Here is a 60030-nt window from a genome sequence, read left to right as displayed (position 1 = left end):
TTTTGAATTCGTTAAAGTGGTCTATCAGTTTGTTTACACAAGGTACGTACATACCGTGTGCTTGGATGTGTGTTGTATTGAGAATATGATGAATATATTTATGAACTTGTTTATGTTGGAATTTCATGTTCAATGTCGTTGAATTAATGCGTTGAGCATAGAACTTTATTTATAAGAATTGAATCATGTTAGCATGGAATATTGATGCAAGCATGTTGGTTTTGTGGAACTTTATATTATTTAATATTGGTTTAGATCTTTATTGATCGTTGTTCCTCTTTAGATTTTCACTACTTTATAAGGGCCGAGGACCTTGTTTGGTAGTTGAACCTTATACCTAATAAAGGTTTTTAAATATGGATAAAGGAAGGATTAAAGTAGTTGGAATTGGCTCTTGGTTGAATGTTGTGATCACTGGTTTAATTCAAAGATAAAAGAAGTTGTGTTTACTTGTTGAATACAATATTTATGTTTGATGGGTCATAACCAAGTATTAAAAGTTAAGTCATGTAAAGTGAAAATGAGAAGCAATAGCTTTAGACTGTGCACGTCTAAAGTGACGGACAATCAGGAGTTGGGGTCATGGGTAGCCTATGGATTTTTCTGGGGCCGGATTGATCACCGGTTCTATTTTTATTTAAAAAGTCCCTCGATATCGCAGGTCATTGGGGTTTACGGAGTCGCGCCCGTACCTCGTCTTCCTTAGTGAAGAAGAAGAAGTTTCTAGTAGACAACTCAGTCCATTGACTATTTCAATTAAAATAATGTTAATGATACAAAGGTCTAGTTCAGTCAAATATAGTATTCAAGTCAATATATCTTGATTCTCATTGCTTATGTTTTATTTAGTACCATGTTAGGATTGTTCGTCTAATAGATTCATGTTAGGATTATTATTGATTTAGTATGTAGTACCCAGCTTTGCTGATTACGTGCTTTTGCGTGTGCATGTTGATCATGGCTATGCCTTATTGATCCTGTGATGACCCAATCTTTGGTGAGCAGTCTCTAAGGATCAATAAGCATTGTCCATCTGCAGGTTTGAAGATGTTGCATCATTGGGATCGGGAATAGAGAGCTTGTATTTAGTTTTGATTTGCTAAGTTAACTTGGGTTTGTTAATTGGGACTTTAAACTTGTCGTACTATTTATATTTCCTTATTTTCGTTGGATGATTTTTGGGGACTAAATCTGTAATCGATTATTTATAAACCTAAAGTTAGTTTGATGTTTTCCGCTGCAAAATTCTGAATAAGCCGTTACGTTTTCACACGGGCGATAATGCCTTGATAATTCTCTACGTTTTATATTAAAATGTTATTTTAGAAAAGAGAGAATTGTCGGGGTGTTACAAAGTGGTATCTAGAAGCTAAGGTTTTATTTTAATAAATTTTTAGGCGCCTAACTATCTAGTTATTTAAAATAAATTTCTTAAAAATCGAGATTCTACGCATTATAGTGATAAAAAATTGGTACTTTTTTTTTGGGGGGCCGATTTCCTTTTACCTTGTTTGAAGTATACGATATTCCTTATTTACGTTCGAAATCAAATTATTTTTCCAAGTTAAAGTGATACTTTCGACATTTTTATTTTTCTTATTATTTATTATTCAAACAAATAAATAAAAATAATATGAATACATTTTTCTTAAAAAGGAGTTCAATTTTTTTAGTTGTTTCAAGAGTTAGAATTCGTTAATTAGGAAATATAAATCTTTTCGAATTTTTTAACTTTATTCTCGAATTTATTCGCTACGCATTTTCTTAACTTATTTCATTTTATTTATATTATATTTTTATTTATGTTATTATTCTATGTTATAATTTTATTATATTTTCGTTATATAAATGATTCTAATGCTTTAGTTTATGAAAGATGGGTAGTATAAGAAGGGCATATAAGATAGAATTATATGTGCATTAGTAGCTAGTCAATGATAAGAAATTGATTGTTATGTATGTGCATGTGCTAATTGTTTAAGTGCTACATTTACATGTGCATAAAGAATTGTTTGATTCCACCAAACTTATTGATTATTGAACCTTGTTTATGTTTTGGCTGGAAAATCGTTAGTGAGACCTTGAATTGTTTATTTCAGGAATAAAATGTTTCTTTCCAAGTATACCAACATAGGATCCTTCGAGAAACTTGATATAGAAACCCCTGATATTTACGTGAAGAAAATCATGTTTGGATGTGAATATTATGCTAAAGTTCAAGGGCAACCTATCTTAATGAGAAAGGATATCATAGCAGCCACTATCATTAATTGCTTACCTAACAAATTTCCATACCTAGAACTCAAGGAAAAGTTTAAAGACATGCATTCTAATAATGGAACTCCAAACTTGACTAAGTATGAGACTTGGGATGGTAGATGGAAATATGATTCAGAAATTCTGACCACCATTATTGAAGCGGCAGAAAGTGGGTTTAGAGACGGTAAAATCGTAGGAAGTCATGTTGGGGATTCAGTTACAGAAGAACCTATGGGAATAAGTGTAAATAATGACCTAGAGGAAAATGATGTAGCTGTGGAGAATGAGAATGTAGGTGTTGAGGCAGAGAATCCTAACCCAGCGGCTCATGAGCCAACCATTGAGATCTCTAGTGATTCGGATGCAGAGCCCGAAAGTGAACAGGAGATGGCAAGTGAGCCTAATCAAGATGAAGAGATGGGTAAAGATGCAAACCCTGAGGAAGACCCTGATGAAGACCCTGAAGAAGAGTTCGATGATCTTGAGATCTAAATTTCACTCTGCAAGTTTCAAGGGCAATGGATAGGCAAGAGGCCACAAATATTTTGAAGTCATAAATAGTTAATTAGCTCTTTTATGTTTTAAAGAATAAGTAGCAAAGCTACAACTGTTTAAGGTTTAAGTTTATTGAAGTTTGAAATATTCTTTATTATTTTCAAGGATGTAATAAACCTCTATGGAGTTAGCAATAAAAGTTAAAGTTTTCAAGGAATTGTTCTTTATTCTATTTTGAGGATTCCATAATACCCCAACCTCTAGGTAGTACGTCGTGGATTAATCTTCCTATTGGTTGCATACTCAGTGTGAATTGTGGATCAATTCAATTGCCACAAAAATATTAAATGATTTGAGTACATAAAGGAAGTGAGGGCCAATCTAGATCCTCATGACCAATATGATTCAAAATGTTATGCCTTATGTGTAGTGTGTAAATGTCTTTCGTGAATTATTGAGGATGATTATTTTCCAATGATTATTGCATCTTGTAGACGATCGTTGCACCTTCGTAAACGATTGTCGTGCCTTCGTAAATAATGTGTATTAATGTGAACATTGTTGGTTGAGGCGATCTTTATGGTCAATTCAAGTATTAAATTGTATGGGATAAAGTATAGGTGATGTTTCAAACCTAAAGTAGAATATACTAATTGCAGGTCGCGTTCTAGAATGACCAACAACAATGATCTAGCTGCTGCGATTCGCCTCTTGGCGGAAAAGCTAACCCAGGAGAGAACTGAGCGCCCCGATTCTGCAGGGGAAATGTTTGAAAGACTTTCTAAGGTTAAGCCACTGTATTTCAATGGGCAAGCAGACCCAACCTTCCTGGAAAACTGGATTAGGGAGTTTGAGAAACTATTTGAGGCTGTGGGTTGCCCTGGGAAAATGAGAGTAAGTCAAGCTGTCCTTTACCTGAAAGATGAGGTCGACCTTTGGTTGAAGGAAAATGGAACTAGAATAAGTGCTGTCGAGGGATTCAATTGGGATTCATTCATAGTTGCCTTGAGGGGGAAGTTTTATCCTCCTTTTATGAGAAAGCAGAAAGCGCAGGAGTTCATCAACCTTAGGATGGGGAATATGACTATTGCTGAATACTATAGCAAGTTTATAGCTTTATCGAGGTTTGCACCTGAGGTGGTAGCTACTGAGGAGCTAAAGGCTCAAAGGTCCATCAATAGGTTTGCACCTGAGGTGGTAGCTTTATCGAGGTTTGCACCTGAGGTGGTAGCTTTATCGAGGTTTGCACCTGAGGTGGTAGCTACTGAGGAGCTAAAAGCTCAAAGGCTCATGAAATACCCCCGAGTTTTGCCATAATTCACCAAACGCCCATCAAGTTTCAATAATTCATAAAATACCCCTCACAAATGACTTTATAACCCAAATACCCCTTCATGATGTCATCATCCTCATAATTAACCAATTACGATCTAATTACCCACCTAATCCCTAATTAACCCCTATAATCCCTAATTACTCATCTAATTCCCCATGAACCCACCCATTAACCCACCCACCCACTAACCCACCCATTTCTTTTCTTTTCTCTCTCCTCTTCCTTCTTCCATTAACCCACCACCCACCTCAATGATTTCACCAGAGTTTGATCAAATTGAATTGAATGGCTAGTTCATCAATTTAGGGAAAATGGAAAGCAAAAATTCAACACAGACCCGATATTTTAAGATCAGAAAGAGGCGTACGTCTTCGTCGACTGCGAGTGTGGCGGGGAAGGAATCGTCGCCGGAGAAATCAAAGACGGAGTTGTTAGGGTTGTGTCGTCGGTTGTTGGGGTTATTCAGGTTCTAAGTCCAATCGGCGATTCGGCCGAGCTTGCCGGAGCAAGAAAAGGGGGCCAAGGGGACATTGGTGGGGACGTTGGTGGAAGCGGCGGTGGTAAGAGGCAGAGATGGGGTTGCGGCGGTGGTTGTGGTGGTTTCCAGAGGGCCCCAACCATCTGAATTGAAGGGGACGAATCTGATTTTTTGAAGCAAATCGCTGGGTGTTGGAGCATTCTTTGTGGCTGCTTCTTGAGCTTAGCTTTAATGGTGGTGGAGGTTGCTTCTCCGCCATTGTTGAACTGCGATTGGTGTTCGCGTGAAGCAACTCAACGTCGTTCCGCCACTATTGGCGGGGATGCGGCAGGTTGACTCGACGGCGACTTGCGGGGGTCTAGTTCAACGTGATTTACAACGGAGGAGAAGACAATGGCGAGGTGGTAGAGGAAGAAGGGAGAGGAAGAAGAGGTGGTGGAGAAGAAGGGAGAGGAAGATCGAAGATGGGTTAATTAGGGGAAAAAATGGGTTAATTGGGGAAAATTGGTAAATGGGTGGGTTAATTAGATGTTAATTGAGTTAATTAGGGATGATGACGTCATGAAGGGGTATCTGGGGTATTAAGTCATTTGTGAGGGGTATTTTATGAATTATTGAAACTTGATGGGCGTTTGGTGAATTATGGCAACATTCGGGGGCATTTCATGAAATTTCCGTTTATTTTTCGTTAACGACACTTTATAAAAGATTATTTTGAGACTTAGTTTTAATTAAACATTTCTATTCTAATTAATTTTCTAAAAACAGAAATTGATTTTCTGAATTTTGCCTAACTTTGGAAAATGACCAAAATGCCCTTAGAAGAGCCAAAATCTCATTTCACCTCTTCTCCTTGCTCTCCACGTACAAATGGAGTGAAGGATTTTCTTCCATCCCTCCTTCCCTCAATTCTGTCCAAATTCACTCCTTGGACCCCAAGCAAATTCCCTTCTTCTTCACTCTTCTTCACCCTATAATCAGACATAATTGCATCAATTTCCCCAAACCAAAATCAATTACCAAAACTGAAAATTTCATTCTCTTTGTTTTCTGTGATTCAAACCACCACCATAGCCACCACCGATTACCACCTCGACCACCACTGCTCGACCACTGCCCCATCCACCTTCAACCACCGCTCGCACCACACCCCACCGTCTCCCCTGCTCTCTCCTCCCTCGCATACCCCTACCTCCCCTGTTTCTTTTGTCTTGTCCTGCTCGCAACACCACCCTCGCCACCACCAACCTCCGCCGTCCCAAGGTTCTCGGCGAGCCACCGCTGCCTCCTCCCAGAACCACCCCAAGCACCCCACAAACTCCCCCTTGTTATTTCCCCTGTTTTTTGCTCCCCTCCCTCTCCCCCCGCCGTTCTTCCGCCGCAAAACAACCACCATCAGCGCCGCAGCTCCGGCGCTGCACCTCCCAGCCATCGGCCTCCCTCCCTCCTCTCCTCTCCTTCTCCCCTTCCACCCTTCGTTGCTCCTCTGCTTTGCACCCCCCCCCCCCCTTGTTCGTGCGTTTCTTTCCAGAAAACCAAAACCAATATTTGGTTCTTGGTTTTACTCTTCTCAAAACCCACCACTAATTGGGCCCTTCTAAAGTGGGCTTTCGGTAAGAAACTAATTTTCTATTTCTGATTTTGTAATCTATTAATTTTCATGTTTTAATAAACTTTTATGATATAATTACTAACTAATAAATTGTTTAATATTTTCAGGTTTTATTATCGATTTTAATAAAATAAATTACTAGCTTGATTTATCAAAAACCGAATTTATATAATATTTTGATGTAAATCGACTTATGAAATATATAAATATATTTCGATTAGAATTTCGTTTAATAATAATGTTTTCATTAAAATTCGAAATTATACTTTTTATTAAAATTCGTTAATTATAATTTCATTACTTATAACATTTATTATTTTTAATATATTGATTTTAGATTATTCATCGTTGTAGTACTAATTCTGTAATTTAATATTCTAAAAGAAATCGAACTTGGAGCTCAGGAAGAACGATCCATCAGACGGGAAGTATAAAACGACGGTTAAGGTAACGGCTATTGCTAGTACCCGCAATCCCCTTATAAATGTATTATGAAATTATGACGTTATGATTGAATTTATGAATTAAATGTTTTGATGTGTTTTATGGATTGTGGGATGAAATATGATTCGTTTGAATTGTTTATTATAATATGATTTGATTGAGTTTTCTCATAAAATTATGTTTACGCAATGCTTTGAAAGAAATGATATGTTTATTGATCCCAGGATCAAAATGATGTTTTATGAGCTAAATGAGTTATGTTATTTCGAATTGAAATACAAGCCAAGGCTTGGTAAAATTACATACAACATGATAAATGAAAGTGAAAGACATAGTTTGTCTGGCGGTATATAAACTACCATTTTCCTATCTATCGGTCATGCATGCACCACGGACACCTGTCCACCCATGGATCACGAGCCCAGGCTCCATGGTTATGAGCCCAGGCTCAGGGCCCAGGCCCATGTTACGATGATGAGCCCAGGCTCTTATGAGCCCAGGCCCAGTGGAGAATTCCTTCACGGTTCGTACTTGCCGACAACTAGCATTTTAATTAAAAGTTTATGAATGATGTTTTCATTAAAAGATTATGAATGAATTGAATATGATGTTTTATTAAATGTTTTACTTATTCTATTCTCCCTGTGTTATTAAATAAAATGATTTGAAATGAATTTACGTTGCTAGGGTAGTCGTTACTGAGTCTTCGGCTCACCGTTTTGTTTTCCGTTTTAGGTACTGCGGGAATCGATGGAAACGCGTAGTTGCGAGGAATTTCACTTTAATAATATTCACCTACTTTATGCTTAAAGTCATAATAGTTTAATTAAAGACTTTTAGTAAGTTATGTACTTTTATTTTGAGAATATAAAGGATTATTATATTAATTGGAGGTTTTTATGGCTTATGTATGATGTTGCCTTGTAATTTCCAAGAGGAAGTTACGGCAGGTAATGTCCCGACCAATTAGGTTAATTCCGCTTCTAATTATGCTTTAATTATTGAATTAAAGGTTGGGGCGTTACAGTTTGGTATTCAGAGCAAAGGTTCTGGACCATAAGTGCTAAACCTTACGGGTTTTTGCGCATAGTAGAATTCAATAGGCTTTAAGCAAAGAGTTTTAAGGAATATGTTAAAATCAAGTCAAGTTAAGATGAAATGAGTGTGAGCGTAGGAACGCACGGGATAAAAGGGATTCATTTCTTATGTTATTGATGTTTTCTTGATTGAAAATGTTATGCGAAATATCGATTATCGAACTTACCAACGATGCCACGAACGAAGCTCACAACAAAGCGCAACATTCACGATAACGTCGCTCACAATGATGTTCCCTATGATGATTTCTATGACGAGCAATCTATAGTAGACCCCAAGGAGATGATGGAACGATTAAGAACTGCAAGTACGTTGTCACCTGAAGTGGTCAAAGATTATCGAAAAACGAAAGTCACTAATGCAAACGAAATTGCGTCACTATTCACCCTCGAATCCACCAATCTATGATCGCAATCCAATTCGATGGAATTTGAAGACTAGGTCAATCATATGGATCAACTACTCGAGATTTTCAAAATGCTCTAACGAATGGAATTGAATATTGTGCTAAAACGAATACTTGTTATCGATGTCGAGGAAAAGATCATTTCGTTAAAGATTGTCCTAAACCACCTCCAACGAATACCGGAACATCAACCTCGACCAATCATGAACGAAGCAACGACAATGCTAAATCCATCACGCCCGTCAACATATGTAAGAGCTTACATGATGAAAGACGAAGATGACGCCAACGTTGATATTATTTTAATTTAGTTTTCTCTCGCTTTGAAGCTGATTTCACTTTTATTGTTATATGTCATGTTATGAGTTTTCTACCCTAGATAGACTAGGCAAAGTTTAAGCATTTCCTTGGAAGAAGTTAAGTTAAGCACGGTGCGAACTCAAAGATTTTGTGGATATGAATGATTTTGAGGAATTTTGATGGTTGTGAAATCTTTAAGGATGGTATAAACGTTAGGAGTACCAAGCGAGCATAAGGTTGTGGTTGATCACTAATTAAGTTGAGGTTATTTTATATTTAAAGTGTTCAAGTTATGAATGATATTGATTCTAAGGTTACCTCCCCGTGCTATTCATGGTGAATATATTAATGTTTATAAGTACTAAAGTCTATTATCTAGAAGATGATTAGTATGCCTTATGCCTCTATTAAGGAAGCTAAGAAGTCATACATAAATGTTATGAACCCAACATGAGTTATGATAAAAGACCCATTTGAGTTGACCCATGAATAAGATCTCGAGGATTTTACCAAAATAAGCTATCAAGAATTGGTCTGTTGATAAGGTTTAATGATAGAGTACCGAAAGAGCATGATTTGTATTTTTGTAAGTGGTGAACCATCGATTAAACCAAGGTTATTCAAGGTTTAAAGCGTTCAAGTATGATTGAATTTTTGAGTTACTATTCCGCACCCTTTATAATGATTGTTTTGTGGTTGTAAGAACCTGAGTGTATTTTCAAATATGTTAAGGAAGTTAAGCTAGAATTTTAAAGTTATGCAAGAATATTATACGCAGCCAAATAAGATTTATGGTGGAAAGATGAAAATGAATGTACGCATGAAGCTTTGAGGATTATAACAAGAGGAGTTATCAAGGATTAGTTTGTTGGTAAGGTTGATGGTATTTTTGGTCATTTATAGGGATTGTTCTTGTGTATTTATCTGGAAGGATGCTTGTTAATCTCCATAAAGGAAGTTGAACTAGAGAATGTAGGGTGTTGCAAAGATATTATCTATGATTTATGGTGGAAACATGAAATTGAGTTTGCGTAATGCTTTGAGGATCTTATAAAGGTAAGTTACCGAGAATTATTCTGTCTATCAGATTAATGATGTCAATGAATGTTATGAAACCCGAAGTGAATTGTGAATGATTGAGGAATGCAATGGAGTTTAGAATAGAAAATCGGAAAAATGACATGTCTGTAAAACCAGGTAGTCTGAACTAAGTTTTCTAGAAGCTAGATTGTTTAAGATAAAGGCATGCTTGATGGCTTAGCATTATCCGCAAAATACGAGATTTTTCTTCGACCTAAGGATAAGTAACGAAGTCATATGTCTAACGATACATTTCTAGTTACGTGATTGAATTCGAACCCCTGCAACGAACGCAGTTAACGAAGTCACTCAACATAGAAGAAGGATCGGAGATCGAATCAAAACGAATCGAATAATGAAAGTCAAACGACAAAGATTTCTGCAGCAAAGGAGCCAATAGAAAATGAAAGTGAAATGTCTCTAATTATTCGCCCATGAACGATATGATGTATGAATGACTCTGTTTACTATGAATTATTATGTTATGGTCAACCATGCTCGTGTGTTAGATCAAATGATTATGAATGTTATGCTTATGTTGAATTTGAAATTTTCAATTTATGAATTATGTCTCTATGATATGGATTATGTTTATGCTGACATGATTGTACTGGTAATCTAATGGTTATACGCGGATGCCGTCTTCGATGGAAGTTCTCCTGAGCTCAGAGTACGAGATTGTTATAATAAATAAATTTTACAACTATTTGAGTGTAGCAATTGATAGATAAATATTTATTTTCATTATATATACATATATTTTCAGAATTATAGTTTTACATTAAAAGCTACTATTTTTGGTGGAAAATATTTTCAAACAGAATCTCGCAAAGTAAAACGGGAGCCTAGTCTATGCTAACAAGTTTGCCCCCTTTTATGTTCTTTGCTCCTTGATCCTATTATATGAAATCAAGTGGAGATACGAAAGACGATGGCGAAATGTAATTGCCTTAATGACGATTAAGGATCAATATATAATTTTGCCCCTTTTGCATTCTTTACTCTTCGATTCTAGGTCTCGAGTTGAAGCGGAGTCCTAAAAGATGATGGCGGAATGAAGGCTAGACATTGTCGAGATTGAAATAAAATTTTGAGATCTTGGTTTTAAAATAAAACATCATACTTTTATTCGAGCGTTTTCAATTTTCAACAAACATTTTATAAATCTAATTATCAAGTTTCGAGGACGAAACTTTTTCTAAGGGGGTAAGAATGTAATACCCCGAGTTTTTAAAACTCGATTAATTATGCTTAATTATTTTTATTCAGGTTAAATCGTTTTAAATCCTAATTTCGAACTTTATTTTAGTTAACGAAGTTTTATTGAAATTTTAAGATTTGTTACACGTCTTACTTTTCGGATTTTATAATTTAATTTTTATATTTACGAGCTTAAACGATCTTTTTTTTAAATCTTAATTATTTTCGGATTTTTCATAATTTAATAACGTTCTTATTTTATTCGAAAAAGAAATTTATTTTTCGTTAACGACACTTTATAAAAGATTATTTTGAGACTTAGTTTTAATTAAACATTTCTATTATAATTAATTTTCTAAAAACAGAAATTGATTTTCTGAATTTTGCCTAACTTTGGGAAATGACCAAAATGCCCTTAGAAGAGCCAAAATCTCATTTCACCTCTTCTCCTTGCTCTCCACGTACAAATGGAGTGAAGGATTTTCTTCCATCCCTCCTTCCCTCAATTCTGTCCAAATTCACTCCTTGGACCCCAAGCAAATTCCCTTCTTCTTCACTCTTCTTCACCCTATAATCAGACATAATTGCATCAATTTCCCCAAACCAAAATCAATTACCAAAACTGAAAATCTCATTCTCTTTGTTTTCTGTGATTCAAACCACCACCATAGCCACCACCGATTACCACCTCGACCACCACTGCTCGATCACCGCCCCAGCCACCTTCAACCATCGCTCGCACCACGCCCCACCGTCTCCCCTGCTCTCTCCTCCCTCGCATACCCCTGCCTCCCCTGCTTCTTTTGTCTTGTCCTGCTCGCAACACCACCCTCGCCACCACCAACCTCCGCCATCCCAAGGTTCTCGGCGAGCCACCGCTGCCTCCTCCCAGAACCACCCCAAGCACCCCACAAACCCCCCCTTGTTATTTCCCCTGTTTTGTGCTCCCCTCCCTCTCCCCCCGTCGTTCTTCCGCCGCAAAACAACCACCATCAGCGCCGCAGCTCCGGCGCTGCACCTCCCAGCCATCGGCCTCCTTCCCTCCTCTCCTCTCCTCCTCCCCTTCCGTCCTTCGTTGCTCCTCTGCTTTGCACCCCCCCTTGTTCGTGCGTTTCTTTCCAGAAAACCAAAACCAATATTTGGTTCTTGGTTTTACTCTTCTCAAAACCCACCACTAATTGGGCCCTTCTAAAGTGGGCTTTTGGTAAGAAACTAATTTTCTATTTCTGATTTTGTAATCTATTAATTTTCATGTTTTAATAAACTTTTATGATATAATTACTAACTAATAAATTGTTTAATATTTTCAGGTTTTATTATCGATTTTAATAAAATAAATTTCTAGCTTGATTTATCAAAAATCGAATTTATATAATATTTTGATGTAAATCGACTTATGAAATATATAAATATATTTCGATTAGAATTTCATTTAATAATAATGTTTTCATTAAAATTCGAAATTATACTTTTTATTAAAATTCGTTAATTATAATTTCATTACTTATAACATTTATTATTTTTAATATATTGATTTTAGATTATTCATCGTTGTAGTACTAATTCTGTAATTTAATATTCTAAAAGAAATCGAACTTGGAGCTCAGGAAGAACGATCCATCAGACGGGAAGTATAAAACGACGGTTAAGGTAACGGCTATTGCTAGTACCCGCAATCCCCTTATAAATGTATTATGAAATTGTGACGTTATGATTGAATTTATGAATTAAATGTTTTGATGTGTTTTATGGATTGTGGGATGAAATATGATTCGTTTGAATTGTTTATTATAATATGATTTGATTGAGTTTTCTCATAAAATTATGTTTACACAATGCTTTGAAAGAAATGATATGTTTATTGATCCCAGGATCAAAATGATGTTTTATGAGTTAAATGAGTTATGTTATTTCGAATTGAAATACAAGCCAAGGCTTGGTAAAATTACATACAACATGATAAATGAAAGTGAAAGACATAGTTTGTCTGGCGGTATATAAACTACCATTTTCCTATCTATCGGTCATGCATGCACCACGGACACCTGTCCACCCATGGATCACGAGCCCAGGCTCCCATGGTTATGAGCCCAGGCTCAGGGCCCAGGCCCATGTTACGATGATGAGTCCAGGCTCTTATGGGCCCAGGCCCAGTGGAGAATTCCTTCACGGTTCGCACTTGCCGACAACTAACATGTTAATTAAAAGTTTATGAATGATGTTTTCATTAAAAGATTATGAATGAATTGAATATGATGTTTTATTAAATGTTTTACTTATTCTATTCTTCCTGTGTTATTAAATAAAATGAGTTGAAATGAATTTACGTTGCTAGGGTAGTCGTTACTGAGTCTTCGGCTCACCGTTTTGTTTTCCGTTTTAGGTACTGCGGGAATCGATGGAAACGCGTAGTTGCGAGGAATTTCACTTTAATAATATTCACCTACTTTATGCTTAAAGTCATAATAGTTTAATTAAAGACTTTTAGTAAGTTATGTACTTTTATTTTGAGAATATAAAGGATTATTATATTAATTGGAGGTTTTTATGGCTTATGTATGATGTTGCCTTGTAATTTCCAAGAGGAAGTTACGGCAGGTAATGTCCCGACCAATTAGGTTAATTCCGCTGCTAATTATGCTTTAATAATTGAATTAAAGGTTGGGGCGTTACATATGTACTCTCTTTATAGGATGAGGAAGCTTTTAGGGTTTTGATGTATATTGTGCCTTTTTGTCTGGACTTGGCTGTCATGACCCATGTACAACAGTTTTGACCTATCTTTATTGGGTTTTAACCATAAATAAACGGTTATAATTAAAAATAACTAAAATGGGCTAAATTATTTTTCACCCAAATTAATTCAATTTAATTGACCGTCAAATATATACCGATTCAATATTTTGACCTTTGACCCGAGCAATATCTAACGTGGCACATTAACAAATTTTTCGTGCCTACAGTTTGTTCTCCATAATTTGACTTGAGTGTTCAAATCTTCACTTCAATGCACGAGATGAATACTTATATCACTAATATTTTGAAAATAATACCAGAAATAAATATATTTTCTTGTACATGATATTACCAAACATATCTATACATATTGGACATATATACCTTCTCCCGGAGGTCATAAATAGAAGAAATCGATCAATATGGATCAAACTTTCTTAAGTCATACTTTCATGGCAATTCATTACAAATAACAATATCGTTATCCAACTTGGACATATATATAGATAATGATGTTATCTATGGTTCTTCTGGACCATAAAATAAAATTCATTATAAGGACATTATATACCTTTAATTTATACTTTGAGATAATTCATATTTGTACAAGAATTTGTGAATAAATCATATTTGTGAATAAATTAATATGTGCATTTCATAACTCTTACGTACTCAAACTTCTAGCTGAATAGCCATTTCAGAAACACTCCGTAAGACTTTGATAATATATCATCAATGTCGCGATATTCATATGCAAAATTTGAAAGTCTGGATGTTTATGAACATCTTGTATAAGTTCTCCAGGAACTTTTCTTATTTAATTTTCATGATTCACAACATGTTATTAAATCAACATTATACTTCATACTTATTTTGCAACTATTTGCCCAATGGAGGAGTAAAAACCTCCTCTTATGAATTTTCATTGCAAAATCGTCTTACTAATCTTTGGATGCATTCATATACAATATGATAATAGTTTTGAAACTTGTGCATGCTCTATGAAATTTTAACTAGATAAATTAAAATCATACAATGATAAAATATAAAATAAATTAAATGTATGATGAACGATGAATTTACCTATTAACTAAACATGTATATGAATGTAACCTAGACTCAAAATGCAAACATTTAAAATTCATAACTTGTTGGACTTCAGGTCCATATTATGGGGCATAGAGCATGCACAACTTATTCTAGCTTGTCTCCCCCTAAGTTCAAAAAATATCGTCAATATATTATGGGCATAAAATCCTTCACCAACTAATAATAATACACTTTTCAATGTGAATTTTGATAAATGTTTAATACTTTTGTTCTTTTCTGAAGATCAACATTAATCATGAGAAGTAGATGCAATGTGCAGTTGTTTTTTTTTAATCAAATTTTCTTTTTTCGTGTTGACGTAAGATTTTTCCAGTCAAAAGATTTGAGATACTTAAATCAATAATAAAACACTTGTAAACTTTTTACAACATTATACAACAAGTCAACAACATACGCAGGAATTCAACATTAAGGCAAAGGATTTTACAATTGCTTTTCAATTAATGCAAACACAAAGTAATACAATATCCGTATATAAGCATAAAAAAAGTTGCAACATAATTGAGGACAGTTTAACGCATCAAAAGAAATAAATAATCCCAAAAATTGAAACGATAATATGATATGCACGTAGAGATTGCGGCACATAACTAAATTGACAAGGAACAAAATTAACTGCAACCCTAAAATCGAAGTCCATATATCATAAGCCCCAAAAAATATAAAATAGGTAAAACTATAGCATACGAAATAGTTCTTTTTTTTTCCTTTTTTTTTTACCATACATGGTGATCAAATTAAAATAATCAGACAATTAAAACCTAAACTTACATTACTGGTGATTATCTCCTTTGCTTTTCCTTTGTGTTCTTATTGTTATCTTCCCTCGGTTACGATGGTACTGATAACATGTCATGAAAACAGAGAGAAAAAAAAGAGAGGAAGAGAGAATAAATTGTCAAGTTATCTTTTTTCCTATTTTGTCTTTTGTTCTGATATGTATTTCCCCATACATATCTGATATGTATTTGTACTTCCTCATGTAATGTATATGCCCATACATCATAAACGGTAATGATACCAAGCGTATAATAAACGTCCATAATACAATATATTTATAATATGTTGTAGTATGTAGATGACTTGTACAATAATAAAAAGTAAGTTTACAATGAGTAGTCAATTACTCATAGAGTCATAGTCAGTACCAATGCACATACTATGAATTGATACTGAAAAAAATTGTGGGTGTAAAAGAGGGAAACAAAAACCCCTAACAAAAATGAATTGATCGATACTATGCATATTGTTATCATTGTACTTCGTATAATAATTTACGGCACAAATAGTACAAGAACAACTAGTTTGATGATTAAAATCAGTTTATTAGGCGAACAACTTGAATCATGCTTTCGGATGAATTACAATACGACCTCGAGATAAAAATAATAATGCGAGAGGAGAATACAAGAAAACACCCATCCTAACCTCACAAACACACACTAAGAATAAAACGAGTGAAAATAAGCCTTTAGAGCATTTCACACTAAATACACCTAGTTTGATGATTGAAATCAGTTAATCAGACGAAAAACTCAAATCGTCATTTCAGATGAAATACAAGAAGACCTCGAGATAAAAATAATAATGACAGAAGATAGAACAAGAAAACAGTCAAAACACCCACCCTAGCCTTAAAAGCACACAAACTAAAAAATAAAACGAGTAAAAATATGATACATATACCCCTGGGTATGGAATAGTGCCATACCCCGGGCTCCCATTGGTTGTTTTCACACAAGCAATCTTACATGCAATTTAAATTTAAATCTAAAATAGCAACCCCACATGATATTTATAAATTTAAACCAATCATAGCCCAAGGTATAACACTATTCCATACCCAGGGGTATATATAGCTTTTTCGAAAAATATGTCTTTATGACGGTGTTGGTTCACACGAAATATACCCAACTCAAGATACCATGAAAATAAGAGAAAGATTCTCGTCAAATGACTCCTACTCCACACAAATATCAAACCTGAAATCCTAAACGAAAGAGATAGTATTATTTTTGACTTTTAGTAAGTTACTCCACACAAAGTTTAATTGGATCTAACGTTATGTGTTGCCTATAATTATCAAAAGACTAATCAATTTTTCCGTCGCTTTCGCTTTACAAAATAAAACTGCTGGCAGGTCCGATAAAACTAAAACATGGGAGATTTTTCCCGCGGATTCTATGGGAAATACGAGGATACCCTTTAATTTTACGCGTAACTACAAATCCTACCACTCTGTCTGGGATTTTATTTCAGTGGCTCCCGCTGTTGCATGTTGGTGAGTATTTTAACTTGTGGGATCAATTTGAGGATACTACAGCTGGATATCAAACAGATGGGCCCACACTGCTTGCCATTCCACGGTGATTATCAGCTTAAAATCAAATAATAGGCTTGGCTTAATGGCTTCAATATATTATTCACCTTTTTTTCTTTTTTTTTTTCTTTTTTGAGGGAGATTCACCTTTTATTCTAAGCATTACGGAATATGGAGTATTTGATTAAAATCACACCATTTGTACGGACTAATATTGAGTACAATGTACTTCCTCCGTCTTAGTCTTTTAATACTCGCAACGTTTGTTAGTTTCATGCATGCCAATGCACAACTTTGATCATTTATATATTAAATTCTTTTTATGCAAAAATTATAAAAAGTTGATATTTTGAAAATACACATTGAGACGAATCTAACAAGATCCCACATGACTATGTTTTATCTTATATAAAAAATACTACGAATAGTCAAAGTAGATTATGTGAATAGTGACAAAAGTTCAAACGTTGCGAGTATTAAAAGACGGAGGAAGTGTGTAATACGCTCCTATTACGGAGTACTCCGTACATTTTATCTTTATACACTTGTTTTTTTTTGTTGAATTTTTTTACACTTGTTAATACCGAATAGGGATAGTATTGGGTAGAATCTGGATAGGGTCAAGCAAAATTCGACCCGGATCCTAATTTTTTGACGTATATCCATACTCTATCCTTATTCTGTAGGGTCTAAAATTACAAGACCCTTATACGGACCCTATGAGTTTGGTAGGGTATGGGTAGGGCTGTCATATTGGATTATCGGTTAGTTATAGGACGGGTATGATCGGTTCGTGTATAATCGGATAATGTAGTTGGGCGGGGTCATTGTGATTGTGCGGATCGAATGTGTGAATTTTTTTTCCGGCCACTTCGATTTTTGTCAGAAATCGGTTAAATAGGGCCAGTTTTTCACAACCATAAATATAGGTAGGGTCTAGGGTCTAGAGTTTATCGGCATTTTTTTTATATATAATTATATGTAATGCACAAAAAAAATACAAGACCAACAATTAATTTGACGATTTAAAACAAATAAATAGTTAGTCTCCAAAGACCACCCTTGGCTTTTCTTAAACACCTCACAATTTAATGTACTAAGCTCACAAATTAAACATATCAAGTTCCCAACTACACAACGTCAATGTTAGAGATTTCGTTGACTTAGATAGTGGTAGTGTCGGCTTACTTTTGAGGAGTAGAGGTGATTTTGTGAGTTGCTTCAAGATTTTTTTTTGTTTTTAATTATTTTCATAAATTTGAGCGTGTCTAGTTTAGGGTCTGGTTAGGGTCTGGGTAGGGTCTATGGGTAGGGTGTGGGGTCTTATTGTCTATGCAAGCCCTTATTAAGCTGTTTTGACTCCAAGCAGTTTGGTTAACCCATGATACGTTCAGTGAGTTTTATTGAGGAGAAGCGGGATCGAGATAGCTTGCTAGTTCATGCCTTGGCTAAACTCTCACTTGATCTTCAATATTGGAACAAAGAAGTACGTGTTCGGAAACATCTTTCAACAGAAAAAGAAGCTTCTAGCCCGCGCCAAAGGCATTCAAAGAATTTTTGCTTCTAACCCGGATCGAAGGCTCTTAAAACTGGAACCAACTCTTAGAAGGGAGCTCAATGAAATTTTAGAAAGAGAAAAAATTCTTTAGTATCAAAAGTCTCGAGTTAACTGGCTCAAAAATGGGGATCGAGACACGTCATTTTTTCATCTCAACACCATTCTTCGACGATGGAGGAACAAAGTGGTGGTTGTAAGGTATGTTGATGATAATTAATTGGATCTTTGACAAGGAATTGGTAAATGCCCATTTTGTGGGGGTATTGTACCAAGTTATTCGCTGAAGAGAATAATCACAATCAATTCGAAATTTCTAATGATGTTTTTCAAGAGCTACTGCGTCGTGAATAGGAATTGCTCTCAAGGCCATAACCACTAGTCGAAATTGACATGGTGGTGAAGAAATTGGGGGCCTTAAAAGAGCACCGGGACCCGATTAATATAAAATTAGATTAAACTCGATATGAAGCTGACAAGTGTCACTCTGTATTGTATTGTTTTGTTGTTAGACATACAAAAAAGAAGAAAATAGGAATGAGAAACATAATTTCAGAGTCCATATTCATATTTGTAATTTATTAATCTAGTAATGAACATTTTCACTATTATTTAGTAAGTAGATCGATTTTAAATTAGTCCATAAATGCTACGAAGTATTAAAATTTATAAACCATAAATCGTACCAGTGCTATACTACTCTTGCAATAATTAACTTTTTGATATATATGTGACTTAACAATCTGGTGCAAGATGGAGGAAGTTTTACCCCCCAACATCAGCCCCAACATTGTTTTTATCGACCCCAAGTGGGCGCAGATGAAGATAAGTTTTGTGGGTTATATGGGAATAAAAGAATGTATCTGACGCCGGTGATGAGGTTATTCGCCGTGGGTAATTTCAAAATGAAGAATTTTAAATTGGACCCGTCCACCTCAAGTATCCTTTATCTAATTGGTTATGAATATATCAATGTTTTTTAATAGTACCCTACATATTTTCCTTTTATTTACTCAATCACCCTAATCTGACAACTGAGTTGCCAAACGCTCTAGAACGAGTTTTAAAATTCAATACTCTCATGCCCAAAAAAATTACTACTCCCTCCGTATTTATTTAATAGATACACTTGACCGGACACGGGTATTAAGAAGAAAAAATTAAATGAAATAAAGTAATAAAGCAAGTGGTGTGGGGTAGATATTTTAATAAGTAAACAAGTGGGGACCATGTCATTTTGGGGGTGGGAGGTGGGAGTGGAGTTATGAAATTATTTGTTTAATAGGATGGTGGGTCATTGGATAAATTAGATGTATTATTTAAGTAGATAGTGGGGTTCATAAGTTACTAAAAATAGCAAGTGTATCTCTTAAATAAATACAACCGGAAAAGACAAGTGTATCCCTTAAATAAATACGGAGGGAGTACTACTAAAAACAGAAAACTGGAAACAAAATCGATAGTACTTTTGTGGTTTCTACGGTGAGACGGACCATATTGAACCATTAAAATTGCACGTTACCGGTTACTCCAGAAGTACAACGTTGTCTCTCATAGAGTCATAGGCATCAGATACAAGTCACAGCAATAACAAGTTAACAACCACTCAGTACGAGTCAAATACGTCCAAGATGATAATGTTTCACACTAATTTACTAGTCTCATACGAATTTCGCAGTGTTAAAAGAGTATAAATTCTTGATCAATTGTTACCTTTGAGCCTATAATTGCCCCTCTCTCCCTCAAACAGAAGAAAGCCGCAAATGCAGAAGTATCGGGAATTTGAGAATAACTCATAGAGAATAGGTTTGCCCAACTACAGCATATGTAGATTACAGGAGTAACTCTTGATTCCAAGTAAAATATTAAGTATGAAAAGAAAGATTTGTGTAGTATAGCGATATCAAAATGAGAACATAGAAGATTTTATTTCTCTCATATGGGAGAAATGAATCAACCAATAAATTGAACTCTAAATAACGGGGCCGCGAAAGGGAAAAGAATGAGGAAAATTATCTCTAATCTCAAAACTTCTTTCAAATAAAAATGCTTATAAGGAGAAGGAAAGAAAAGGTATAAGCAACTTGATTCAAAGCCTTAAATTACTTTCTATAATCTAGCTATTATCTCTATGTCTGAGTATAGAAGAATACGTTAAACTTAAGCCATTTTACCTTGGATCTGTCGATGAATATGCACCAAAAACTCAACATAAGAGAGACCTGTTGGAGTTTTATCTTCTACCATATATGAGAAGAATAGAGTTCCTGGATGAAAAAGAAAACAGTCATCAAACTTTGAAATATCTACCTCAAAGCTGTCATATGTTTTGGATAATTTTCTTTTAGAGACCATTTGTACACCAACAGGCAACAGTAATGTTAATTTGTGATTAAGAGAAATATTAATTGCAAGCAGTCACGAGAGACAGGGAAGGCTAATATCAAACAAAAACATTGCAAACGCATATTACATAAGAGAATGGCTGTCGCAGGTACTAATGGGCAGCTAATCTGACATCGGCACTGAAATGATGTATTGTGCACAGACCATGGCAAGCAAAACCAGATAGGATTTATTGTTGTACGCAACTGTGAGTTGCATGCTCCTTTTTCAAACCATTACGGAAATGAGTCATTGAACTACAAAATACATGTACATCCACACCCAACCTTATCAATCTTACATACCACTACAGCAGCACATATGTACGTCTCTGTCACCGACTCACCATGCACCCGATCTTATCAAAACATTGAAGAAAACTGGGCAGGAAACAAAGCAAGTACAGAGTAGCAGAAGCAGCAAATCAAAGTGAACACTGAATTTTTCAGTGGATTTGAGTAACAATTTTTGAGAGAATGGGAAGGAAGGGATACGAAGAAGAGGACAGAAGGATATTTCTTCAAAATGTTTCCAACTTTGAAAGGAGTTAACTTATTATTCCTTACCCCAATTTAACATCCAATCAAGGGAAAATTGATTCCTTACTCTACCTCCCCTCAACTTCTCTACAAATTCATTCATCCAAACAAGTTGTCAAGCTTTAATAAGTTATGCAATGAATAACGATAGATTGGATCACACAAATGGCTCTCCAAATCAAAAAGGAGAATAGAGATTGTGTACTAACTCTACAATGAGCAGAATGAAATGGGATTCCATCAGATGCAATCAATATAGAGATTTCCAAAAATAAATCATTAAATCATGTTTAAGAATAAAGTTATAAGCATCCATGGAAAGATCAATTAGATTACCTAAAGCATCCCCTTTCTTGCACAACTTGAATCTGCACATAGAAGGATCAAGAAGTAAATCTCCACATCATACACATATATCTTAAAGATTACATGTTCAGATAAAGAGAGTAGTTTTTAAGATAATTACAAAAAAAATTCAAGGAAATTTGAAGAAATATATTAAAAAACACACATACCGGAGGTAGGAACACCTCTGCCGTCTTATCTCATTGACGACCTCATTAAACTTCTTAGACAGGGAATTGTCGTATTGCTGCAACACAAACTATAAATAGGAAGAACATGAGTTCAAAAAGATACAATGGTCAGGTATTACAAATTTCCAAAACGAAGATATATTGAGAAAACTGGATTGATAAAAAATTACACTGATAAGTTTTACTAACGCCACAATTTCTTTTCAGTCCTCTCTTTTTATTAAATCAGCGTTAGAGTTCCAGGTAAACAATAAATTAAAAAATATGGCAAAATCGACTATCACATTGAAAGATTAAGTAAACTACCTGAGTCGGAACTTCATCAATGGAGGTTGTATCAAAAAGACATTGTAAAATACTAGGATCCACAGAGGTCCCAACATAGACCAAGGCATTCTCCCCATTCTCAAGAAGGTAAATCCCTTCATCACTGACATGCTCGCTAGAAAGCGGGATAACTGGAGGAATAATGGATCCATCCATCTCCTACAGAAAACCCAGTTTAAAAGAAGAATGAGTATCATTGCAGCATAAAAGAATGTCATCAAGAACAAAAATCATCAGAAGACATCATTCGTACATAGGATCCAAGATGATCGACAGCAAACATCCTAGGATACACCAGTGGAACTGCCGACGGAGTAGACAAGGACGAGACAGATGTTATCCAGAAGGAACGATCATCTGTCCGCACATCGGTCCGCAACCCGATGCTTTTTATTAATGCTGCAAAGGAACATTTTCGTAAATAACACTGTAAATACTCCAGTCCTAAAAAGTATTTTCTTTTACTAGTTGATGGTGTAGGCTCGAATTCTCAAGTGAAGGAAAACTTTCTATTTCTGGTAATTATAGCTCAGAGTAGTAATTACCAAGGGCGTACAGTGGCAAAAGCTTGAGGGCCTCTGGAAGAATGAGCTGTCCACCTGTCGATACAGATAAATTTGCGCAGAATTTTCTATACGAATGCAGAATGTTGACACAGTGGTTTGTCACCTGTTCCCTCACTTGCAAGAGCGGAGTGGTGGGAACCCCAACGGCAGCTTAAAGGAACACCCAAAATAAAAGGTATATTTAGTATTCTTGACAAAGAATTAAGTCAAATTTGTTAAAATTGAACAGTGTAAGTGTGAAACTGTCAATAAAGAACAAGTTCTGTTGTGATATAACAGAATAAGGAGTATAATATTGATATTGTCGGAAGGTCAACGAGAATCCTGCTAATTATAGATTTAAAAGATATACATTTCAATTTCCAATAATACTACAGGACAACCATCTAATAAGAAGTTCTAGGTAAAACTAGCACACTATTCAGTTAACCATGATTTGATTATGTTGAACCTTAGTTATACCTTGCTTCATGAAACATGCAAATTGAGTATCCAAATCAGCTGAGCGGAACAAGTTACTCAGAACACTTGTGCATGTAAGAGAAAGGGTGCTAACACGAATTCTTCGTTGTCCATAAACAGTAGTGTAGAGAAGTGCACACTACATTGTTAAAGGAAATATATGTTAATATTGCTGGAGGAAAAGAAAATTCACTGTAACTTGTTGATTAATAATTATGATAGAATGAAAATAAGGAAATATAGTAACTCCATAAAACAACAATGAGTATACATTGTACTCTTTAGTAATCTGACCTGGAAAGCACATTCCGCACCATCTTGTAGTTTATCATCATGTTTTAGGGAGACCATAAGAGCCTTGTCACAATCAATCTGCATCAAGAACGAAGCTCAAGTCAAGAACTAAACATTCTAACTGTGACGTAAATAGTATCTAGAGAGATGAAAACGAAATTGTAAACAGGATAGTCAAAGCTAGTACACGGAAAAATCACTGAAGCAAGAGTTATCATTAAACCACATCAATTCCTGCTAAAATAACATACAGAAAAGAAATAACTATATCAGACTAATTCCAATACAACATAGATCATATAATGACTATCTTATTCAATCTGTCATCAGTTAGCTAGGAATGTAATGACCCAAATTTTCCTAAACTGAAGGTAAGAAATAGAAAGTAACAAAAAGGAACATAATCACAGCCAATCTCTATTCTATTGTCACGAAGGACAAGCATTACAAAAAAGCATTCAGCAAACATAAGAAAATGATGGCCTTGTAAGGAAATAGCCAACAGCATATTATAATTTATATCGATAGATACCCTCAACAGATAGCAATAGAAAATTCTATAGAAGTGTTTTGCTAGTCAACGTGGTTGGCAGTTTAAATTTGTTAAAAGAATACATAGACATGAGTTCATTTTGCTTATACTAACACTGGCAAAAGAAAAATAATTAATATTTTTAAGGGTAAGTGGGTATATTGACAATTAAACCAAATCCACTCTTCAATGAGCTCCTCCTATTCACGTATTGAATATAGTGGATTGAACCAATTCGATATCTACGGTACATCTATATATAGTAGATTGGCTAGGGCAGAACTTTCACTTATGGTCCAATAAACTATTATCCTACACTATTTTCTTTAAACATCCTCAACTTCTTGAAACACAAAATATTAGTTCATTCAATGCCTAGAGTGAGAATAATGAAAAAGGTTAGCAGTACATTTCAAACATATCCCCCCACCCCCCCACCCCCCCTCTTTAACCGAATTACATCTATAGTTTCATAAACAGCACTAGCGTGTATTAAAGATTTGATGTAAGCAAATCACGGCAAAAAATTAAATCTTCTACACCTTAAAAATTTAATCCACCATAATATGATTAATACTTCTTTCCTAAGGAGACACCTCATTTTGCTAAATGCCTTTGTCATTTTATTCACAGCAATTTTAGTTTCAACCTTCTAAAAGACAAGTTCAAGAAGAGTTACAAACCGCAGGGAGATCAACATCTGTTGGAATACGTTTGCAGAAGTTTCCTGAGTACTCTTGGACTTGAAGACCCTGCACAAATTTAATTATCACAGAAAAAAAAAAATCAATGGATATTTTGTAACATAGACATTACGTTATGCCGGATATGACAGAGGTCTTAGAACAAAGCCCCAGTAGAAAGCACTACAGAACAAGCACCAAATGCAACATAAGTATGCACATACCTGACTGCACCTTACACGCATAACTGCTTCAAAACCTTGTGGTCTTGTCACATTCCATCTAAGGTCATTACAAAGCTTGGCAGTATCAGATACAGCCGAGAAAGGGTAATAGTAATAGACCTGAAAATGGAGTATGTACGGAGAAAAAAATATTATATTTATATCATAGGTAAAACACACCAATAAACAGCACGGAAATGTATCAAAATATGCTAAAAGTCGAACAATAGGTAGCTGCATACATTTGGGACATAAGGAGCTTCTTCTTTTTGATAAAAATCTTGTGCAATTTCAGTATATGCAATGATCTTTCTAAAACCATATCATCTCCTAATCCAACTTCAGTTGACAATAATTTTTCATTTAACATGTTTAACATATGAACCTCAGAAAATCATGAAGCTTCACAAAGAGAGTGAGAGTGCACTAGCACCAAAATACACAGCAATAAATGGGCACTCTCCAATCTTACTGTAAATTTGTAAAGTAATCCATTGAGGATCATCTAAAACATGTGCCTAGAGGGAAGCTTTCAAGTCCACTCAAACACAGTATAAACCCAAGTGGACAAGTTTCCTGGAATAGTAGCCCACCAGAAAATAAACATCAAATCATTTCCACAGAGGCACTTATGCTGCTTTGTCTTCTCATAATCAACACATCCAAACTGCAGATACTCCAAAAGAGAAAGGAAACATGCCTTCACATGGAAAAAAGAATTTCCAATTTTAATGTATAAATAGATACCTAGAATGCAGTAACAGATGATCACTGAAACTTTCCACTGTGTGTTCCTTCTAGCTGAATTTAGCATCCAACCATAGATTGTTGACCTGACAACTCTTTTATGAAGCATGTAGGTCGTAAACGAGGACTTCAAACACCAGAGTAGCAACAGCAGAGTGCTGTGACCATCCATTATAACACTCATTTTGAATACAACAGCAAGCAAACAAACAGGTTTACTTTACTTTATACCAGCATTAGTTTTCTACACAAACACCTGGAGTTTTCAGAGAGGAGCTATGGAAAGACCAGTTTGTACCATACCAAAGACTTGCCCAACCAGATACTTCAGGTAAAGTATAAAACAACAATTCATAAATGAATATACTATATAGTTAGCACCTAAAATTCCATCATCCCCTTCTAAAATCAAAATTTGAAGAGATAGAATCCCCATGAACCTTCCTAAATGGAGGAAAAGATGTATCATTAAGAGATGGAATATACAAATTTATGCAAAGTTAACCAAATAAAGGCAAGGCTTTATTATGCTTAGGAATGAGGAAAAACATTCCTCGCATTACAGGTGACAAAAGGAAAGTAACAGACAAATACCTGAGAAATGAAAGGTTTAGCATAGTTCACACTAATAGCAATCAAATATACCATACATCTGGAAACTATATTTACTCTGGTATTTCATACAAAAAGGTGATATTTATCCCTAAAAAAATCAAGATCATCTTTTTCAAATCTAAAGATATTCTCTGTATGGTTGATATAAAAAGAGGTAACTAGGAAACTACAATTTTTACATCTAACGCAACAATCAATTTCTGTTTACCAAAGCACATATACCCATCAAGTTCTTTGTATCTGAACTCTGAAGCAAGGATCGAGAAATGAAAAGCCTCCACTAAAAAACTCGAGAACCTCAAAAAGCCGAAGATTGGAAGAGCATCCGGTAATCCATATATTAATTTCAAATGACAAGTGAAAGCAAAGCCTGAACAAAAAGAAGAGTCATTGATAACTACCTGTCCTCCAGTAGTCTTTGGGATGACAGAGATGGAAGCAACGTCTACATAGGACTGGGTGGTAATAAAAAAATCCACACAAACCTAGACAACAATCAATTTAAGAATCAAACAGCGAGTAAACTGAAGTTTACGAGAGGGTTCCAGTAATTGTTAAAAATATCCCATAATTGAATAAAATATCTTAAATTTACCTGGAACTCAGCAAATTCAATGGCCATTTCTTTTAATGTTTTGTCAGCAGGCTGTAGCAATCTATGGGCTTCCTGGAAGCCAAAATGAGGGGAGAGTTTAGCAAGAAAGTGGTTAAACAATGAAAGAGAACAATCAGAGAAATGGTTTATCAGTTGATGAGTTCTCCCACAAGACATCACAGATGTAATAGATCTAGAAAATAAATAAATCCAATTGACCAAGAGACAACTAAACAAATCACAAAAAGTGCAAATAAAGTTAAAGATAGGTATCAAGTATTAGCTCATGCATTAGTTCAGAAGAAAAAATGGGTTACTAGGCTACAATAAAGACAATAACTACATACATTATCATGGCCCCACTAAATTACCAGGACCAACAATTTCTTGAAGCAATGAAACATTAATATCAAGATATGGGACAGCAACCAAATAGAGCTACAGTTACACTAATCTAAACTCCATAAATCCGACCACAGACCAACCCTATTTTAAGCATCTAAGGACAATGTCTAAGCACTCTTTCTAATCTTAATTCGCCACATCCAAACTTCCTATTATAATTGCTTATGCACCTTAAAAACAGTTGAATCGATTATGTATGAACATGTGAGCCTTTAGTAATGCTATATAGTTTTATTTTTCAATAATGCCCATACATACTACAACTACCGCAACTGAAGCACCGAGTGTGGTCTAGTATCGGTGCAGGTCTGGGGCTAACCAATTAGTACAGTAGAGCATATTCTTTGAGGACACACGGAGAATCCTTATACTAGAGTAATCAAATTTAATAATAAAATATAACATTATAATCTCTCCCGGGCAACATGTTCTACCATATAATAATACACTAATTTGCTAAATATCCACCCCCCCCCCCCCCCCCGGAACAGAGGCCCAAAATATGCGAGTTGCTATGTGGTACGTGGTATACCTTTAGACTAGTTTAACAAATTAGGTAGCGAATTGTGTTTCCGAACTCATTCCAAATAGAAAGCGTACCACAACTTAGGTAACCCTTTGTTAGATGCCTCAATAGAAGCTCAGGTTAGCATATGAAAGGCATATTTGGGCGCTAGGCGCTCTCGTGGTTCTCCAGAAGTTTACTACAGGTAATAAAGCATTATATTAGAAAGACACCAAGGGCTTGTTACACATACAGAAGTTCCAAGGAGAAAATAGCACATGCCCTCGAACAGCTATTGTGACTTATGTAAAAGGCATTAACTTCCAGTCTAAGATGAAAAGTTTCAAACCAGACTTCGGAGAGTGAGTTTCCAACAGTTCATTTACATTTGAAAAGATCCTACCTCCTCACCTATTAATTCCTATATACACAAGGGAAGCTTCTTCTTTATCAAAATATTGAACTACTATTCTATTCAACACAATGGGGATGACTTCATGTTGCAAGGGCGCTGAATGCTATGAAACATAATATATTCAACCTCAACAGTAAGAACCTCTTCATATGATGAATACTTTAAAGGGGAGGAAACTAACAGGGGGGGGGGGGGTTAGTCGAGTCTTCAGTGTGAACAATTAAGTTCCACCAAAATATTCCGCTTCTGCTGATGTATTTCAACCAAAATATTATCCAAATTTGACATAATAGAATTTTGCAAGGGTAAAAATATTAAACCACTCCATCTGACACAGCTAATGAAAATTTCTAAAACTTACTTTGTCACCCACAGAAGTATTATTTCGGCCTTCTGCCTCCCTAGCCGAAAGTGCACCGATACCAACTGAAGGTAACACTGCACCAACATTGTAGATGCATTAACATGCTAATAAAAACAAAGTCATGAAGTAAATTAGTTGAAGGATAGACAATGTATGAGACAAAACTGTTAGCCGTTAGAGCATGATGCTTGCATGGATAAAAAGAAATCTTGGATCTTTTTGAAGCATACATTAGTGTTGGATCATCTGAAGAAAACTTAGGCCCTGTTTGGCAATTAGCGGTTAGCTGTAGCGGATTGGATTAGCAGTTTTGACTAGCTTTGACTAGCTGATTAGATTAACTGTTTATATAAAAGTGTTTGATAACTAACTAGCTGTTAGCTATTAGCTATTTGAGTATGCAAAATGACAAATAAGGACATTGACATGTTTTATTAATCAAAATTACTAATAGTTAAAGAGACATACTACGTATGTAATTATACCTAGATATTTAATGTATTATCATGGATTCATGGCTAGTGACTAGTGTGTTTCGTTCTTGTTAGGCCAAATGGCTGCTAGGAATGAGCACACATGTCAAACATAAAAAAGAGTAAATAGGAAATAAAAAGGAAAAATATTATATTTAGGAGTGAAAAAACAAATGGGCTGGTTATTTTTCCTCCCAAATGCCTCTTCATTAGCATTAGAACTTTCAAGAATTGCAATTCTCATATCAAGAAAAATCAACTTATTCATTTGTCTCTCCCTCAAAAAAATAGTTATTAATTTGTCCAAATAAGCATGCATGCAAGTCAATTGAGATTCAAGATCAGCCCAATGATTTCTTTGGTAACAATGGCTCCAACATGAAGAAACTCATATTTATGGAAAATTGAATAATAAACATGACGATGCTGTCGTTTTCTTCTTGTGATGTGATTTGTGAACAGGTAGTTGATTAATTTGGTGGGTATGTATGTCAATTTAGTGAAGAAATGCAATCCTCTATCTTTAAACGCTGGGTTAAGGTGTTTTTCTAAAATTAGAGGATTGTCGAGAATCAACTATTTGAAACCTCTATCTACCAAACACATGAATTAGAGGATCCACATGGTCAAACCTCTAAATTGTCCTCAAACCGCTAAACGCTCATCAAAAAGCTATTAACCAAACACCCCCTTAATCTTATTGCATGTATGTGATGGGAGACTTGCCTGATTGAAAGACCAAAAGTTTTCCCCCTGTATTCTTCATTGCCAAAAATGCAGCCTGAAACAACAAGAGTTACAATGCAATGCGTTTATCCCAGACAGAGTTACTTTTAACTTTCAGTCAAATTTAAGACAGATGTAAATGTAATTTCTGTAGAAAGCATAGTTTCAGTCTTGATAAGAAAGCAGGTGCCGGTAAACTTAATCTATTTGAAAAGGCTAATAAAAAAGAAAAAAACAGATACATAATTAAGCATTTGAATCATCCAATAGTCCCATGCATCAGCAAATTGCAAACTCCAATGCATCAAGCTTACATAATTGGTTGATACGACATCCTACAATTCCTACCTTGATTGCTGCACCAAGAGCCGAATCTGCAGTCATATTACTCTGAAACATGGTTGGGATGCTTTCAAGTAACAACTCAATTTGCTGACGACACTGACATCGACAAGGCAACAAAAGATTTAGGTTCAAGCAGTTTCATTGAGTAAAAAACAACGGAAATTCATAGATTTTGTGACTGAAAGCCTACCTCTGAAAGCCGGACTATCACGTCAGTTTCAAGAGGTGTATAAACATCTTGTACATCAGGAACTATGAGCATCAGTGGCTGCAAAGGTTTTAAAAGAAGCTCTGTTCAGTATATAAAACGGTGCAGTTCAAAGTAAGAGAATTACAAGTTCAAATATTTAGCGCATCTATTCTCTTTTCTCATTGAAATCAAACAAACAGATAACCAAGAAATCCAGATAGGAATTTTAAGGCTAATTCAGTGATTTTATGCTTTTTATGCTCAATGTTTTCCCCGTGTGCCTAACAACAATTTTACCAGGGTCTACAAAAAACACACTTCACAAAAAAGTCAAGTAAAATAAAATTAGCAAATACATATTGGAAGACATCAAATAATCACAAAACTAGATTGTAGAGCAGTTGTAAGCAAACCTGCTGTGATGCACGTTTCAAATTGTAAAAATGTATTGTCGAATCAAATGTTGCAATACCCACCATTGTCCTCGGACCTTCCTGTAACAATAAATATCGTGCAACAGTCAATGTGAAGTGAATTCACCAGTCCACTAGTAGGTATGCAGAAGAACGAGAACAAAAAAAAACTTTGTAAATAGCCCAAAGGACAGAAGCCGTAATAAAGCAAAGAATGGTTTTGGAATCAAACACAGCTACATCAGTTCGATAATCAGTTAAGAGGAGAAAACGTTTCTCCCAAGATGCTTTACAGACGCTTTGAAAAGATGATAAAGCAAAATCAAAGTACAGGTCTAAAGGGAATATCACACTGCAGAGGAAAACAATACTAGTTGCAAAAGAAACATCAATATTCAGGGAGGGGAGAAACAAACCCTCTACTTACACTAGTAGCAAAAACAGTGGAGTCATAAAATACACTGAGATTTTGATAAAGTTTGAGAATATTTACAGACATGGATAGTCGTAAAAGAAAATGGTGAGCCTTTGGGAAGTTTCTGTGATTAAGACGGATCTCACAACAAGCAATGCTAATCAGTAATGACCAATATGCTATTACTCATCCCTGTAACAAAATTATCATGCCTACATGATATTCAGGATCCATTTGATAAAGGAGATTGAAAGCATCCATCAGAGGCCTCCTACGAGAGCATTGTGAAGGCTTTACAGGCAACAAGAATGACAATGTCCACAATGAGGTAAACGGAAGAGAACCTCTTTCCTAGCTGCTCCTTCACTAAACTTGGTGTTAGTGTCTAGTTGGATTCATCAGCCAACAGTTTCTCATTTTGGACAGGATATGGTGGACGGTGGACCTTACAAAATGCTAAAATACAATTCCAGCATGTTCCTCTAGCTTACTATAATCATAACAGCATTGATATCTGCTGTTTCGTGAGGAGCAACTCCGGTCATGGAAGATAGCCCTTAAGGGTTGCTAAAGTGTCAGACATACCATAGAAAATTTAATCATGCTCTCAATAAACTGTGTCACAACCAAGTTCTGCTGCTTTGTTGCAAAAACAAAGGAGTGGTTACTTTTGAGGTCCAATGAGATGTAGATCCTTGAGGTGGCTTCAAGAAGACGAAAGCCGTTAATGGTTCAGGTAAGCATTATATTGAAATTCAAGAAAGAACTTACGGGGAGGTCAGCAATGACTTGGTTAATAGCACTGCAAGCTGCTGCAGTTGCACCAGTTTGTAATGCATTCATTGACACGTCGATGAGGAAGAAAAAGACGGCAGGCATCGGATCACGCACCTGAATAAACAAGGTAGTATAAAATAAACATTTGTTACTTGGAAGATGAATGTAGAACACACAAGTAACGAGTGCATATATAGACACAATAGAAGGTACGACAAGAAAATAAGAATCCACTATAGCATAACCAGCTTTATGGAGTCGTCCTTTCTTCAAAAGGGATAATCACCAATAAAGAATACCTAGTTCCCTACTCTAGCAGGATAATTTCTCAAAACATTTAAATTTCAAAAGCACCTTTAAGAAATATTAACTATGTCTGTAAGACTAAGGCCAATAGCATGCCCATCACCCAAGGATGTTGCTTGATTCTCTATGATTGAAATCTTAAATAGTCACCTGTATGGCCCCAGTAACAAAAAGTGCTGACAATGCGTGCAAAAAAAAATGCTGACAAGATTCCAGTGGAGTAGTAGACATAGGCTGTAGTGTTAGAATACTTAGAAACAATGGAATACTCTGGACAATCAAAGGCAACCATGGAAACACAAACATGCACACCCACGCGCACACTCATGCACGCACACACTTACACACAAGCATGCATGCTCCACGCACGCTCACACGCTCAGATGCTCTCACACACACAAGCATGGGCGCACCACGCACGCAAGCCCACACACACACCGCCACACCTCACACACAAGAAAAAGAAGAGATTGTTGTTACACCCCTAAGCATACTGTTATTGCTTGATATCCATTAGTATAGGTTGGAAAAATAAATTACTGAAGAAAACCTTGGTATAAACTATATAGTAGCACAAATAACTCAGAAAGTATCAGACACCTCCAGTAACCAAAAAGCCAAAAAATGTTGTATGTGTGACGAGCCTGAGAGAGAGGAATAAACCCACCCATACCATCATCCCCACCAGTCTGCCACTCTCTCCTTCATTTCTGCACATAATGTGGCTTTGCCTCATGACTAAAAATGGCACTGAGCTGGGCCGGCCCAAGGCATGGCCCAACACGAACAAAGCACGACACAACACGGGCGCAAAATCGTGGGTGTGGGCTGGGCTCGAGCCACATCTTTTTTGGAAAAGCACAATCCGGCAAGACAAAGCACGTTAAATTTAGTGAAATTAGACTTAGGCATGTGGGCTTGGGCCGTGCCTGGACCACCCTTTAGAAAATTTCAGCACGGCACGACCTGACAGGAAACAAGTTGGTTTGGCATGGGCCAGGCCTTTTCAGTCCCAAGGCTCGCAGGCTTCGCATGAAGCGTGGCCCACGGCCATCTTTAATCATCACAAGATACTTTATCAAGAGAGCCTCATAAAGTCATTACAACTTTACAAGTTTATAAGAAAAAAAATACGAAGTATATCTTATTAACTAGAATTAAAACAATATAAAACAGTGGGCCTGGAATCTTGTAAAGAAATGACAAACTCACAAAAGTACTGAATAGTAGTGTGTGCTAATCACGCAGCAGAATTGTGAAAGCATAACTTGATATAGGCTCAGTCCCCAGAAGAAAATGTCCAAAGTAATGCTAAGAAGACACCCCTAAATATTCTTTTCTGGTCGTTCATCTCAAGCTTACAGCACCCAGCGAATTGCTAAGAATGCAGTTCTATGAACATTGAGGCCCTGGTTCCTTTGAAGGATGAAAAACACACTTGAACTGCAGTGATCAATGAAGATGTTCAGACAGTCCATAGTCCATACCATCCTTTTGACCTCAAGAAAGCGTGCACTAGAGAAAGGTTGTTAAACGAAGATGTTTCCCCATTTCACCACCAATTTATCTCATAACACAAACATCCGGCAAGATGGCATTATTTCAGGAACTCTGTACAAACTAGTAATTGCTCAACTCTGAGATTCCAAAAAGGCCTTCACAACTCTTACGGAAAAAACACTTCGAAATAGAATGGAAAGGTATGAGAAAATAACTGTTCGTTTTGTAGTAGGAATTACTAAATAAATACCACTACATTCCTGCATAATCATCCATCGGAATCGTTGAATAAGAACACACCCAGAATCGTACTAGCTAATAGCTATGCATGACAAAATGAGAGCAAGTGAGCAGCTCCCGTCTACTATAAGAAGATGCACATAACCACATTCCCACGAGACTCGTTGGTTGAGGCAGTAATGGCAGTATTCCATTAAAAAAATTAAGAAAAGAGGAGGTTAAGCTCCATTTACAAATTACCCGAGTACTTCTGGTCTAGAAACTCACTAAAAACTTTTGGAAAATCAATCTACATTCCCAGGAAGATTCATAGCATAAGAATCACCTAATGAAACCCAATTTCAAAAAGATCTCTGAAAATATAAGCATCAGATGATAGGGTAACTAACCATGTACTCTTTAGGAGCATTAAACTCAACTGTCCCTCTACACAACTCAGGCCTATCATCAGCATCTCTACGCCGGCCATCAGGCCCTAAATTACAGAGGTAATCACGAGGAGTTTCATCAGTAACACCTGAAAATGAACAAGAAAGCCAAACATGTTGGAATGTTGAATAGTTCCTCATGCCAAATAATTGACAGAACACATGCAAGAAATAAATTACTCAACTAAAGCATTTACGTGCTGTCAAAAGGAAATACAAAACTATGCGTATTTTTCCATACATGAAATTATAAATTTATTTCCTTGTGATGTTTCCCCTGTCCTAAGTTCCTAACCTCCTTTCTCAATATTAAATATTTCTGCAGTTCTGCCCTCAAAATCATACAATTAGTGAGGCAAAAGACTCTCGATTTATGTTAAAGGTGCCATCTACTAATAGCTCTAGTACTTTTCTAAGAGAATTTTTTTCACTGAAAGCTTTTAGAAGTTCTGGTTGGACTTTCCAAAGGTGAGAATTCTTAAAAGATAAAACATGGGTGACAATTTGTTGTGTCAGGTCCCTGTTACACTAAAATTTAATTTACAGTTAGGATTTGAGTGAGATATGGATAATTGGATACGGCAAGCAAAGCAAAGAGTCAGAATACACATAATTTACTAATAAATCAAATTTGGAACTATTATTTTAGACATAAGTTATTAATAGATAAAATCAACAGAACTAATTTAAAGTTTTCAAAGACATCGTGAATTCGTGACAACTTCTGCTTAAGCAGAGAATTCTTTCCTCAAAGAAAAATATCCAATTATATAACACAAAAAGTACTACCAGGCTTACTTACATGATGCTACATACTAAAATACAAATGCTTATAAAGGAACATGCGGCAATAACCAACTGTTTCTCATAACTAAATAAAACCTTGGAACCACTTTTCTTTCAATGAAAAAAATTCAAATAAAAGAGGAACATGGAAATTTTTGAACCCCAGAAAAAATTCAGTCATTTATACTCACCACAGAAGTTACAAATGAATCTCCTTCCTTGATCAATAAATTTCACAAAAGGATTTATGTAGGCTTTGCAGCGAGAACATCGGACAGGACCACCTTCCCCAAAATCAACCACCTGCAAGTCCAGCAGAATATGAATATGAAGAGTACATTACAAAAGTTCACAATCTTAGAAACTTTCGTTAGCACATATTTGCATGTGAGTATGTGCGTGTGAGGCAGTGAAAGATACAAAATGATGTAGTGAGAGAAAGAGATGTTGGAAAAGAGAGTAGGGATAAGTCCAATCACGTATTCGCAATATTAGAACAATCAAAGCTTCCTAACTATTCTTATATCAACAACCAAAACACCACCAAAATTCATCTATTTCAATTCCATTTCCTTCACTGTTTCTTTCACCTTCACCAAATCACAGAGAAATTTATTATTATACAGAAGTGGTACTGCCTATCCACCACATTTGTTCAATCAAGTTAAAAGGTCCAGCCATGAAGAAAAAGGAAAGATAAAAAATGCTTGGTCAAGGAGGTAAATAATAGGGAGGAAAGCCCTCATAAGTAGAACTTGTCCAAGAGATTGAGTGAACTTTAAAGAAAGAATTATAATCAGTAAATGGAAATTCATTCTCTATGGAAAGCTAAATCCATTTATAAGATAGTCAAGAGTCAAGACAGGTAGTTAATTGGATTACTGGATAAGTAAAAATTCTGGTTTACCTGGATAGGCTCCTCGGATGGATGAGGAAGCGTTAATGGCTGAACCAACAGCGCTAATTGCATTCCAGATGTTCCAAGAAGGTCAGCAGTACAAGGGATCTGTGGATGAAGTACTTAAATATAGATATACCTGAAACACTTTGTTTAGAAACATGGGTTATAAGTAACTATGGGCTCTCCAGAAAAAAAATATCACCTGATTGATTGTACACCTCATGTAACGAGGGCTGCAATTTCCAGTGTCTTTGACAATGTACTCACTTGTAGCAGGCTTCAACAAAACAATTCGAGGAAGGGTCGGACAAAAAAAAATCAGCATATATACATATAATTTCTTTAATTTTTAACATATACAAAACAAACACTAATGGGAAATTTTCACATTAGGATCATAAATAATATGGCTGATTCAAATGTCTCTCTGAATTTTCCGATAGTTCTGCTTTGATGTGCAGTTAAGTACCATGGCAATAGCCTCTTAGCAATGCCAGAACTAAGGCAATAACAGCTAAGCGGCCTAAGCCTCACTTACCCTACTATAGAGGCAGAGAGCTTCATAAGGTGGGAAAGCGCTGTTGGTGTGTAGATGTTCAAACAAAATGGAAACGTGTCCATTTCAAACAAAGTCGAATCTGGGTAGAGTACCCGTAAAATATTTAAAAAATTGCAAATTTGAATACAACGGACTAAATCAAATTCTGAATTCTACTTATTTCTTGAAAATCAGATCAGCACTAAGTTGCCTTTACAAGCAAGGCGCATCTCCAACATAACCTCTGCGCAATCAAAATACCTCCTTCCCAGCTGAAGCTGCAAGCCTTGTTAGAGGCATAGGTTTGGATAATGGTCTTTTATGGAGCAAAGCAAAAAGGTTTTAATATCACGATTAAAATTTAAGAAAAGGCCACTGAGAGAATAAAACAAAGTATTCGTGTTACCTGATTCCCTAATCACCCCCACAAACCGTGAACCAAAACGCGAAAAGGTACAATTTTGGTCTAATATAACAAATTAGGTAGTGAACTGTGAACCCGTACCCAATCTCATACTAGCGAATCAGGCAACAATGGGACGTAACAGAAAAGGGCCCAGGAATTACAATGATACAATAATAATTAAGTAACAACTTTTCAAATTGTGCAGCTCTAAAGAATAATAGCATGAAGAATACCGGAGGAAGGTTAGCCTGATTGCCAACACGAGTTTCATGCACAATCGTGGATGAATTTGGAAGAGGGCGTGGGATTTGATTGGGATCAATCTTTGATGGCCCAGTCTGACTCATACCAGGCATATTAGCCATGGTTTGAGCTGGTCCTGATGGTGGCATACCATACATCCTAGGTGGTGGTACAGAACCTGGCATTGATAGAGGAGGAGTCACCTGCATTTGAAGCCAAAGTTATAACAGAAAAGAAAAGGCTAGTAAAAAATGAAAATAATGCATGGAAAGGAGAAAGCAAGCAACCTTTGATGGAGAAGCTACAAAAAAGAAAATGAAAATGTGAGATGCATGCAACACAGTTTCGTTGACTTCTGACTTATTGTGGGACAAGGTCACCTATTTAGCATCTTTATGGGCTAAAACGGGTAGAGCTCCAAGAGTTGCTCGGTTGGGGAGATACAAAGATATTGGCGCAATCTGTAATTTTTTTTTTCAGATCAGAGGACAGCTTATGCTCATTGTTGGTTCTCCTTTTTTTCCAATTGTTAACATAATCTTTCTTCATAAGAAAAAAAAAGTTATATTAATCAACCAAAAAGAAGTGTACAACACGAGGACAAGGTATCCTCAAAGAATATCCAAAAACACAAATTACAGATTTACCCAATTCGTTGAATCTCCCCAATTGAATAATCCTTAATAGCCCCTGCTGCCTGGCCAACAAAGATGCCAAAATTATTGTCCCACAACAAATCACTCGAGACACAATCTCCATAAACAATACAGCCATTCCTTTCCAACCACATACATACATATTCCTTAGAATTCCCAAACCCCACATACTCAAAGGACAAACCCAAGTCTCATTTTGCAACTGAAAGAGCCTTCTCCATAGACAAACATCATCCCCAATTTTCTCGGAAATTGGAACAGCTACCATAAGTCCATAAGCCATAATGTAATCCTTTATCTCTTGTAAAAAATTAAAACTGAAGTTGATGTTACGAAAATATACATTGAGATCAACCCAACATTAATTAATTGAATAAATTATATTTTTTATAAATTAGTATGGGGTAATAAAATGTGGTCAAAATAATAAATAAATAGTGCAAAAAAAGTCAAATGTTGCATGTGGTTAAGAAACGGAGGAAGAATTTTAAAACCATTAGAGTGAAGAGGAAAAAAAGTGTCCCTTTGCAACCAAAAATCTTTCTCAATTTTCGCATCAACATCATCCCAATTGGAAATTGGAGCAGCTACCATAAGCGCTTACTCTCATAGCATGAAGAGAAATCTTCTTGCAAGTCGTATCAACGCTTAAGATAAGACATATATCGAAAACTAAGGATGTCAAGTGTCAACACTACAAGAAAGCAGCACTTCACAACTAAATCGTACTCAGTTTTCCTCAGCATCATCCCAAATCTTTGCAGAAAAAAAGGAACAAGTTTTAGCTCTTTCCTATTACAACATGATAAAATCTTGATGGAAGTGGGCTTCAGTGATCAAGCTGAAATGTGCTTATCCTTAGTGTTGGGATGACTCGAATGTGTCAATTTGCGTTAACCACATAAAAATCTGCGTATTGTTCTTTACTGTTTGTTTTCTCGCATCTTTTACAACACTTCGCTTTTTAAGACCTACCATAAACTTCAGGGGACACATCAGATTTTTTGGGAGTAACTTCTCTTCACAAACCTAAAATTGCACAGTTGCAGGCCTGCAGTGTACTGGTTAGGGAGACTAGAAGCAGATATCTAGAAACTAATTTCTTGGTATCTCACAAGTCATCACCCAAAAAGTCAGCTTATAGCTTTTTTGTTTGTTTCCAAGAACTGGAGTGAGAAATAACTTAATTAATTATCAATCTAGCTCCTGTTTAGTTGAGTGAGACAGTCTGGCCGAATAGAGTTCATTACCCTTCATTTCCATTCTTTTCTTCTCAAAAAATACAGGAAAATTGAGAAGAAAAGAAAACAAAAAGAATGGCTATGTATTGAGCAGGACTGGTTTTTTAGTGCATCCAACGCGTCTTAATCTTTTTTTGTCCCAAAATTAAAAAAATCTTCATCTTCTATGTACTTTGGACAATTCTCTACATCACTCTTCCTTTCAATTTTGACTATTCCCCCCAATGGATCACATTCCCATTTTGTGGCATTCAGCTATTCACATCATATGATGGTCTGACCTAGCATACCTTCGTAGAAAACTAAAGGAACCATCTGATAACTCAATCACGATCCACTTCCTCAAAATCCCCCTCCCCCTATTGACTTTATTAGGAGTACTCCCAATTTGAGAACCCCACGAAAGCTCCCTGCCATATTCCTACCTTCAAAAGTTCACAATCTTAACTTGTACAAGTCTAAGCCAAATGCAAATCGATAAGAAACGCTAACAATATATCCATTCTAAAATGAATCCCCTCTTTCCCAAACAAACGTTCCACATTTCGGATGATCCAGGAAAAAAAAGGCACCACTTTCTTTTTTAGCTTAGTACAGCTATATCTTAACCATATCTAAGTATCCTAGAATATACCCTTTCAAGGATCTGATTATTTGGAGAAATAAATACTTCAAGAAAGGCAAATGTGTGAAGTACAAGACAACTGTTCTAAATCTTCTACTTCTAATCCAATCAGCATACTCGATTTCCCTGCCAAAGGCCCAAAAGTGAATTGCAACTTTATTTTGGATGGACAGAGTAGGTTAACGTATCTATTTCATATTGTCATAAAAAGAACATTAGTAACCCTCTTTCCTAACCTTTTCTTCAAAGTGGAAAACTATTTTGAAGTACAGACATATGATCTTAGAGAAAGGGCACTTCATTCTTTCTAAAATCAGGGATATGGGATCAGGCAAACAGCAAACATGATTCTCTAAACATTGGAGAAATTCCCATATAAAAAAGAAAGTTATAATCAAATGCAATATTGACTCTTACCTGCCGTAATTGTGGAGGCTGCATACCAAATTGAGATCCCAAAGAAGGTGGTGCACCCTGTACCTGAGGTGGAACTGAGAAAGGAGAAGAGGACTGATATAAAGAAGGAGATGCATGATCACTTTGTAAACCAGCAGGTCCAGTTCCAAGAAAAGAGCGCATAGGTGGAGCTTGGATTGGAGCCCTAAATGATGCAGCAGACAGCGGAGGAGGACCAACTGGTGGCTGCTGTGGACCTCCAGGAGAAGCAAAACGAGGTCCACCTGACAATGTCCCGGCCTGGAACGTAGGAGGTCCATTACTAACCATTCCTGGAGGAGCTGTCGACGGAGCAACTTGACTGGTAGCCATTGGAAGAGATCCATACCCACCGTGATGAGCCATCAAAGGTGGAGCCATAGGTTGAGTTCTGGGAGGAGCTGAAGTAGGGGTCCCGGGAGAAGGGACAACTGGACCACCTGCATAGAAAGGTCCTTGAGAAAGAGGTCTAGAAGCAAACGGCTGAGGTTGAACACCAGGTGGAGGAACAGAGGGTCTACCAGGTATCATACTGGGTGAGGCCATAGGACCCGAGGGAGCTGCTGCAGCTCTTGGGACTACACCAGGTGGTGGAGGGCCAGGCCTGGAAATGGGAGAGGGCCCGGGAAAGGAAGAGGGTGGACCAGCAGCTGATGGAGGAAAACGAGGGGTCTGCCCGAAAGGCGGAGGCCTAACAGGACCAGCTGAAGATGGCGGTGGAGCATTAGGCGGCTGATTGATATGTAAGTTCTGGAAATTTTGAGATAAGGATGAATCAGGCATCCTGTTCACATTAGGGACATAATTTGGGGGTGGTGGCTGCGAGTTGTTTGGTCTAGGTGCCCCTGGAGGTACAGGAGCAGCCATTTATTGATATCAACAAATCTCGAATCCTTAGCTCAAATACAATCACCTTTTCAGAAGCCCTAGTATCCGCCTAAAAATTTGTAAAAAAACAAAAACTTTATCAATATCAAGGCATGTCAATTAGAATGAGACATAATGGTGGAATGAATACTTTGAGTTTTCTAATAAAAATCCATACTTACACACTTCCTAACATATTAGCATCCAACTATCAAATGTGAGAAAAAAGTAAGAAAAAAGCTACGACTTTTTATCTCCTGGTCAAGATGTGTATCCATTCCTAAATACGGAGTACTTTTCAGAACATAAACAACATTAATGGCATTCATGAATTTTACCATAATATTTTAATAGAAAGTAGCGACCAAAGTCTCTGAAAACAAAAAACGCAGCTATTTTGAAACGGAGGAAATATCTATGCAAGAAATGTTAAATTGTCTTACAGTCGTTTCTTTATAATCAATTCCATCATAGTTGAACAACTTGGCTGAAATTCAATAGAAGAATATCCATAGTAATTGAAGTTCGAGACTGCTATGATGCATTCATAAATAAAACAAAACAATCTTACAAAAAACAGAAACTCAAATGCTTAGAAGTTACTCCATAATACAAGCAACGCTGATATACAAGTTAAATTCTCATATGGTCGTGTTTTTAAGATCGATTCTCATCATAGTTGAACAACTTGGCTGAAATTCAATAGAAGAATATCCAGTTATCGAAGTTCGAGACTGTAATTAGCATTAGCTTAAAATAAAAAGCAATTCAAGTGATTAGAGGTTACTCCATAACACAAGCAACAATCATATCCTATCATATGGAAGCTAAAAACAATGCCAATCAACAATTCACGGAATACAACGACAAGCAATTGAAAATTGCAAAACGCTGAAATAATCAAGGTGTACAGGAGAGTATCATCATCACCGAAACAATGTAACATAGCAAAGTGCCAAAGTATACTCTAATTGTCTCAAGTTAATTGGATCATACATAGAAAACGGTCGAAGACAATAATTTGAACAAATCAAAGCTAACAGAGACGTACATTCAACAATGAGGATAGAAGGAAATTGAATTGCAGACAAAATTGATGCAATCAGGAAACTGGAGAAAAACTACAGAATTCTTAAATTAAAGAAACAAAATTGAAATTTACAGAGGCAGGTTTGAGATTTACCTTGATGAACGTCGGAGAATTTTCCGATTGAAGTCACCGGGGAAAGAGGAGAGAGAATGTAGAGAGAGAATTGTTTATGTGTTAAATCGACCGGAGTGCCACATAAGTGGTAGTTCTACTTCGGACATACGAGAGGAAAGTATGAAAGGAGACTTTCCGAGTTCACAAATTCTTATTTACAATGGGTGTACAATAAATATTGTACACCGAAGTAAAAGTTAACTCAAAATGCTTAAAAGTTAAGTTTATATATGTAAAAGTAATCTATTTTTAAGTGATTAATTTTTTCATTTTAATAAAACTTATTTTTTCAAAATCACTTATAATGTATAAAATTAATCATTTAATCATTTCTATCAACTTTCTTTTTTACTAATATAAAAGTTAATTAAAACTAGGTTAAAGTTACGAAAAAATGGGTAAAAGTTATCTTGGTGTACAATAAATTTATTGTACACCTTGTGCGCGCAAGACCTTTTTGTTCCGAGTTAATGTCATTGATTTTCCAATCAAATTGCATTTCGTAAATAATTGATGATTTCATTACGAAAATGCCGTTAAATATGGGTTAAAGTACAGTGACATGTTATCAAATGTGGACCACATGTACGGTCATTATTGTATTTTCATAACACATCAACAACTATATACTCCCTCCGTCCCGGAATACTTGACCTGTTTTCCTTATCGGGCCGTCCCTTAATACTTGACCTGTTTCTAAAAATGGAAATATTCTAACAATATTATATTATTTCTCACTCCACGCCTATTAACCCACCTACCCCCTACTCCATACAAAAAATAATTAAAAATTCAACCCCTACTCTCCCCCAACCCCACCCCTTCACACATTTCCCATTAACTACATTAAAATAATACCCCACTATCAATTACTACCTATTAAATTAAATAAGTCAATTCAAGTCCCTTAAACTCTGTGCCGGTCAAACCGGGTCGAGTATTCCGGGACGGAGGGAGTAATATACAGTCAACAGCTCACAATATACAATAAGCTTCTACTAATAAACAATCTACAACTATAAATATACATTCAATCACTTACCAATAAACAATAATGCATTTTAGTAATCTTCAGCAATCATAAAATGTACAGTCAACAACAAGTGGTACACAATCAACACCGCATAATATGCAGTCAATACCTACAAATGTACGGTCAACACTTAACTTTATACCACCTACAGTTTTCGGGCAAAATATTTACGAAAATGCCATTTGATTGAAAATTTTTTCCAATCACCGAGATTAACTCGGAATTTCTCGTATAAAAGTCCGTGTTTGAGCGTATGGAAAAGCAAAAAAGCCCAATGAATGGGTCAAGTTTTAGAGTGAGTGTGTGACATAATACCCACAAATTCATACCAGAGTTGGTTGTACCCCCATCCAAAACGACGTCGTTTTATGTTGTTTAAGATGAAAATTAATATATTGGTATGAAAATTAACATTTACTATTTCGGAAATGAACATTTATTTATTTATTTGGAAATGAACATTTACTATTTCGAAAATGAATATTTATTTATTTATTTGTAAATGAACATTTATCTACTCATTCGAATATGAACGTTTATCTAACTATTTGACAATCCTGATCATTTTCAACCAATTTAGAAATGCATTTATCTACTGATTGTAAAATGAGTATTTACTAATTTTAAAATGAACTTAGTTATTGCATTACGATGTTATTACTTTGAACATATGTTTACATTATCTCGAAATATCCTTATAGAACACCGTTGGATTTTGAATTTGTCCGATTGTTGGTTCTACACGTTGATGCTTCTGAGCTTGTTCATCTTAGTCATTAACTCGGGAAGATTGACATTATTTCATTTCTAGACAATTAGGCATTACCTTTATGTGTAGTAGTGATTAAGATTAAGGTGTAGAAACTTTGTGTTTTGGTTCATAAGTTTATCTGTTTTGCACCTTCTCTACATTGATAAAAAAAAAATTTGTAATGGTCTAAAGTCAGGATCAGTCGGCAAGCTAAACAACTTCTAAGAGAAGAGACTTGCATATTATCTACATTTTTCTTGTGAACAACCAACTCTATTCTTCTATAGGATGAAAGACTACAAAAGGAAATGACCGTGTAGACACTAAAAACTTGTAGTGTATTACAATTTAAATAAATTAATTAATTTGGACCGATATCATAATATTAATCCATTTTAATTAATTTAGCCCACCCAAAATAAATATCCGGATTACTCAAATACAATTTGGATCATATATTTTTGGGATAGGTCATATTGTTAGCCCAAAATAAACAAATCGAGTGGACCAAGTTAAAGACTCTTAAGTCACAAAATGGGATCGGGCTTAAACCTACAAAGTCCAGTAAAGGAGTTTTCATCTCCTATAAATACTACTCGTCTACTTTAGTGGCGGGGATCAGAAATTCATTATTCTCAAGAGTCCATAAATTCTCTGGGAATTCTCTCTGAAAGTAGTCAATAAACACATCAAATTTGTGTCGACTGCTTAGCCAAACTCAAACTCAGGTTGACATCATCAGACGACTGTCACCCTAAACTCAAACTCAGGTTGACATCATCAGACGACTGTCACCCTAAACCCAAACTCAGGTTGACGTCATCAGACGACTGTCACCCTAAACTCAAACTCAGGTTGACGTCATCAAACGACTGTCACCCTAAAACCAAATCCAGGTGTCACACACGTGTCATCGTCAGCTGCGAAACAGAATCAGAGGACTTAGTTTATTTTTTGTAAACTATCAAATACAGAGATTGTACCCAAACATTCAAATATCAATAAAAATATTTTGTTACATTATTTTCTATCTTATTTTCCTAGACTAGAAAATTTGTGTAAACAAATTTTGGCACGCTCGGTGGGACCTTCTCTGCCTCTCATCTCTGTTTCCATGGATCCAAAGAAAATTGGCTCTCAACCCGCTGGCGCGACATCTGTCACAGTTCAGGAGCGAGCTGCAGCATTGGCTGCAATGTTCCAGAACACTGGTATCATTACGAGAGGAATGCGGAAGAAGAATACTGCCTCTGCTGTAGCAGATCTGCAAACTGCATGCGTTCCTACCAAGGCGCGCAAACACCATGCTTTTCCCTCAGTTCCTAAGGTGTTTGTCACACCTTCCTCTCAAAGTTCACATGAAGTCCGTGTATTCGGTTCATTTCCAGCTGAACTGGAACAACATCCTGTTGCTTCTCTTAAACCGAAGCAAAACTTTCTTGGAGCTTATGACAAGATGGTCATCCACAATAGTCCACTCTTCGAATTTTATGACGGAGAGAACAACTCTGAAACTGGTAGTGTTTCTCCAACTGCGACATTCGAAGAGGTACCTGGTTCCGAAGACCCCTTTGAGTTCTCACATGCGGATACTGCGTCTGTAATGGTGATTAATGCGAAAACTGTGGAGGAGCAACTTGCTGAGATGAGGGTTCTTCTCGAACGGCTAAAGGCAGATGGAGAAGAAAAAGATGCTAAAATCAAGCATCTAACTAAGAAGCTTAACAAACGTCCTACAAACACCCCTTCAAGTCACGGGAGTTCTGAGAGTGATGGTGATAGCTCTGACTCTAGTAGTCATTCAGGTGGCTCTGTCAAAGTCAATGCCAAAAAAATACAAGACATGGTAGCCAAAGCTATCAAAAGTGAACTGGGAGGAGGCTCTCACGGCAATCAGCGTTACGTCAAACCTTATACGAAGAGAATTGACAAGCTGCGGATGCCAACAGGTTACCATCCACCAAAATTCAACCAATTTGATGGGAAGGGTAATCCCAAGCAGCATGTCGCACACTTCATAGAGACATGTAACAATGGCGGTACAACAGACGATTTGCTCATTAAGCAATTTGTCCGTTCTCTCAAAGGGACTGCCTTTGATTGGTACACTGGTCTGCCCGCGCAATCCATTGATAGTTGGGATCAAATGGAGACGGAGTTTTACAAAAGGTTCTTTAGCACTCAACGCGTAGTTAGCATGACAGAGCTAACGCAAACTGAACAATGGAAGGATGAGCCGGTCCTTGAGTACATCAACCGTTGGCGCGCGTTGAGTTTGGAATGCAAAGATCGTCTGACTGAAACTTCTGCTGTAGAAATGTGCATCAATGGAATGGACTGGGATCTTCTTTATATCTTACAGGGTATAAGGCCGAGATCATTTCAAGAGCTGGCAACGAGGGCTCATGATATGGAGATCTCCCTGAAAAACAAGAAAAAAGGGACTTCTTCGGAAGCAAAGAAAGAGAAGAAGGAATACACTAAGGTTGAGAAACCTTTCAAGAGTCTGACTAAGGAGACCATGTCAGTAACTACTAGTTCAGCGCCTATCAAGATTTCAGGAAAGGCAAAGGAGGAATACAAAGCCTCATCTTCCAGATTTGTCAAGAGTGACAAGCCTACCTTGAAAGAGTTGCAGGCTAAGAAGTACCCCTTCCCAGACTCCGACTTGCCTGGCATGTTGGATGACTTGCTTAAAAATAAAGTCATAGAACTTCCCGAGTCCAAGCGACCTGAACAAATGGGAAGAACTTCCGATCCTAAATACTACCCATATCATAGGCTGGTGAATCATCCTATCGAAAAATGCATAACTCTTAAGGAGAAGATTATGCAACTTGCTAAAGATGGGAAGATTGTACTTGATCTTGATGAGGCGGTTACAACTAATCACGCTTCAGTAGTTTGTGAATCACTTCTGCAGGCTCAAACCCTACAATTTGGAAGTTTAGAGCCAGTAATTGTCTACGTGATCAGACCAGCAGTTCAACATGATGATGTGTTGCCAGTTGAACACGAGGAGGATGACGGAGGGTGGACGGTTGTCACAAGTAAAAGGCCGAGAAAATAAGTACACAGGCCACAACCGCAACCCCCTCGTCACAAGAAGAAACCACAAAAGAAAAAGAGCGACAAGCGCTCGAAAGGAAAAAAGAAGTTTAGGGGTGCTAACAAACAGACTGTGCTCCCTATCGATATTCTTGAACAGGAGCCTTTGGATCCTGTAACTTTGGAAGAATTTTTTCCAGAAGATTACTTTACTGCAGTGACTGTCAATACAGTCTCATTCATTGAGGGTGAGGAGGAACTAGTCGGTGAAGAAGCGACGTCCATAAAATTGACCTCACCACATTCTGAACCAGTGGTAGATTCAAAAGTTGCCGCTATCTTAGAAGCGTTGCCATCACGTATGGGCTGGAAGCAAATTTTCCATTTGCCTAAGGAAATGTGTCAACAGGTGGCCCTTGCCCTCCAACACCCGGAATTATATGTTGACAAGGTAAAGGATGCTGGGGATCCTGCGGAAAATTCGGCCAAATGTTTGTCCTGTAATACAGCTTTAGCCTTTACAGATGATGATTTGCTCATGGGGTCAAAGCCCCACAATCGACCTTTGTTTGTGTCTGGCTATATTCGTGAACAAAAAGTTGGTCGTATCTTGGTCGACGGTGGATCCGCTGTCAACATCATGCCAAAATCCACAATGATTGATTTGGGGATAAAAACAAATGAATTGTCAACCAGTCGGATCGTCATTCAAGGATTTAACCTTGACAGCCAGAGGGCAATAGGCATAATACGCCTCGAACTCACCATGGGGGAGTTGACATCATCTACCCTTTTCCACGTGATTGACACAAAAACGTCTTACAAGATGTTACTTGGACGCCCTTGGCTTCATGAAAATGGTGTCGTCGCTTCGACCCTCCACCAATGTCTCAAATACTATCGTGGAGGTGAAAAGAAAATCAATGGGGATGTCAAACCTTTCGCCAAGGCCGATTCCTACTTCGTTGACGCAAAATTTTTTGAAGATGAAGGGGCGTCAAGTGAGATACTGCCATCTCAAATCCTCTCTACAGGCAAGAAGGATGATAAGAAGAAAGTTGATTCATCCTTAATCCCTAAGGAGCCGCCGATTCAGAGGAAAGAAATTCAGAAGGAAAAGGTGACTAAAGAGGTTGTCACTCAACCCACCCAAAAGGCAAAAGCGTCGTCGACCGCCCCTATCCTGCGGTACATCCCAAAGTCGCAACGCAAAGAAGGAGAATCACCATTTGAGGAATGCCAGGACCCTAAAATTGAGGGAAAGGTGGAGAAGAAAGTTGATGAAGTCGCTCTCCAAGACTTGAAGAGTAAAACAATCTTTCCCCTAGCTAAGGGTAAAAAGAATCGAATCATCAAGTCGCCTACAGTTGAAGAACCTTCAGGAGTCAAGGAGCTAAACAAAGAAAAGTTTGACCCGAATGCATATAAGCTCCTGGCGAAGTCGGGATATGATTTTGAAAACCCAACACCTATGGGTAAAGTCATTGATGCTAAACCTCATGGTCTCAATGACACACAAAAGAAACTTCTGGAGTACGGTGACGGGTTTCAAGAATCCAAGACGGGGATAGGATTTAAACGCCCTACACCAGTCAAAATCTCGATATGGCGAAAAGTGAATACCTCATCTTCACAGTATATAACTGCAGAAGAGGTTGAAGAAAATAAAGTTGAAAGTGATGGTCGGCCAGAAAAGACTTCTGTTTTTGATCGACTGTGTCCACCTGCAACTAAGAACCAGGCATCTGTGTTTGACAGGCTTGGTGAACATGATAGTATGAGGAAGATATCATCAAGTCCTCAGACAAAGAGGAAAGGATCCGTCTTTAGTCGTGTCGGCGTGTCATCCATGCCTGACGACCAACCAAGACGTTCGGCACTTAGTCGCATCAGGAAGAGAAATGATGATGCAAGAAAAAATGACGACGCAAAGGAAAGTGATGACGCAAGAAGTGTGGTTCCCTCCCGCATGAAACGTACTCAAGACATAGACATCACCGAACAACAACCTCTTAAAGCAAGGGTTCGTACTGTGGTGTTTACCAATCAGGAGAAGTCATCTGATAATTTTGCGGAGGACGACCGAGAGTTTGTTTCCTCTAATCATGTGACAGCGCAAGAAGTCTCAAATTCTGATGAAGAAATAGAGACCGAGGTGGCTCCCAAAATACTTGAAGATGGGGGGCAGACGACTGTGGACGAACTAAAAGAGTTAAACCTTGGAACTCTTGAAGAACCACGTCCTGTGTATGTTAGCTCTCTTCTCACTCAAGAGGAAGAACATGAGTATGCTGAATTACTCTCAGAGTTTAAAGACGTCTTTGCTTGGAGCTATAAAGAAATGCCTGGTCTCGACCCGAGAATTGCTGTCCATCGCTTGGCGATAAAAAAGGGTGTTAGTCCAAAGAAACAATCTCAAAGACGTTTTAGACCGGAGTTGATCCCTGAAATTGAATCCGAGGTAAACAAACTTATTGGTGCAGACTTTATTCGTGAAGTCAAATACCCCACATGGATAGCAAATGTAGTCCCCGTGAGAAAGAAAAATGGACAATTACGGGTTTGTGTGGACTTTCGTGACTTGAACGAAGCATGCCCGAAAGACGATTTCCCGCTACCAGTCACGGAAATAATGATAGATGCTACGACTGGTCATGAAGCATTGTCTTTCATGGACTGTACAGCCGGATACAATCAAATCCGCATGGCTCCCGAAGATCAAGAAGCGACAGCGTTCCGCACACCGAAAGGGATATTTTGCTATAAAGTCATGCCCTTTGGATTGAAGAACGCAGGAGCCACGTATCAACGTGCGATGCAGAAAATTTTTGAAGACATGATGCACAAGATAGTGGAATGCTACGTTGATGACTTAGTAGTCAAGTCCAAAAAGAGGGAGAGTCATTTATCTGATCTCCGCAAAGTCTTTGAAAGATTACGAAAATGTCAACTAAAAATGAATCCCCTTAAATGCGCATTCGGTGTCACATCTGGAAAATTTCTAGGTTTCATTGTCAGGCATAGGGGTATCGAAATTGATCAGACAAAGATTAAGGCAATCCAAGAGATGCCCGAACCTCGAAACCTTAAAGAACTTCGTGGTCTTCAGGGGCGTTTGGCATACATTCGAAGGTTCATCTCCAACCTTGCTGGGAGATGTCACCCATTCAACCATCTCATGAAAAAAGATACTTCGTTTGACTGGGATGACTCGTGTCGAAAGGCATTCGAAAGCATAAAAAAGTATTTGTCTTCTCCACCAGTGTTGGGGGCACCAGTCAAAGGAAAACCTCTTATCCTTTACATTGCTGCACAAGAGCGGTCGTTGGGGGCAATGTGCGCTCAAGAAATAGAGGATCGCAAAGAGACGGCTCTTTACTACCTGAGTCGGACTTTGGTGGGTGCTGAATTGAACTACTCACCCATTGAAAAAATTTGTCTTGCTTTGGTTTTTGCCATCCAAAAGTTAAAGCATTACATGCAGGCTCATACAGTCCATGTCATCTCAAAAGCTGACCCAATCAAGTATATCCTTTCAAGACCAGTTCTCTCAGGACGACTTGCTAAATGGGTTGTACTCATAAAACAATATGACATTGTGTACGTGCCGCAAAAATCGGTCAAAGGTCAAGCAATAGCAGATTTCTTTGCAGATCATCCAGTGCCACCTGAATGGGAGCTTTCTGTTGATTTGCCTGGGGAGGATGTGTTCTATATTGACGTACTCCCACCTTGGGAAATGTATTTTGACGGGGCTGCTCGTCAAGATGGCGCTGGAGCTGGGGTTGTCTTTTTGTCTCCAGAAAAGCATGTTCTGACTTACTCGTTTGTGTTAACTCAGTTATGCTCAAATAATATGGCCGAATACCAAGCCCTCATTCTAGGCCTCCAAATGGCTGTGGGACTAGGATTAAAGGACTTGGATATTTACGGAGACTCACAGCTAGTGATTAGCCAACTCTTAGGAGAATATGAAGTCAAGAAAGAGGATTTAATTCCTCATCACAGACATGCAACAAAATTGCTTGAGAAGCTTGACACTGTTAAGTTAAATCATGTCCCAAGGAGTGCCAACAAAATGGCTGACGCACTTGCAGGGCTTGCAGCCACTTTGGCACTGGGGGCAGAAGAAACCATGTCAGTACCGGTTTGTAACCGTTGGGTCGTTGCGTCAGACATAGACGAAATTGAAGATGAGAAATATGAGGAAGTCGACATGATCACTGTTCATCAAATTGACCAAGAAGATTGGCGTCAACCAATTGTTGACTATCTAAGTCATCAAAAATTGCCTAGTGACCCAAGGCATAGAATGGAGATTCGTCGTCGAGCCCCTCGATTTATACTTTTTAATGGAACTTTGTTTCGACGATCTTTCAACCACTCATGGTCGAGATGCATCGGAGACGAGGAAACAATGAAAGCCATGGAAGAGGCTCACGCTGGAATTTGTGGTGCACATCAATCAGGTCCTAAATTGTATGATTGCCTTAAAACAATGGGCTATTATTGGCCAACAATGGTGCAAGATAGCATGGACTACGCGAAGAAATGTGAAGCTTGTCAGTTTCATGCTAATTTCATCCACCAGCCTCCAGAACCATTGCACCCTACGGTCTCATCTTGGCCTTTTGAAGCATGGGGACTTGACGTGGTTGGTCCAATTACACCAAAGTCGTCTGCGGGTCAAGCATATATCTTAGCAGCAACTGATTATTTCTCTAAGTGGGCGGAGGCCATTCCTCTTCGCGAGGTCAAGAAAGAAAATGTCGTCGACTTCATTCGTACCCACATCATTTACAGGTACGGTATACCTCGACGGATCATCACTGACAATGGGAAGCCATTCTTCAACACATTGATGACAAGTCTTTGTGAGAAGTTTAAATTCACGCAGCATAAATCGTCCATGTACAACGCTCCTGCAAATGGCCTATCGGAAGCCTTCAATAAAACACTTTGTAAATTGTTGAGCAAAGTTGTTTCAAAATCAAAACGCGACTGGCATGAAAGGATAGGGGAAGCTCTTTGGGCTTACAGGACGTCATACAAAACAGCAACACAATCAACCCCATACGCTTTGGTGTATGGTGTCGAATCTATTTTGCCTTTGGAACTTCAAATTCCATCATTGCGAGTAGCTATTCAAGAAGGGTTGACTAAGGATGATAATGACAAACTTCGTCTAGCAGAGTTAGAGGCACTTGACGAGAAAAGACTGCAGGCACAACAGAAATCGGAATGCTATCAGGCTCGTCTGTCACGCGCATTCAACAAGAAAGTTCGACCTCGCTCTTTTCAAGTGGGGGACATAGTTCTAGCAGTGAGACGACCTATCATTACTTCACGTAAGACTGGAAGCAAATTCACTTCAAAATGGGATGGTCCATATGTTGTGCAAGAGGTATACACTAATGGGGCTTACAAAATCGTTGACGCAGAAGGACTACGCGTGGGGCCTATCAACGGCAAGTTTCTAAAGCGGTACTACTCATGAAAAGTGGAATCTTTGTAAACTCCTAAGTAAGAGGATAAACTGCTCGCCCAAAAGAAACAAAAAAAAAAAGATGGGTGTTGAACTACGTTGGCTTGATCTTGTAAAGTAAATCATCAATTATTTTGCAAGTACGTAGGCAGCTTGAGTAACAAAAAAACTATTCAAGTGCAGCCACACCAAAAAAAAAAATCACAAACATTACTACACTCCTGGCCCGCAAGAGTCTAAACTGTGAACGGCAAAATAATTATTCATTACTACACTCCTGGCCCGCAAGAGTCTAAAACTGTGAACGGCAAAATAATAAAACAAACATGTTTTGTTGAACAAGTATCAAATTAAGGTATATATTGTTTGATCAATAGTCACTTTCATAAAATGGAGATTGACAACATGACATGGTTTTGGAGACATACCGTCAAGACATGCAATGCGACTCCCCTTTAGAGACCAAGGATCATCTGAAGATGTCAGGCTCACTGTGCAAACACGATGGCCTGACATCCCTGATGGGCTCACTGTGCAAACACTATGACCCATCACGATAAATCATCCTTCAAAAAGCGTCCAGGTCTTCAAACAGATCACCTGAAGATGGCAGGTTCACTGTGCAAACACGATGACCTGACATCCCTGATGGGTTCACTGTGCAAACACGATGACCCATCACGATAAATCCTCCTTCAAAAAGCATCCAAGTCTTCAAACGAATCATCTAAGGATGACAGGTTCACTGTGAAAACACGATGACCTGACATCCCTGATGGGTTCACTGTGCAAACACGATGACCCATCACGATAAATCCTCCTTCAAAAAGCATCCAGATCTTCAAACGGATCATCTGAGGATGACAGGTTCACTGAGCAAACACGATGACCTGACATCCCTGATGGGTTCACTGTGCAAACACGATGACCCATCACGATAAATCCTCCTTTTCCCATTTGGGCCTCCACTAAGCTGCAAAAACGGAAAAAAAATACGCATATACAAAAAAAATGCAAGTCAAAAAAATATAGTCTAAAGGGGTGTACAACAATCAACTTACTTAGTCTAAATTCCTGATTGTATCTCGAGGACGAGGCGGTGAAACAATAGGTCTTTCAAAATCGAGGACCTGCACACATAAAAAATCAAACGTGTCAAAGATGCACTCTTTCCCATTTTAATGAAAAAAAATATATATGGAGTATATAATGCCAAAATAGGTGTATCAAGGGTGTCAACACATTGCTTCTCTCCTTAAAAAAAAGAGTGATATATAATGCCCAAGATTGAATTGAAGTATCACAATACAAATATTGTAGAGAAAAGCACCCGATCGGAGAAAAGCAATTACAAGCAAAATCTCACCAAATTAACAAAATTGTCCAAGTTAATGTATCATGATGATGGAAAAAAAAAGAGAGAGACTTTAAAAAGAAAGACAAATACTACAGCAAAGTATGGCACCAACATAAAGACGTTGCTCAAAGAATTTTTTTATTTTTTTGTGCCATGGCTTTGTCGCACCAAATTTACAAGAGTTCAAAATTGATTATAAAAAAAAAAAAGCTCGGTGCTAATCAGCAATACCTAAAATAGTTGATCATTAAGTCAAAATTTGCTGCTTATCAAAAGACAAAGAAGCTAAAGCCCTATTCAATAACATTTGTTTTTCGTATATCAAGATTAACATATTTTATCAAGATTAACTACAGTCTACAGAATAACAAAGCAAGAAGTGATTATAGCAATACAACTTTTGTTGGTGTAATTCTAAAAGCTAGATTAAAAATCCTAAGTGATAGTGGCAAAAGCTAGATTAAAAATCCTAGGTGACAGTGGCAATGAAGATACGCAATACGAAGTACACGGTAGTGGCGATTGTCATCAACCTCAAGCAAATTATGTGGGTTTTGATTTGGTACCCTATATCACAGTGAGCGAATGAGCGATCTAATTGGGATACCTTGTCAAATTGTTTGATCATGCGTCTAAAATTTGGCTAATTAATCTCTACTAAAAAAAAGTTAGGCACTTGTTTGTGGTATGCTAACATATTAGGTATACATATATACAAACAAGGTAAAGAAAAGAAAAGGGATTTACAAAGAGGGAATTAGATGAATTACCTTGAATTACCTTGTTCCCGTCAAGTCGTCAGCGATTGACAAAATAATTTAGTCTTCTTTTTATAAGTTGCGGGCCTTGCGGCGGATCTGTCAACGTAAAGTACAAACCCTAGTACAACTAAAATTCTTGGGTGGCAAGGCTCTTTGTTTGAGGTGTCATATTCTCCGTACTTCGTACATGCGATTAAGTATCAGTAGCACTTTGGGCGATTGTCGAGTAGAAATCAAGTAAGACACAAACAAAAGGCTGTTAAGTCAAGTTTGGGTAAAATTCAAAGGAGACTGTCAAGTCAAGACAGAGTTAAAATCGTGTAAGACGGTTAAGTAAGGATTTGATCTACTCATGGAAACAATGAAGTCATGATGGTTCGAGACCCCGTCACACTCAAACACTTCAAGTCGTGTATGCGACATGGTCTCGAGGGGGCAATTTGTAGACACTAAAAACTTGTAGTGTATTACAATTTAAATAAATTAATTAATTTGGACCGATATCATAATATTAATCCATTTTAATTAATTTAGCCCACCCAAAATAAATATCCGGATTACTCAAATACAATTTGGATCATATATTTTTGGGATAGGTCATATTGTTAGCCCAAAATAAACAAATCGAGTGGACCAAGTTAAAGACTCTTAAGTCACAAAATGGGATCGGGCTTAAACCTACAAAGTCCAGTAAAGGAGTTTTCATCTCCTATAAATACTACTCGTCTACTTTAGTGGCGGGGATCAGAAATTCATTATTCTCAAGAGTCCATAAATTCTCTGGGAATTCTCTCTGAAAGTAGTCAATAAACACATCAAATTTGTGTCGACTGCTTAGCCAAACTCAAACTCAGGTTGACATCATCAGACGACTGTCACCCTAAACTCAAACTCAGGTTGACATCATCAGACGACTGTCACCCTAAACCCAAACTCAGGTTGACGTCATCAGACGACTGTCACCCTAAACTCAAACTCAGGTTGACGTCATCAAACGACTGTCACCCTAAAACCAAATCCAGGTGTCACACACGTGTCATCGTCAGCTGCGAAACAGAATCAGAGGACTTAGTTTATTTTTTGTAAACTATCAAATACAGAGATTGTACCCAAACATTCAAATATCAATAAAAATATTTTGTTACATTATTTTCTATCTTATTTTCCTAGACTAGAAAATTTGTGTAAACAGACCGCAATTAAAATTTTTGATAATTCCTTCAAATATATTCTTCCGGTGTCAATCTGGTATTGTTTACGTACATAACTGGACTTAATAGAACAATAACGAACAAAGAATACAAAAGGTATGAACAAATTAAAAAAAAAGTATGAACATGCAATTTCATTATGAACATTAACCAGATGATTATTATGAACAAAAATAACACAAAGAACAAACAATTAATATAAAAAAGAACATAAAATTCCAGAAGAAAGAACAAACAATACAACAATTATAAACAACTTTATGATGAATTTAAATAAACAACATGAAATAACAAACAGTACAACAAGAAAAAACAAACAATACAAAAAGAAAGAATAAACAATACTGGCGCTTGTAAAAACATAAAAGATCAATGAAGAGTTTAATTTCATTATGAACATTAGCCACATGATTATTATAAACAAACAAATAAACAAGAAAAAACAAACAATATAAAAAAGAACATAAAATTTCAGAAGAAAGAACCAACAATACAACAATAAGTTTATGAATGAATTTAAAAAACAACATGAAAGAAAAAACAGTACAAAAAGAAAGAACAAACAATACAAAAAGAAAGAATAAACAATACTGGCGCTTGTAAAAACATAAAAGATTAATGAAGAGTTTAATTTCATTATGAACATTAACCATATGATTATTATAAACAAACAAATAAACAAAAAAGAAAATAAAATATTAAAAAAGAACATAAAATTCCAGAAGAAAGAACAAAAAATACAACAATTATGAAAATTTGATGATGAATTTAAAAAACAACATGAAAGAACAAACAGTACAACAAGAAAGAACAAACAATACAACAAAAAAGAACAAACAGTCGACAAGAAAGAACAAACGATATAGGCGCGTCGTTTTTGGGGGGTACAGCCAGAGCTGGCTGTACCCGTGTACAGCTAGGGGTTAGTAATGCCCCCTAATTGTTATACCTGGTACAGCCAATACTAGTTATACGCAACGTCGTTTTTGGAACAACTAAAAGCATGTGAGCACACGCGCGGCAAACAAATATTAAAAAAAAATGCATGTGATTGCCACGTGAGGAAATACCTATAAATACAACAACAACAACAACAACAACAACAACAACAAAAATTATTTTAAAACCTGTTCAAATTAATTTGCACCCAAAAAATTTCTCTCTCCTCCGCCCAGTCGCCCACGATCATTTTCTCTCTTCTAGAAACCGCCATTAAATCACCTTCTTTTACTTTCTCTTTCTTCAAACTGCCGTTAAACTTGAGCGATTTTCTTCAATGTTGCATAAAGATCCAATAATTCCCAAAATACGTTACTTTTTAAGTTAATTCTCACCATACCGTCCACGTAAGCAAGGGAGAAAGAGAAGTAATTTTTTTCCGGTTCAGCGTTGAACCGCCATCTGAGATAGCGGTTTTGTTTTAAAGTAAACCGCCATCTCAGATGAAATATAAATAAACAAAAATATAAATATAAATAAACAGAAATAATGTGCACATAATAGTTATAGATATGAATAATATGATTATAGATATTGTTGATGTAATTACCCGTAGCATAGCCTAGTCCAAAAAATCTACTCCATAGTTCTTTTTACAAATTGTACTCTCCCTAAACTTAAGCGAGGGTCAACACCGTAACCCTTGAAAAAAAAAACACATAGGGGATTATGAGATTATCATTAATATACGAGTTAACCCTATGATTGGGGTCCAAGTTTTACAAAAAAATCACCGATCAGGACTTCAAAGTTTTTTTGTTACCATTTAGGACCTCATCTTCCTTTTCCGATCAAAGTTAACCATCGTAGTTAAAGAAAAGAAAGGTCCTTGAGTTAAGAAATAAAAGAATAATATTTTATTTTTTATTAAAGTACAAAACTAAATTGTTATTTCCTTTTCTTACCATTATCCCTCCTTCATTTCCCCCTTTTCCATCTGCATTTGACACCATTTCCTCCAGTGATGGAGTTTCATCTAAATGTTCACAATTCAGCGATATCTAATAGTATGTAGTATGATCAAAAGATGCTAAGTCACTCTTCTAAAAAAAATTAAAAAAAATAATTGCTAAGTCACTAGTTCCTAAAACATAGAATCTTAGACGTTTTAGCATCTTTTTATCATACACAACAAAAATCGCAAATTTGATGGTGCAGGCGTGTGCACCGTGCTCTAGGTGCACCGGAAACAAAACGACATAAAAACACATAAAACGCGCGTGTTTCATTAAATTTCGGGAACAAAAGAACATTTTCCTTGAACAAAAGAACAATACCCTTGAACAAAAGAACATTAAAGGCTCTGTTCTTTTCAGCTTTGTTTTTCGCGTTTTTTATTCGATTTGCTTTATTCTTGCGATATATATTCTTCTAGATTTTATGTTTTGAACTCAAATTGTGAAGAGGAGAGAGAAAGTATGAACTAGGTTTTCTAAAATGGTTCTTAGAGAGAGAAAGTAGTAAAAATTCCGAAAAATTCGTTGATTTTTCTGCTTCAACATCAAATTAAATCGATTCTTCTTCTTCAAATCTGAATTCTGCAGCTGATAATCAGATTTTGGGAGGTAATTTTTCAATTTTGAAATAATAAATTCTATGTTTTGATGATTTTTATTTTGTAATAATCGTGTGTTTGATGATTTTGATTATTTTGATGATTTTGTTTGTGTAATAATCGAGTTTAGATGGTATTGATGATTTTAATGAATCAAATTATGTAACAACACGCTGATTTTGTTGAAATCGCTGATTTTGAAGATTTTGATTATGTAATTACGACTTTTTTTCCAGAAAAGAACAGTTTTACGTATTAAAAGAACATATGCTCGTATTAAAAGAACAGTTTCTTTATGCTCGTATTAAAAGAACAATTTCATTATAGTAGAAAATTATACCATTTGCGTTTCATAATTTGTTTTTTCATTCTATTGTGTTCTTCTTTTTTATTATTTTCAATTTCATTTGCGTTTCATAACTTGTTCTTTTTATTTTATTGTGTTATTTTTCTTCTTACTTTTTATTTATCCTTTGTTCTTTTGATTGAGTTCTTTTTCTTGGTTTTATACATGTTAACCTATTATTTTTTCAGATATTATGAATAATGTGCTTGATAATTCATAACAGAATGATGAAAATGATGATTCTGAATCATATATTATTGTTGGACAAGGTACTTGACTTGTTCTTTTAGTCTTTCTATTTGTTCTTTTAGTCTTTTTATTTTTTCTTTTTATAATATTCTGTTAAAAGAACAAAATAAAAACACGTGCATAGTTCTCATTATGCACTCTTTAAGAATTTTTCCTTTCTCCTTCTCTGTTATTCTTTGATTCTACTTCCTATTTTTTCATTTTCTATTTTTCAGCAACTATATATATAATAATTGTACTTATGAATCATAACCATTAGTCATTTTATAAATACATTTTAGAGAGAGAAAGAGGAGAGGATTTATATTCTCTCAACATAAGAGAGATTTTTTGAGAGAGAAAGAGTGAGATGGTGAGTGAAAGAGTAAAAAATATATTTTCTCCTTATTCTCTATCTAAAATTCCTTATGAATGTTTCTCCTTTGTTGAAAAATGAGTGAATTAATTAAGAAAAATACTAGTTCGATTTGGCTAGTTTTCGAAGCAAGAGAATATCTGGAGAGCGTGATATTTTCCGAGGATTAAGATCAGTTTTTGAAGATTTATTAAAATAAAAAGATATTGATGCTCCTGATAAAAATACTAGTTCGATTTGGCTAGTTTTCGAAGCAAGAGAATATCTGGAGAGCGTGATATTTTCCGAGGATTGAGATCAGTTTTTGAAGATTTATTAAAATAAAAGATATTGATGCTCCTGATAAATGTTGATCAAGTGTTTAAGGTACGTTTCCTTGTTCTTTACTCTAATGTTCTTTTCAAATTGTAATGTTTTTTTCACAACTTTACTTTTACTGTGGCATCAACATAGTTTGTTCTTTTAAATCAACATAGTTTGTTCTTTTATATCAACGTACATAGATTGTTAAAAAAAGAACATATAATGGTTTGAAAAGAACA

The 60030-nt window shown here is 36.5% G+C and overlaps 1 protein-coding gene across 3 annotated transcripts; it reads right to left on the bottom strand.

Annotated features, from left to right (window-relative positions):
• Positions 1–20270: 20270 nt before the first annotated feature.
• Positions 20271–42476, bottom strand: LOC110796828 (protein transport protein SEC24 B-like). Of its 3 annotated transcripts, XM_056837119.1 has the most exons (26): positions 42318–42476; positions 40789–41204; positions 40244–40707; positions 37301–37513; positions 36326–36400; positions 36130–36228; positions 35414–35525; positions 34398–34525; positions 31957–32076; positions 30771–30851; positions 30358–30435; positions 30171–30263; positions 29823–29877; positions 28621–28697; positions 26935–27006; positions 26741–26824; positions 24978–25097; positions 24754–24822; positions 23539–23616; positions 23245–23383; positions 22762–22932; positions 22470–22615; positions 22196–22375; positions 21869–21957; positions 21690–21721; positions 20271–20696 (listed from the first exon to the last, which is right to left on the bottom strand). In XM_056837119.1, the coding sequence occupies exons 2-26, from the start codon at positions 41132–41134 to the stop codon at positions 20590–20592; spliced, it is 3228 nt and encodes a 1075-aa protein (XP_056693097.1). In that variant the 5' UTR covers positions 41135–41204; positions 42318–42476; the 3' UTR covers positions 20271–20589. The 3 variants fall into 3 exon arrangements, with proteins under 3 accessions (XP_056693097.1, XP_056693096.1, XP_021857607.1); XM_056837118.1 differs by having other exon boundaries at positions 40244–41204; XM_022001915.2 differs by having other exon boundaries at positions 40250–41204.
• Between the last annotated feature and the right edge of the window lie 17554 nt (positions 42477–60030).

Source organism: Spinacia oleracea, chromosome 2 (genome assembly GCF_020520425.1).
Source record: "Spinacia oleracea cultivar Varoflay chromosome 2, BTI_SOV_V1, whole genome shotgun sequence".
NCBI lineage: Eukaryota > Viridiplantae > Streptophyta > Magnoliopsida > Caryophyllales > Amaranthaceae > Spinacia > Spinacia oleracea.
This window is presented reverse-complemented; position numbering and strand designations above follow the sequence as displayed.

Coding starts and splice junctions, on each gene's coding strand:
- LOC110796828 (XM_056837118.1), bottom strand. CDS start 41,134: ATGGCTGCTCCTGTACCTCCAGGGGCACCTAGACCAAACAACTCGCAG. Junction 36,229..36,325: donor TGAGGTGTACAATCAATCAG/GTGATATTTTTT, acceptor CTTCATCCACAG/ATCCCTTGTACTGCTGACCT. Junction 23,384..23,538: donor GTGCGGAATGTGCTTTCCAG/GTCAGATTACTA, acceptor TTAACAATGTAG/TGTGCACTTCTCTACACTAC.